Below are 72089 nucleotides of genomic sequence, written 5' to 3' on the forward strand. Positions count from 1 at the left end.
AGGCACTTGTCATCTGCCGTCTGGATTACTGCAACTCACTGTTGGCTGGGCTCCCTGCCTGTGCCATTAAACCCCTACAACTTATCCAGAACACTGCAGCCTGTCTGGTGTTCAACCTTCCCAAGTTGTCTCATGTCACCCCGCTCCTCCGCATACGCTACTGGCTTCCAGTTGAAGCTCGCATCTACTACAAAACCATGGTGCTTGCCTACGGAGCTGTGAGGGGAATGGCACCTCCTTACCTTCAGGCTCTGATCAGACCCTACACCCAAACGAGGGCAATACATTCATCCACCTCTGGCCTGCTAGCCCCCCTACCACTACAGAAGCACAGTTCCCGCTTAGCCCAGTCAAAGCTATTCGCTGCTCTGGCACCCCAATGGTGGAACAAGCTCCCCCACGACGCCAGGACAGCGGAGTCACTGACCACCTTCCGGAGACACTTGAAACCCTACCTCTTTAAGGAATACCTGGAATAGTATAACAGTAATCCTTCTACCCCCCCCTTTACTACCACTGTCTTTTGTCTAAACTAACACCTGACTTATTTCACCTGCTAGCACTGACTTGTTTAAAGAAATGTACTTATTGTGATCGAGATGTAGTTGTCCCTGATTGCACTGACTTTGCTCACAGCTGCTTGTTTGAAAAAGTGTACTTACTGTGATCAAGATGTGGTTGTCCCACTGGCTATCCTAAGTTGAATGCACCAATTTGTAAGTCGCTCTGGATAAGAACGTCTGCTAAATGACTTAAATGTAAATGTAAATATGGCTGACTTGCTTAAACAAATGTGGTTTCTACTGACAATTGAGATGTACAAACTATGGCATAAGGGAACGGCGAGCGGATAAGAGGCAATCTGTAATTTTGATTAAGACATTAATGAGCGAACTAGGACGGACATAGTCAATATAACTATTTGTTCAGCACTTTTGAAATGTACAGCGACAGAATTCAGAACATTGGCCTTTCTTACAGTAGTCTCCCTGTACACCAAGTCAGAACCGTAGGATAAATAAAGGGGGCATATAAATCAAATCAAATCAATTTTTATTTGTCACATGCGTCGAATACAACAGGTGAATACAACCTTACAGTGAAATGCTTACTTACAAGCCCTTAACCAACAATGCAATTTTAAGAAAGAATACCAAAAAAGACCTCAAAAACATTTTATTAAAAATATAAGAAATAAAAGTAACAAATAATTAAAGAGCAGCAGTAAAATAACAATAGCGAGGCTATATACAGGGGGTACCGGTACCGAGTCAATGTGCGGAGGCACCGGTTAGTCGAGGTAATTGAGGTAATATGTACATGTAGGTAGAGTTATTAAAGTGAGTAGTCTGGGTAGCCATTTGATTAGATGTTCAGGAGTCTTATGGTTTGGGGGTAGAAGCTGTTTAGAAGCCTTTTGGACCTAGACTTGGCGCTCCAGTACTGCTTGCCATGCGGTAGCAGAGAGAACAGTCTATGACTAGTGTGGCTGGAGTCTTTGACAATTTTTAGGGCCTTCCTCTGACACCGCCTGGTATAGAGGTCCTGGATGGCAGGAAGCTTGGCCCCAGTGATGTACTGGGCCGTACACACTACCCTCTTTACTGCCTTGCGGTCGGAGGCGGAGCAGTTGCCATACCAGACAGTGATGCAACCAGTCAGGATGCTCTCGATGGTGCAGCTGTAGAACCTGTTGAGGATCTGAGGACCCATGCTAAATATTTTAATTATCCTTAGGGGGAATAGGTTTTGTCGTGCCCTCTTCACGACTGTCTTGGTGTGCTTGGACCATTTTAGTTTGTTGGTGATGTGGACACCAAGGAATTTGAAGCTCTCAACCTGCTCCACTACAGCCCCGTTGATGAGAATGGGGGCGTGCTCGGTCCTCTTCTTTTTCCTGTAGTCCACAATCATCTCATTTGTCGTGATCACGTTGAGGGAGAGGTTGTTGTCCTGGCACCACACGGCCAGGTCTCTGACCTCCTCCCTATAGGTTGTCTCATCGTTATCGGTGATCACGCCTACCACTGTTGTGTCATTGGAAAACTTAATGATGGTGTTGGAGTCGCACCTGGCCATGCAGTCATGAGTGAACAGGGAGTACAGGACGGGACTGAGCACGCACCCCTGAGGGGCCCCTGTGTTGAGGATCAGCGTGGCGAATGTGTTGTTACCTACCCTTACCACCTGGGGGAGGCCTTTCAGGATGTCCAGGATCCAGTTGCAGAGGGAGGTGTTTAGTCCCAGGGTCCTTAGCTTAGTGATGAGGCACTATGGTGTTGAACGCTGAGCTGTAGTCAATAAATAGCATTCTCAGATAGGTGTTCCTTTTGTCCAGGTGTGAAAGGGCAGTGTGGAGCGGGTCTAGGGTTTCTGGGATAATGGTGTTGATGTGAGCCATAACCAGCCTTTCAAAGCACTTCATGGCTACAGACGTGAGTGCTATGGGTCGGTAGTCATTTAGGCAGGTTACCTTAGTGTTCTTGGGCACAGGGACTATGGTGGTCTGCTTGAAACATGTTGGTATTACAGACTCGGACAGAGTGAGGTTGAAAATGTCAGTGAAGACACTTGCCAGTTGGTCAGCGCATGCTCGGAGTACTCGTCCTGGTAATCCATCTGGCCCTGCGGCCTTCTGAATGTTGACCTGTTTAAAGGTCTTACTCACATTGGCTATGGAGAGCGTGATCACACAGTCATCCGGAACAGCTGATGCTATTATGCATGTTTCAGTGTTACTTGCCTCGAAGCGAGCATAGAAGTAATTTAGCTCATCTGGTAGGCTCGTGTCACTGGGCAGCTCGCGTCTGTGCTTCCCTTTGTAGTCTGTAATAGTTTGCAAGCCCTGCCACATCCGCCAAGCGTCGGAGACGGTGTAGTACGATTTGATCTTAGTCCTGTATTGACGCTTTGCCTGTTTGATGGTTCGTCGGAGAGCATAGTGGGATTTCTGATAAGCTTCCGGGTTAGAGTCCCGCTCCTTGAAAGCTGCAGCTCTACCCTTTAGCTCACTACGGATGTTGCCTGTAATCCATGGCTTTTGGTTGGGGTATGTACGTACAGTCACTGTGGGGACGACGTCATCGATGCACTTATTGATGAAGCCAGTGACTGATGCCATCGGAAGAATCCCGGAACATATTTCCAGTCTGTGCTAGCAAAACAGTCCTGTAGCTTAGCATCTGCTTCATCTGACCACTTTTTTATTGACAGAGTCACTGGTGCTTCCTGCTTTAGTTTTTGCTTGTAAGCAGGAATCAGGAGGATAGAATTATGGTCAGATTTGCCAAATGGAGGGCAAGGGAGAGCTTTGTAAAGGTGGTCTAGCCTCCTGTAGCTCAGTTGGTAGAGCATGGTGCTTGCAGGGTTGTGGGTTCGATTCCCACGGGGGGGCCAGTATGAAAAATGTATGCACTCACTAACTGTAAGTCGCTCTGGATAAGAGTGTCTGCTAAAATGACAAAAAAAGATTTGCCAAATGGAGGGCGAGGGAGAGCTTTGTGCACGTCTCTGTGTGTGGAGTAAAGGTGGTCTAGAGTTTTTTTCCCTCTGGTTGCACATTTAACATGCTGGTAGAAATGAGGTAAAACAGATTTAAGTTTCCCTGCATTAAAGTCCCCGGCCACTAGGAGCGCCGCCTCTGGATGAACGTTTTCCTGTTTGCTTATGACCGTATACAGTTCATTGAGTGCGGTCTTAGTGCCAGCATCGGTTTGTGGTGGTAAATAGACAGCTACGAAGAATATAGATGAAAACTCTCTTGGAAGATAGTGTGGTCTAAGCAGACAATGAAAGCCAAATTATTAGTGTGAGGCACATGGGCTACTAACAGCTTACTACACAACATACACTTAGTATTACTTTATTGGCTACAGTATACATATCTCCCTTGCATATTACACCATTTATGTAGCAGCATACCCTCCCCTAACCCGGACGACGCTGGGCCAATTGTGTGCTGTCCCATGGGTCTCCCGGTTCTGGCCGGCTGTGACAGCCTGGGATTGAACCCGAGGCTGCAGTCGTAACACAGCACTCATTGTTGAATTTGCGATTTCCAACTTGTTGTGTAATGTTTATGTCCAATGGCCGATGAGCACCAATACGTTTTATTTATAATTTCTCTTCATATGACAAGGATTGAAAATGATTGAAAATGATTTGCTTGTCTAGCTTTTAGCTAAGATTTTGAAAGTATGATGTTGACATGATCAGTCCAATCAATGCTATGGTAGATACGTGATTTGATGTAATTTTATCTGTAGCCAATGACCTTGAGTCTTCTTGGACGGGCACTTCTAATGTAAGTCTATGGCAGCAACCAACGGGCTTGAATTAGGCTGAAACACCTGCATTTTGGAGCTGCCATACTCAAAAAGCAAAAAGGAGACCATGTTTGTATATTACTTAATTATTTTTGTTACATTGTTTGCAAACTGATATGTGACACGTATTAATGACAAAATAACATTTTTTTTTTTTTTGCTAAACAGGTGGGGCTCTAAACAGGTGGGGCTCTCCAGTCCATGCAATTTATGTGACTTATTAAGAATTGTTTTACTCCTGAACTTATTTAGGCTTGCCATAAAAAAGGGCTTGAATACTTATTGACTCAAGACATTTCAGCTTTTCATTTTTTATTAATTTGTGAAAATAATCTCAAAACATTGTTCCACTTTGACATTATGGGTTATTGTGTGTAGGCCAGTGACACAACATCTCAATTTAATAAATGTTTAATTCAGGCGGTAACACAACAAAATCTGGAAAAAGTCAAGGGTGTGAATACTTTCTGAAGGCACTTACATACCCATAGCCATACACATACACAACAAAAACAATCTTTGTTCTCAAGGAGAGTTATGGCAGGAACTATGGCATATACAGTGGGGAGAACAAGTATTTGATACACTGATGATTTTGCAGGTTTTCCTACTTACAAAGCATGTAGAGGTCTGTAATTTTTATCATAGGTACGTACACTTGAGAGACAGAATCTAAAATCCAGAAAATCAAATTGTATGATTTTTAAGTAATTAATTTGCATTTTATTGCATGACATAAGTATTTGATCACCTACCAACCAGTAAGAATTCCGGCTCTCACAGACCTGTTAGTTTTTCTTTAAGAAGCCCTCCTGTTCTCCACTCATTACCTGTATTAACTGCACCTGTTTGAACTCGTTACCTGTATAAAAGACACCTCTCCACACACTCAATCAAACAGACTCCAACCTCTCCACAATGGCCAAGACCAGAGAGCTGTGTAAGGACATCAGGGATAAAATTGTAGACCTGCACAAGGCTGGGATGGGCTACAGGACAATAGGCAAGCAGCTTGGTGAGAAGGCAACAACTGTTGGCGCAATTATTAGAAAATGGAAGAAGTTCAAGATTACGGTCAATCACCCTCGGTCTGGGGCTTCATGCAAGATCTCACCTCGTGGGGCATCAATGATCATGAGGAAGGTGAGGGATCAGTCCAGAACTACACGGCAGGACCTGGTCAATGACCTGAAGAGAGCTGGGACCACAGTCTCAAAGAAAACCATTAGTAACACACTACGCCGTCATTGATTAAAATCCTGCAGCGCACGCAAGGTCCCCCTGCTCAAGCCAGCGCAGGTCCAGGCCCGTCTGAAGTTTGCCAATGACCATCTGGATGATCCAGAGGAGGAATGGGAGAAGGTCATGTGGTCTGATGAGACAAAAATAGCTTTTTGGTCTAAACTCCACTCGCCGTGTTTGGAGGAAGAAGAAGGATGAGTACAACCCCAAGAACACCATCCCAACCGTGAAGCATGGAGGTGGAAACATCATTCTTTGGGGATGCTTTTCTGCAAAGGGGACAGGACGACTGCACCGTATTGAGGGGAGGATGGATGGGGCCATGTATCGCGAGATCTTGGCCAACAACCTCCTTCCCTCAGTAAGAGCATTGAAGATGGGTTGTGGCTGGGTCTTCCAGCATGACAACGACCCGAAACACACAGCCAGGGCAACTAAGGAGTGGCTCCGTAAGAAGCATCTCAAGGTCCTGGAGTGGCCTAGCCAGTCTCCAGACCTGAACCCAATAGAACATCTTTGGAGGGAGCTGAAAGTCCGTATTGCCCAGCGACAGCCCCGAAACCTGAAGGGTCTGTATGGAGGAATGGGCTAAAATCCCTGCTTCAGTGTGTGCAAACTTGGTCAAGACCTACAGGAAACGTATGATCTCTGCAATTGCAAACAAAGGTTTCTGTACCAAATATTAAGTTCTGCTTTTCTGATGTATCAAATACTTATGTCATGCAATAAAATGCAAATTAATTACTTAAAAATCATACAATGTGATTTTCTGGAATCAAATAGAAACAAAAACAGAGAGAAAACATGAGAGTCACAGATCTACCAATTATGATAAGAATAGTTAGTTTTCCCCTCTCTTTCGTGGAATGCATGCATGGATAGATGAATGCAAGTCATGAGAGAGCTGACCCCAAACATACGGGTCAACAGAACTGTTGTTATGACTTTTGACCTCTGTGTGGAATTCCGCTTTTGTTTTTGTGTTAGCCAGTGGTGGTGGCATCTTCTCTGTGATTTCCTGCCCCAGCAGTTATCATCCTGTGATATTTGGGTTCCTCTCTGCTCTCCCTTTCTCCCACACTGGTCCTTAAGGTACTCAGCTTGAGGCGGTCCTATTTATATGCACTGAACAAAACAAAAAAACGAGAGGGAGGGAGAGAGAAAGTGAGATGGGGAGGAAGAGAGAGAGAAAGAGAGTGTATAAGTTTCCATAAATGGTGATGATAAAGGGAAAGTGGCAGTTGTAGAGTGCAACTTGCCGTCACTTCCTTCCTGTTTCCTTTGTTTAAATTCACTGGTGAGCCTTGACCCCAAGCCATTACAATACACACATCTGATCTGTTCAAGCAAACACACACACACACACACACACACACACACACACACACGTATACTGGGTACTAAAATGCAAATTCCACATCGCATAGAATAAACACTAAGATACTATAATTTACATTTGTATTGACAGTTTTGCCTGACTGTACTTGTAACCAATATGTTCTGTCTGCTGTGTTCGTGTGGCTCTATAGCGAACATGCCCATCCTGTAGTTGTTCCATGACCTGCATCTGTCATCTGAGCATGCATCCCTATCCATCAGGTGGAGAGACACACTGACACACGCTGTTCCTCAACAATAGAGATGCTGGTTCTTGGAGGCCTCCCAAGCAACCGGTTTCTCCCTCGTACACATTTTGTGTGTGTGCGTGCATGCATGTGTGTGTGTGCGCGTGTGCCCTCCTACAGAGTTTAGTGAGGCGTGCCCATTCAAATCAGTAAATGATTTTATTGGCATGCTGAATTACAGGTAGAACATGTTATCAAGACAGGAGTCAACATGTCTCAACAGAATCATCTCACTAACCCACAGATACTATCACACACAGAGTGGCGCCTGATAGACGTGAGAAACCAGCTCAATTATACAGTATTACACTTCACTACTGAGAAATGTAGAGACGGCAGCAAATTGTGAAATTGGATCAGACCCATTTGAATAGTGTCAAACAATGTACTCATTCTAGATTTTTCTCAAACTTCTGAATAAATGGGTCGAGAGAGAGAAAGAGAGCGAGAAAAAAGGGAAATTATATACTATTGCTGACCACACCCTGTCTTGCCCTCTGGTCAGGTAAACATCTCTCGCTCTGGAAGGCTCAGCTCTCCCACGCTCTGCTATCACCATGGCTCATCACTATGACAATGTCTCAGAGTACCTTCATGCAGATTCCTCGAATGCTAGGCTACAGTGAGAACACTCACCTGGATACTGTAGGTCCACTTGATAGTCAAAAAGAAGTCTGTACACTGTTGTTCATTCAGATAGGTGCATAGGATGAGTGAAAGTGAGATATATCCACATGAAAAAATACTGCAGTTTACTATAGAATTCTGTAGTAAACTGTAGTATACTGTAGAATACTATACTACACACTGTAGTATCCCTCGATCATGTGTAGTACTTACTATATAATTTTGTAGTATACTGTAGAGTACTATAGTAAATACTACAGACCACAAAAACACCACATTAAATAATACAGTAATGTCTGCAAAAACATTACAGTCCGCAAAAACACTACAGTAATTACTATAGTATATTATACTACAGTATCTACCACCTACAGGTTATGGGAAATTAGCTCTTTGAGTATTTTGTCCAGTAGATTTCCTCAAGGAGAAAGTCCCCACTGCTATATCAAAGATAATACAACAGAAACACTATAGTAAATAGTACAGTAATGTCCACAAAGGTACACCATACACTACCGGTCAAAAGTTTTAGAACACCTACTCATTCAAGGGTTTTTCTTTATTTTTATTATTTTCTACATTGTAGAATAATAGTAAAGACATCAAAACTGTGAAATAACACATATGGAATCATGTAGTAACCACAAAAGTGTTAAACAAATCAAAATATAGTTTATATTTGAGATTCTTAAAATAGCCACCCTTTGCCTTAATGACAGCTTTGCACACTCTTGGCATTCTCTCAACCAGCTTCACCTGGAATGCTTTTCCAACAGTCTTGAAGGAGTTCCCACATATGCTGAGCGCTTGTTGGCTGCTTTTCCTTCACTCTTCACTCACTCTCATCCCAAACCATCTCAATTTGGTTGAGGTCGGTGGATTGTGGAGGCCAGGTCATCTGATGCAGCACTCCATCACTCTCCTTCTTGGTAAAATAGCCCTTATACAGCCTGGATGTGGGTTGGTTCATTGTTCTGTTGAGACAAAAAACTAATAATCGTCCCACTAAGCCCAGACCAGATGGGATGGCGTATCGCTGCAGAACGCTGTGGTAGCCATGCTGGTTAAGTGTGCCTTGAATTCTAAATAAATCACAGACAGTGTAACCAGCAAAGCACCCCCACACCATAACACCTCCTCCTCCATGCTTTACGGTGGGAAATACAAATGCGGAGATCATCTGTTCACCCACACCGCGTCTCACAAAGACACGGCGGTTGGAACCAAAAATCTCAAATTTGGACAAATTTCCACCGATCTAATGTCCATTGCTCGTGTTTCTTGGCCCAAGCAAGTCTCTTCTTCTTATTGGTGTCCTTTAGTAGTGGTTTCTTTGCTGCAATTCGACCACAAAGGCCTGATTCACACAGTCTCCTCTGAACAGTTGATGTTGAGATGTGTCTGTTACTTGAACTCTGTGAAGCATTTATTTGGGCTGCAATTTCTGAGGCTGGTAACTCTCTAATGAATTTATCCTCTGCAGCTGAGGTAACTCTGGGTCTTCCATTCCTGTGGCGGTCCTCATGAGAGCCAGTTTCATCATAGCGCTTGATGGTTTTTGTGAATGCAGCACTCCATCACTCTCCTTCTTGGTCAAATAGCCCTTACACAGCCTGGAGGGGTGTTGGGTCATTGTCCTGTTGAAAAACAAATGATAGTCCCAGTAAGCGCAAACCAGATGGGATGGTGTATCGCTGCAGAATGCTGTAATAGCCTTGCTGGTTAAGTGTGCCTTGAATTCTAAATAAATCACTGACAGTGTCACCTGCAAAGCACCCCCACACCTCCTCCTCCATGCTTCACGGTGGGAACCACACATGCGGAGATCATCCATACACCTACTTTGCGTCTCACAAAGACATGGCGGTTGAAACCAGAAATCTGGACTCATCAGACCAAAGGACATATTTCCATCGGTCTGATGTCCATTGCTCATGTTTCTTGGCCCAAGCAAGTCTCTTATTATTGGTGTCCTTTAGTAGTGGTTTCTTTGCAGCAATTCGACCATGAAGGCCTGATTCACACAGTCTCCTCTGAACAGTTGATGTTGAGATGTGTCTGTTACTTGAGCTCTGAAGCATTTATTTGGGCTGCAATTTCTGAGGCTGGTAACTCTAATGAACTTATCCTCTGCAGCAGAGGTAACTCTGGGTCTTCCTTTCCTGTGGCGATCCTCATGAGAGCCAGTTTCACCATAGCGCTTGATGGTTTCTGCGACTTCACTTGAAGAAACTTTCAAATTTCTTGAAATGTTCCGTATTGACTGACCTTCATGTCTTAAAGTAATGATGGACTGTCATTTCTCTTTGCATATTTGAGCTGTTCTTGCCATAATATGGACTTGGTCTTTTACCAAATAGGGCTATCTTCTGTATACCCCCTCTACCTTGTCACAACAACTGATTGGCTCAAACGCATTAAGAAGGAAAGAAATTCCACAAATTAACTTTTAAGAAGGCACACCTGTTAATTGAAATGCATTCCAGGTGACTAACTCATAAAGCTGGTTGAGAGAATGCCAAGAGTGTGCAAAGCTGTCATCAAGGCAAAGGGTGGCTATTTGAAGAATCTCAAATACAAAATATATTTTGATTTGTTTAACACTTTTTTGGTTACTACATGATTCCATATGTGTTTTTTCATAGTTTTGATGTCTTTACTATTATTCTACAATGTAGAAAATAGTAAAAATAAAGAAAAACCCTTGAATAAGTAGGTGTTCTAAAACGTTTGACCGGTAGTGTATATACAAAAGTATGTGGACACCCTTCAAATTAGTGGATTCGGCTATTTCAGCCACACCTGTTGCTGACCGGTGTATAAAATCGAGCACACAGCCACGCAATCTCCATAGATAGACATGGCAGTAGAATGGCCTTACTGAAGAGCTCAGTGACTTTCAACGTGGCACCGTCATTGGATGCCACCTTTCCAACAAGTCAGTTTGTCAAATTTCTGCCCTACTATAGCTGCCCCGGTCAACTGTAAGTGCTTTTATTGTGAAGTGGAGACGTCTAGGAGCAACCACGGCTCAGCCGCGAAGTGGTAGACCACACAAGCTCACAGAACGAGACCGCCGAGTGCCGAAGCGGATAGAGCGTAAAAATCATCTGTCCTCGGTTGCAACACTCACTACCGAGTTCCAAGCTGCCTCTGGAAGCAACAAGAATTGTTAGTCGGGAGCTTCATGAAATGGGTTTCGTTGGCCGAGCGACCGCACACAAGCCTAAGATCACCATGCGGAATGCCAAGCGTCGGCTGGAGTGGTCTAAAGCTCGCCGCCATTGGACTCTGGAGCAGTGGAAACGCGTTCTCTGGAGTGATGAATCACGCTTCACCATCTGGCAGTCCGACAGACAAATCTGGGTTTGGTGGATGCCAGGAGAACCCCACCTGCCTGAATGCATAGTGCCAACTGTTAAGTTTGGTGGAGGAGGAATAATGGTCTGGGACTGTTTTTCATGGTTCGGGCTAGGCCACTTAGTTCCAGTGAAGGGAAATCTTAACGTTACAGCATACAATGACATTCTAGATGATTCTATGCTTCCAACTTTGTGGCAACAGTTTGGGTATGGCCCTTTCCTGTTTCAGCAGGACAATGTCCATGTGCACAAAGCGAGGTCCATACAGAAATGGTTTGTCAAGATCGGTATGGAAGAACTTGACTGGCCTGCACATAGCTCTGACCTCAACCTCATCGAACACCTTTTGGATGAATTGCAAAGCCGACTGTGAGCCAGGCCTAATCGCCCAACATCAGTGCCCGACCTCACTAATGCTCTTGTGGCTGAATGGAAGCAAGTCCCCTCAGCAATGTAGTGCATACTACAGCCTGCAAAAACAGTCCGCAAAAACACATACACTATAGTAAACTGTAAATACTACAGTGTACTACAGTCATGTCCACAACACTCCAGCCTTATTCGAAAATGTATGAAATTAAATTGTTCCTCATCAATCTACACACTATCCCCCATAATGACAAAGCAAAAACAGGTTTTTATATATTTTTGCAAATGTATTACAAATATAAAACAGAAATATCTTATTTACATAAGTATTCAGACCCTTTGCTATGAGACTCAAAATTGAGCTCAGGTGCATCCTGTTTCCATTGATCATCCTTGAGATGTTTCTACAACTTGATTGGAGTCCACCTGTGGTCAATTCAATTGATTGGACATGTCTATATAAGGTCCCACAGTTGACAGTGCATGTCGGAGAAAAAAACCAAGCCATGAGCTCGAAGGAATTGTCCGTAGAGCTCCGAGACAGGATTGTGTCGAGGCACAGATCTGGGGAAGGGTACCAAAACAATTCTGCAGCATTGAAGGTCCCCAAGAACACAGTGGCCTCCATTATTCTTAAATGGAAGAAGTTTGGAACAACCAAGACTCTTCCTAGAGCTGGCTGCCCGGCCAAACTGAGTAATCAAGGGAAAAGGGCCTTGGTGAGGGAGTTGACCAACAACCCGATGGTCACTCTGACAGAGCTCCAGAGTTCCTCTGTGGAGATAGGAAAAACCATCTCTGCAGCACTCCACCAATCAGGCCTTTATGGTGGCCAGACGGAAGACACTCCTTAGTAAAATGCACATGAAGGCCCGCTTGGAGTTTGCCAAAAGGCACCTAAAGACTCTCAGACCATGAGAAACAAGATTCTCTGGTCTGATGAAACCAAGATTTAACTCTTTGGCCTGAATGCCAAGCGTCACGTCTGGAGAATACCTGGCACCATCCCTACGGTGAAACATGATGGTGGCAGCATCATGCTGTGGGGATGTTTTTCAGCGGCAGGGACTGGGAGACTAGTCAGGATCAAGGGAAAGATGAACGGAGCAAAGTATAGAAAGATCCTTGATGAAAACCTGCTCCAGAGAGCTCAGGACCTCAGACTGGGGCGAAGGTTCTCCTTCCAACAGGACAACGACCCTAAGCACACAGCCAAGACAACGCAGGAGTGGCTTCGGGACAAGTCTCTGAATGTCCTTGAGTGGCCCAGCCAGATCCCGGACTTGAACCTGATTGAACATCTCTGGAGAGACCTGAAAATTGCTGTGCAGCAACATTCCCCGTCGAACCGTCGAAAGGTTGAGAGGATCTGCAGAGAAGAATGGGAGAAACTCCCAAAATACAGGTGTGCCAAGCTTGTAGCGTCATACCCAAGAAGACTCAAGGCTGTAATCGCTGCCAAAGGTGCTTCAACAAAGTACTGAGTAAAGGGTCTGAATACTTATGTAAATGTGATATTTCCGTTTTTTATTTTTACTAAATTTGCAACAATTTCTAAAAACCTGTTTTTGCTTTGTAATTATGGGGTATTGTGTGTTGTTTAAACAATTCTATCCATTTTAGAATAAGGCTGTAACGTAACAAAATGTGAAAACAGTCAAGGGGTCTGAATACTTTCCCAATGCACTGTATGCCATCGTATACTATTGTATTTTTTAATGTGGGTAGATACAGGAGAGAGAGAGGAGAATAGAGAATAGATGAGAGGCATTGGCTCATAACTATTGACAGCAAGTGGTCTGAATGGTATGCTCTTAGTTTGAAAACTAGTATGTACTGTATGTGACACTATAGAGTTAATCTCATTCTGGCTCAAATCAGGACAATCTCCTCTTTAAAACTGCTAATGAGGTATTCAGAATAAGTGAAGCTATGTAATAAAATGGGCATTTTATTCTATCTGAGTAGTTCTGGTGCTATAAACAAAACACAACATATCTTTATGACTGCTATCAAAAGGACTTTGGCAGTACAGATGTGCACAGTACTACAATGTATCTGTGAACTTGGCGCGCTTACTACTAACACCAGCTATTTGGGTGGGCCCTACTTCATCATTCCAGATATAGAACATGTAGACAAACTCACGCTGGCTCTGGCTTCCAGGCACTGACCTTAATCCACACAATTTCTAAGCATTTCAAAACCAGTATTTCGAAATACCTCAGAAGTACACTCCCAAGGCCTGTATACTTTACTCCTCCTTTTCCCCTCTCTCCCTTTCCTGTAGTCATCTCTTCCTTGTGGCGCCTTCATGTGGAGTGCCTGCTGGAGAGAAGGAAAGTGAGAGAGAAAGAGAGGGGGGGGGGGGGGGGGGGGGAGTTTGAAAAATGGGTCAGAGAAACTGAGCTAGGATAAGTACTTCATATGCATTAATCTGATGAAAAACAACAACAATCTGGAATTAGATTCTGATCAGCAAGGAGCCCACTAAGGTCCACCGAGATTGTTGTTGTCTCACCAAGTGTTAACAAGGCTATCACACGGTTAGGGTGGAGGTGCCTCTGTCTGAGAGGCAAGAATGCCAAATAAAGATGTCCTGTCATTGAAAAGGTTACCAGAGACTGTCTTCAGCACTCACTGTGTCCCTCAATCAGTGGTGTAGTGATGCCTGGAGAAGTGGGTATACTGTAAATGTGCAAAAAAAAATCCTAACAGCCTGCCCGGCGAAGGAAAGGTGCCCTGTGTGAAAAATTCTATGAGAAACAGTGACATACACTCTGAATGACCTAAAATTATAAATCCCATATTGGTCTTTCACAGTCAGTCCAACCCAAGCTGTACTGTGCAGTATGCTAATAGTAGGCCTACTATTAAAACAGATAAATGGAGTCAGAAATTCACAGGTTTCAAATTTCCCCAAATATTTTCAGGTTTTCATTCTCAAAGTCACCTTTTTTTTATTTTCTTTTTTTTACAGAAAAACAACACAAATGTATACTCTATGCCATAACAATGCTTAAACCACATCAGGAGACCACTTTTGATGTCTGGGAAAAATCTAAGAAATGTTGATTTTTTAAAAATTGAAGTGTGCAGGCACCTAGCACTATTGTTTGATTGGTGGTGTTTCTGTAGCACATGAGATAGAGTTTGCAAACTAAATGGCCACTGGATTGATGCAAATAATCATCATGATATCATTTTGATAAGTAGTCATGGGCTGTTTTGTAGCTAGTTAACATTTAATAGAGAAGGGTTTTGGGAAAGCCTTTCCATCTACCAGAAGACCGTTAGGCCTATCATTAGCATCGCTATATTTGTCCTGTTCCTCAATTGTTTGAAACCTGGACATTTTACTTCATATTATGAGGCATGTCTTACCTTGCTTCCAAGTAGCCTATAGTCAAAATCCCACCATAAAAACTTGGAGACAATTATTATTATAAAGACTTACTCATATGCGTATCTGGTTCGATTGGTTTTCTTTCCACTTTCTTTCATTGTCTTGCAACCAAAGGGCATTATCGTAGTCATATTAGCAACCCATGATAGTTGTTGCATCTTTAGATCTCCCCTCTTTCTAACGGATATTGCCATCTTTGTCCATGAAACCGCTTGCATGTGTGGTGTGCATTTTAGAACGGTGTTTTCCCTCAGATTGCATTTTGGAAAATTCACGTGTAGGCCTACTGCCATGTGTACATTACTGCACCTAAAATATGAAGAAATAAGCGTACACCTCCACTACACTACTTTGATACGTATCAGTGGGGATTAAGTGAGTATACATAATGCCCACTGAAAAATAAGTGAGTATACGACATATACCTGCGTATACCCTCAACTGCACCACTGCCCTCAATGCACTCTACTGTACTTTGCTGAATTTAGAATCAGGGAGTATATCCTCTGGGTCACACATGCCTGAGCACGCTACCAAAACATTAAGCATATTCAGGAAAAACGGGAGAGGGTTGCTAAATATAGGCCAGCTGTGTTGTGTTTGAATTGTCCCAGAGCCGCTGGCTTGTGGTGGGAGGGAGGCATAACGGGGCTGCTGTGATGGAGAGAGCAGCCATCCTTTGTGCGTGTGTATGTGCGTGCGTTCGCGTGTGTGCTGCCATAGACCCACAGGCAACCCGGCTGGTCTTGTTGTTCCTAGAGTTTGCCAATGCTAATGGTATAGCCTCCTGGGTCTCTTCTGACAGGTCCACAATGCTATGATTTATCATCTGGAATGTTTATGTGTGTACGGGTGTGTGTGCGTGTGTGTGTGTGTGTGTGTGAGAGTGTGCACGTGTCTGTTTCTGAGACGGGTCCAGCAGTGTCCAGACGTAGGAAGTGTATAAGATAAACAGGCGTCATGGTGGATGGAAGCAGGGCCAGGACAGACAGGACAGACCCCTGTGAGTGCGTTACTGATTTATGGGCCATGCTTTCCATTCCTCCTTCTCCTCCCCTGAACAAGGGCCGTAAAGAGGGAAGCAATGTTTATTTTTTGTCAGCCATAGCACTCCATGAAACATGACTACATCGATATGTACTTTTGATAATAGTTCGCCAACATGTGCTTGTTACCAGTTTCTTCCATTGCTCGAAACTCAAAGTAGTCGTAGATCGATTCAATCTCTAGCTCCTCATCATTGAAACAGTGAGCCTGGTTTAAACAGAGCCTCTGGTGATATACTGTAGTTGTAAGGACTTCTGTACATAAAACAAAAGGCCCACATTTATTTTTAGCCAAGTTTCTCTCTCTCTCTCTTCTTCTTGATCACAGATTCTTCCTATTGTTAAATCCATGAGGTCTACTTTTGTACTCGAGTGGACCAAAAATAACCAGCAGTGTATGCGACTATGCGCACGCGTGTGTGCACTAGAACTTCCTGCAGGCCAAGAAGACACTGGGAGGAAGTGACATAAGAATCCAAAATAATATTCACTATGTTTCATTTGTGGCACCATGTAGAACAATATTTGCATTGAGATTTAACAATGGACCTGGGAAATAATTAACCAACTTACAAGGAGCGTTTCAGCTATTATTTGAACAGAGCACAAAGATAAAGTACAGAGTGTTGGAGAAAAGCCAACGGAAATGTGAGGAACAACATAATTCAGGAGCGGTAAAGGTTATCCTCTTATTTTAGCCATAAAAAAAAAAGCTATTATCAACGTCGTTTCACAGTGAGGCAAAATAACAAAGCTTGACAACTTTCTGGGTGACATACTTAACATACTCTTGGTACTTTTCCAGCACGATACCTCTTATTGATACGCCAAACTGGAACTGGTTCAATCCAGTATGCCATCTAATGTTTGAGTTCTTTATGAGTTATACTACAGCAATGTATTCAGTTGATATTTTCCAATACCTGAAAATGTGACATGACAATGTGGCAGCACCTGAGAATATTGTGTATATATTATTGTACTTGAGTGTTCACATAGCCTCCTTACAGCAATGACACAGGTTTGAACTTTGCTTTGTGGTATTGTGAAACTGTCTGCAAAAAAAAATCTGCTATCACTTTCACAGTGGTTTGATGATGATTCAGTATGAGTGTGTCAGCTACTCACAAGCCGCTGACACAATAATGCAGTTCTTCCAGTCAACTTCTCTATCGCTCTCTCGGTTTCTCCCCATCTCTCTCAGACACAATTAATGAGAAGGAGGAGTACTGCGCACATTGACAACAATGTCAGCTAAGAGAAACTAGGAGATTTCACAACTCATAACTGGTTCACTTCAAAAGCCCTGAAAATGTGTCCCACACTGTAAACCAGATGCTGGTGCACATTCTCAGGCCCCTCCTCCTTTCTAATCCACCTCAGTTCTACTTACCACAGCATGTGAGAGAACAGCACTCCCCTGGAGAAACAGTTTTAGGTGTGCCTCTTTATTTGTAGCTATGGTGTAGAGTGGAAAGGGCTGTATGTAAGCTATGGCCTAAAGGTGTCCAAAAACATTTTCAAGAAGACATAACTAAAATCATACTATTCCAGGAATATTCTCTGAGCATTGCGCAAAACATTTTTCAAATAATCGACACTATACCAAATATAAGGAAACGTTGCCCTAACATTCCCATTCTGTCAACCTATTCCCACTTGCCGCTACACGTGTGACGGCACACCATTTGAACAATCAGATCAGCTCTAAAAAAAGATCTGATGTGAAAAGATCTGACGTGATTGGTTAAAAGACAAATTAGTGGAAAAAATGTCAGAATTGGACATGCTGGCTGCTCCGGACACAGATATGACTTGTTCTGGCCATGGAGAGTTACTGTACAGTGCTACTATGCCTGCCGGGCAAACACTGAGGAAGAGACAATTAAGCCAAGCTAAGACACACTAACAATATCATATTTGGTAATAGTATGAGACAGTAGTGCTATGTTTTAAGTATATTGGATAGCTGTAACTCTTACACAATTAAACAAATGGTGTCTAAACAATTATGACATCTAAGACATATGTTTTTCTGTCTCTAATGACGTACGTAAATAATCTCAGTCATTTTATGGGAAGCATGGACTTAACATTGTTACTTTAAGAGAACCCCAGGCGATTTCAAATGTACATAGAAAGAGTCTGGACAGGCCAGTGGAGAGGTGCCAAGCCTGTGTTGTCAGACAGCCAAATCCCCTCACCCCTCCCCACCCACCCTGTCATGTCCTGACCTGGCTCTTGACTCCTGGCTCCTGTCCTGCGACTTCCTCCTCCTCCTCTATCTCTTGGCTGATTACTGCGATGAGCTGAGGCGAAGAAGTGTTACGGGAGACAAATCTAGTAGTGCACTAAGCCAGGAGGCGGCGGAGGCTATTTCAGGAAGCAGACTGGGCCAAGGATAGAGACAGGAGCCAGAGATAGGACCTGGGGGTGGTGGGGGTGATGGAAGGTGGTCTTCCACTGGTCTTCTTAAGTGTTTATGTCAAAAGGCAGTAGACACATTAGTTTAGTTTAAGACCCATTAGAAAATCAGGACTTATCTTCTTGGGTTCATACGCAAATACACAATAGACAACACAATACTATATAAAGCATGAAATACAAGAGGATAGATTCCGATAAATAGGCCTAGATAAATAAATAACAAAAACAAACAAAATAAAGCAAGTTTAATTTATAAGCTGGAAGTAGAAACCTATGTGTTGTTGTTCATTAGTTTACTCTAATTAGGGGAGGGGTGGTAGGGTTAATGGAAAATAATAAAGGAAAATATATTTAAAAAAAAAATATATATATATATATACAGTTGAAGTCGGAAGTTCACATACACCTTAGCTAAATACATTTAAACTCAGTTTTTCACAATTCCTGACATTTAATCATAGTAAAAATTCCCTGTCTTAGGTCAGTTAGGATCACCACTTTATTTTAAGAATGTGAAATGTCAGAATAATAGTAGAGAGAAAGATTTAGTTCAGCTTTTATTTCCTTCATCACATTCCCAGTGGGTCAGAAGTGTACATACACTCAATTAGTATTTGGTAACATTGCCTTTAAATTGTTTAACTTGGGTCAAATGTTTCGGGTAGCCTTCCACAAGCTTCCGACAATAAGTTGGGTGAATTTTGGCCCATTCCTCCTGACAGAGCTGGTGTAACTGAATCAGGTTTGTAGGCCTCCTTGCTCGCACACGCTTTTTCAGTTCTGCCCACAAAATTTCTAAAGGATTGAGGTCGGGGCTTTGTGATGGCCACTCCAATACCTTGACTTTGTTGTCCTTAAGCCATTTTGCCACAACTTTGGAAGTATGCTTGGGTTCATTGTCCATTTGGAAGACCCATTTGTGACCAAGCTTCAACTTCCTGACTGATGTCTTGAGATGTTGCTTCAATATATCCACATAATTTTCCTTCCTCATGATGCCATCTATTTTGTGAAGTGCACCAGTCCCTCCTGCAGCAAAGCACCCCCACAGCATGATGCTGCCACCCCCGTGTTTCACAGTTGGGATGGTGTTCTTCAGCTTGCAAGCAACCCCCTTTTTCCTCCAAACATAACAATGGTCATTATGGCCAAACAGTTCTATTTTTGTTTCATCAGACCAGATACAAAAAGTATGGTGTTTGTCCCCATGTGCAGTTGCAAACCGTAGTGTGGCTTTTTTATGGCAGTTTTGGAGCAGTGGCTTCTTACTTTTGTACCTGTTTCCTCCAGCATCTTCACAAGGTCCCTTGCTGTTGTTCTGGGATTGATTAGAACTTTTCGCACCAAAGTACGTTAATCTACAGGAGACAGAACACGTCTCCTTCCTGAGCGGTATGATGGCTGCGTGGTCCCATGGTGTTTATACTTGCGTACTATTGTTTGTACAGATGAACGTGGTACCTTCAGGCGTTTGGAAATTGCTAAGGATGAACCAGACTTGTGGAGGTCTACAATTCTTTTTCTGGGGTCTTGGCTGATTTATTTTGATTTTCCCATGATGTCAAGCAAAGAGGCACTGAGTTTGAAGGTAGGCCTTGAAATACATCTTACAGGTACACCTCCAATTGACTACAATGATGTCAATTATCCTATCAGAAGCTTCTAAAGCCATGACATCATTTTCTGGAATTTACTTATTGGTAAAATAGCCCTTAAACACCCTGGAGGTGTGTTGGGTCATTGTCCTGTTGAAAAACAAATGATAGTCCCACTAATCCCAAACCATAAATTATTTATTTATTATTATTATTTTAAGCCCAAACCAGATGGGAGGGTGTATCGCTGCAGAATGCTGTGGTAGCCATGCTGGTTAAGTGTGCCTTGAATTCTAAATGAATCACAGATAGTTGTACTAGCAATGCACCCCCACACAATAACAGCTTCTCCTCCGTGCTTTACGGTGGGAACCACACATGCAGAGATCATCCGTGCACCTACTCTGCGTCTCAATAAGACACGGTGGTTGGAACCAAAAATCTCAAATTTTACTCATCAGACCAAAGGACAAATATCCAACGGTCTAATGTCCATTGTTCGTGTTTCTTGGCCCAAGCAAGTCTCTTCTTATTATTGTTGTCCTTTAGTAGTGGTTTCTTTGCAGCAATTCGACCATGATGGCCTGATTCCCGTAGTCCCCTCTGAACAGTTGATGTTGAGGGTGTCTGTTACTTGAACTCTGTGAAGCATTTCTTTCGGCTGCAATTTCTGAGGCTGGAACTCTAATGAACTTTTCCTCTGCAGCAGAGGTAACTCTGTGTCTTCCTTTCCTGTGGCGGTCCTCATGAGAGCCAGTTTCATCATAGCGCATGATGGTTTTTGCAACTGCACTTGAAGAAACGTTCAAAGTTCTTGAAATGTTCCGTATTGGCTGACCTTCACGTTTTAAAGTAATGATGGACTGTCGTTTCTCTTTGCTTATTTGAGCTGTTCTTGCCATAATATGGACTTGGTCTTTTACCAAATAGGGCTATCTTCTGTATACCAATCCCACCTTGTCACAACACAACTGATTGGCTCAAACGCATTATGAAGGAAAGAAATTCCACAAATGAACTTTTAACAAGGCACACCTTTTTAATTGAAATATATTCCAGGTGACTACCTCATGAAGCTGGTTGAGAGAATGCCAAGAGTGTGCAAAGCTGTCATCAAGGCAAAGGGTGGCTACTTTGAAGAATCACAAATATAAAATATATTTAGATTTGTTTAACACTTTTTTGGTTACTACATGATTCCATATGTGTTATTTCATATTTTTTTATTTGTAACATGCGCCGAATACAACAGGTGTAGATCTTACAGTGAAATGCTTACTTACAAGCCCTTAACCAACAATGTAATGCAGTTTAAAAGAGATAAGTAAAAAAGAATATAATTATATATATAACGACAGTAGCAAGGCTATATACAGGGGGTACCGGTACAGAGTCAATGTGAGGGGGCACAGGTTAGTTGAGGTAATTGAGGTAATATGTACATGTAGGTAGAGTTAAATTGACTATGCATAGATAAGTAACAGCAGCGTAAAAGATGGGGTGGGGCCTTCCTCTGACACCGCCTGGTATAGAGGTCCTGGATGGCAGGAAGCTTTGCCCCACTGATGTACTGGGCCGTACGCACTACCTTCTGTAGTGCATTGCGGTCGAAGGCTGAGCAGTTGCTATACCAGGCAGTGATGCAACCAGTCAGGATGCTCTCGAGGATGCAGCTGTATAACTTTTTGAGGATCTGAGGACCCCATGCCAAATCTTTTCAGTCTCCTGATGGGGAATAGGCTTTGTTGTGCCCTCTTCACGACTTTCTTGGTGTGTTTGGACCATGAAAGTTTGTTGGTGATGTGGACACCAAGGAACTTGAAGCTCTCAACCTGCTCCACTACAGCCCTGTCGATGAGAATGGGGGCATGCTCAGTCCTCTTATTTTTCCTGTAGTCCACAATCATCTCCTTTGTCTTGATCATGTTGAGGTAGACGTTGTTATCCTGGCACCACACGGCCAGGTCTCTGACCTTCTCCCTATAGGCTGTCTCATCATTGTCGGTGATCAGGCCTACCACTGTTGTGTCGTCGGAAAACTTAATGATGGTGTTGGAGTCGTGCCTGGCCATGCAGTCATGGGTGAACAGGGAGTACAGGAGGGGACTGAGCCCCCGTGTTGAGGATCAGCGTGGCAGATGTGTTGTTACTTACCCTTACCACCTGGGGGCGGCCCGTCAAGAAGTCCAGGATCCAGTTGCAGAGGCAGGTGTTTAGTCCCAGGGTCCTTAGCTTAGTGATGAGCTTTGAGGGCACTATGGTGTTGAACACTGAGCTGTAGTCAATAAATAGCATTCTCACGTAGGTGTTCCTTTTGTCCAGGTGGGAAAGGGCAGTGTGGAATGCAATAGAGATTGCATCATCTGTGGATCTGTTGGGGCGGTATGCAAATTGGAGTGGAGGTGAGCCATGACCAGCCTTTCAAAGCACTTCATGGCTGCAGTAGTGAGTGCTATGGGTAGGTAGTCATTTAGGCAGGTTACCTTAGTGTTATTGGGCACAGGGACTATGGTGGTCTGCCTGAAACATGTTGGTATTACAGACTCAGTCACGGACAGGTTGAAAATGCCAGTGAAGAAACTTGCCAGTTGGTCCGCGCATGCTCTGAGTACACGTCCTGGTAATTCATCTGGCCCTGCGGCCTTGTGAATGTTGACCTGTTGAAAGGTCTTGCTCACATTGGCTACGGAGAGAGTGATCACACAGTCATCCAGAACAGCTGGTGCTCTCATGCATGCTTCAGTGTTGCAGCTTGCGGCTGGGTTTTCCTTTGTAGTCCGTAATAGTTTGCAAGCCCTGCCACATCCGACGAGTTTCAGAGCCGGTGTAGTAGGATTCAATCTTAGTCCTGTATTGACGCTTTGCCTGTTTGATGGTTCATCTGAGGGCATAGCGGGATTTATCATAACCGTCCGGATTAGTGTCCCGCTCCTTGAAAGCGGCAGCTCTAGCCTTTAGCTCGGTGCGGATGTTGCCTGTAATCCATGGCTTCTGGTTGGGATATGTACGCACGGTAACTGTGGGGATGTCGTCGTCGATGCACTTATTGATGAAGCCGGTGACTGAGGTGGTATACTCCTCAATGCCATTGGATGAATCCCGGAACATATTCCAGTCTGTGCTAGCAAAACAGTCCTGTAGCGTAGCAAACGTGTCATCTGACCACTTCCGTATTGAGCGAGTCACCGGTACTTCCTGCTTTAGTTTTGCTTGTAAGCAGGAATCAGGAGGATAGAATTATGGTCAGATTTGCCAAAGGGAGGGCGAGGGAGAGCTTTGTATGCGTCTCTGTGTGTAGAGTAAAAGTGGTCTAGAATTTATTTTCCTCTGGTTGCACGTGACATGCTGGTAGAAATTAGGTAAACAGATTTAAGTTTTCCTGCATTAAAGTCGCCGGCCACTAGGAGCGCCACATCTGGATGAGCATTTTCTTGTTTGCTTATGGCCTTATACAGCTCGTTGAGTGCGGTCTTAGTGCTAGCATCGGTTTGTGGTGGTAAATAGACGGCTATGAATAATATAGATGAAAACTCTCTTGGTCGATAGTGTGGTCTACAGCTTATCATGAGGTACTCTACCTCAGGCGAGCAATACATCGAGACTTCTTTAATATTAGACATTGCGCACCAGCTGTTTTTGAGAAATAGACACACACCCCCAACCCTCGTCTTACCAGACGTAGCTGTTCTGTCCTGCCGATGCACGGAAAACCCAGCCAGCTCTATTTTAACCGTGTCGTCGTTCAGCCACGACTCGTGAAACACAAGATATTACAGTTTTTAATGTCCCGTTGGTAGGATAATCTTGAACCGACATCATCAAGTTTATTTTCCAGTGATTGCACGTTGGCTAATAGAACGGATGGTAGAGGTGGGTTACCCACTCGCCAACGAATTCTCACTCCGCCCCCTGTATTTCCGTCTTTTATTCACGCGAATGACAGGGATTTGGGCCTGGTCTCGGGGAAGCAGTATATCCTTCGCGTTGGACTCATTAAAGAAAACATCTTTGTCCAGTTCGAGGTGAGTAATCGCTGTTCTGATATCCAGAAGCTCTTTTCGGTCATGAGAGAGAGTAGCAGCAACATTATGTACAAAATAAGTTACAAACAATACAAAAAAACAAACAAAATAGCACAGTTGGTTAGGAGCCCGTAAAACGGCAGCCATCCCCTCCGACGCCATTATATATTATATCATGTTATATCTACCGTAGCTTTGATTGGACTGATCATGTCAACATCATACTTTCAAAATCTTAGCAAAATCTTAGCTAGCAAGCTAGCAAGAATCATGAATCAAGTCGACAATCTACTAGCAAATCCTTTTCAATCCTTGTCATATGAAGAGAAATTATGAATAGAAATTATAGATCAAACGTATCAGAGCTCATCGGCCATTGGACATAAACATTACACAACAAGTTGGAAATCGCAAATTCAACAATGAATGGTTTGGAAGGAATCAGTGGTTAACTGCAAGCGTTGCAAAGCAATCACTAGCATGCTATTCAGTGGAGTGGGTGTGTGGTCCAAGTCTGGGTTTAAGGGTCTCTTTTCCAAGCTTAAAAGGATAAACATTCAACATTGGCCATGCTGTCAATCCAGCATGAATTCTGCCGCGTTCAAAACAACTGGAAATTCGGAACTGGGAAATCTCAGACGTCAGTGAGTTCAAGACAACTGGGAACTCCACACCCCAAAAAAGACCTCAGACTGGGAAAATACATTTTGAACGGTCATCCAACTCAGAATTCCAAGTCGGGAACTCTGGCCTCTTTCTAGAGCTCCGACCTGAAGATCACTGACGTCATGATTCAACCTTGTTTTTTTCAGAGTTCCCAGTTGTCTTGAACAGGAAGATGGCACGGCGGTCCTTCGTGGGCAAATTTTCTCATCAAAGTCTGGATTTAAATCCAAATCCAGACTTTGATGAGAAAATTTGCCCACGAAGGACCGCCGTGCCACTTTCCTGTTCAAGTGAGCACTACAAGGTGAGTCCAAAAATGTATTGTATGCTGCTGCATAAATGATGTAATATGCCAGGGAGATATGTACAGTAGTTAAGAAAGTAATACTAAGTGTATGTTGTGTAGTAAGCTGTTAGTAGCCCATATGCCTCAGGTTTTTAGTACATTTATTAAAAATAAAGAACATAAATACCTTATTTACATAAGTATTCAGACCCTTTGCTATGAGACTCGAAATTTAGATCAGGTGCATCCGGTTTCATTGATCATCCTTGAGATGTTTCTACAACTTGATTAGAGTCCAACTATGGTAAATTCAATTTATTGGACATGATTTGGAAAAGCACACACTTGTCTATATAAGGTCACACAGTTGACAGTACATGTCAGAGCAAAAACCAAGCCATGAAGTCAAAGGAATTGTCCGTAGAGCTCCAAGACAGGTTTGTGTCGAGGCACAGATCTGGGGAAGAGTACCAAAACAATTCTGCAGCATTTAAGGTCCCCTAGAACACAGTGTCCTCCATCATTCTGAAATGAAAGAAGTTTGGAACCACCAAGACTCTTCCTAGAGCTGGCTGCCCGGCCAACCTGAGCAATCGGGTGAGAAGGGCCTTGGTCAGGGAGGTGATGGTCACTCTGACAGAGCTCCAGAGTTCCTCTGTGGAGATGGGATAACCTTCCAGAAGGACAACCATCTCTGCAGCACTCCACCAATCAGGCCTTTATGGTAGAGTGGCCAGACGGAAGCCACTCCTCAGTAACAGGCACATTACAGTCCGCTTGGAGTTTGCGAAAAGGCACCTAAAGGACTCTCAGACCATGAGAAACAAGATTCTCTGGTCTGATGAAACCAAGATTGAACTCTTTGGCCTGAATGCCAAGCGTCACGTCTGGAGTAAAACTGGCACCATCCCTACGGTGAAGCATGGTGGTGGCAGCATCATGCTGTGGGGATATTTTTCAGCGGGGAGACTAGTCAGGATCGAGGGAAAGATGAACGGAACAAAGTACAGAGAGATCCTTGATGAAAACCTCCTCCAAAGCACTCAGGACCTCAGATTGGGGCGAAGGTTCACCTTCCAACAGGACAACGACCCTAAGCACACATTCAAGACAACGCAGGAGTGTCTTCGGGACAAGTCTCTGAATGTCCTTCAGTGGCCCAGCCAGAGCCCGGACTTGACCCTGATCGTGCATCTTTGGAGAGACGTGAAAATAGCTGTGCAGCGAGGCTCCCCATCCAACCTGACAGAGCTTGAGAGGATCTGCAGAGAAGAATGGGAGAAACTCTCCAAATACAGGTGTGCCAAGCTTGTAGCGTCCTACCAAGTAAGACTCGAGGCTGTAATCGCTGCCAAAAGTGATTCAACAAAGTACTGAGAAAAGGGTCTGAATACTTATGTAAATGTATTATTTATGTTTATTTTTTATTATTAAATTTGCAAACATTTCTAAAAACCTGTTTTTGCTTTGTCGTAATGGGGTATTGTATGTAGATTGATTTACATTTACATTTACATTTACGTCATTTAGCAGACGCTCTTATCCAGAGCGACTTACAATGAGGGAAAAAACAATTTAATACATTTTAGAATAAGGCTGTAACGTAACAAAATATTGAAAAAGTCAAGGGGTCTGAATACTTTCCGAATGCACTATATGTGAAGTTGGACAGGTGAACTGCACTGCACTTAAACAGAGTCTGCTCTTACCAGTATACAATATGTAGGAGTTGATTGTCTGTACCACTGCCTGTCACAAAGCTCTATAAACAGTGTTTTTGGCATTAATGATTCTATAATTCATTATAGGATCTGTATGGTTTAGTAGCCTATTGCTAACTGCGTTAGAGTGCCAGTTGCCTCACAGGGCGCTGGATGTTTACTTTCCAAGCTGTACAATACACCAGCAACACAGTCGCAGCAGCTGCTTAGCTTATGCTACATTCCCAAGAACTCACACAGACGTCCTCTACACACACACACACACACACACACACACACACACACACACACACACACACACACACACACACACACACACACACACACACACACACACACAACAAACCCCTGTAGGCAGCTGCTACGTGCTCTGACTATCGCCAGTAATTCCAAGTTTGGAATTCTCTCGAGTTTACAAGCTCACTGTCCCATTCCTCCAGAACAGCACCAGAACAGCACTAACCCCATTTCAGTCAAGTACTCAGTCTGAGATGGGAAATTCTACATTACTTTCCAAGGAGAAAATGTTATTTTAAGTGTTGATGACACAACCGTGCTTCAGAACATTGCTTGGCGCTCCTGAGATTCATAGTGTGCTTGTTTGTGCTACCAGTGGGGGAGGAGGAGTGGGTGGCAGGTAAGCAGCAGCCCTGGAGGCTGGAGGCTGGACTACTTCACAGGGATTACAGACTAGCATGGTCCCTTCTCAGCAGAGCCCATCACCCCCTAGCACAGCATGGCTAAAGGTTCCCCCCATCCTCTCTCTGGGACTAAGAGCTATATCTTCTCTCTGAGACTAAGAGCTAGATTATATCATAAGAGCCAGATGAGGCCTGTCACTGTTCTCATAAACCATTTACACACAGATGAGACTAAATGGTCACATCAAGGAATTTATAATGTTCTATTTCCCGTTAGAATCATACCATATACTGTAATATGCAGAGTCAAATCTCTCTATTTATCCAGAGGCTATCATTTTTCTTGAAAGAATAATGTTCTGTGCGGTACATGCTACTCTTATAGCTGACATCAAGCCAAAGAAAATATCTGACCTGTTCTCATGGTTGGTGAAAATACACTCACCTTAGAACATCTGATTGCTTTCAGGCTGGAAAAAACGTTTTGCCGGTGCTGCAGAAGGCTATATTGGTCCGCTGATACAAGACTATTAAAGGCCCAGTGCACTACTTTTGTGAAAAAAAATTTACAAAATAAAAAAATTAAATAGGTGTATTCAGATTTTTCAGGGGGTGCTGCAGCACCCTCAGCACCCCTACTTCACGCGGCTATGAACAGGGGCTGAGGGAATATAGTATCTATTTCATAGGAGTGTCAAAACCGACACCTTTTCATTAAACACACAGAGAGAGATTTAAGGGTGTTACACTAATAGATGTCCCCCCCAGGCTCATAATATAATATGCCATTTAGCAGACGCTTTTATCCAAAGCGACTTACAGTCATGTGTGCATACATTTTTACGTATGGGTGGTCCTGGGGATCGAATCCACTACCCTGGCGTTACAAGCGCCATGCTCTACCAATTGAGCTACAAGCTGGGATCAGTTACAGGACAAAATGCACATGACCACAACAACAGTGATATAACGTGTCTGGTACAGAGGGATACATTTCCCCAAAGAAACTATAAATAGGAACATTTTCAAATAATGTTTTGCATGGCTCTTTTTATGGTGCCTACCGATTTTATTTTTTATTTTATTATATTAGGATCTCGTTTAGTCCTCATTTGGACTAATCTTCCAAGAATCCTTAAACGTTAAAATACAATTTATAATACGATCACATTTTCGCATATAACACACTGTTACAAACAGACATAATACACTGACATATTGACCAAATAAATACTCTAACAGTCTGAAAAGATAGATTGATTCCTTCATCTACCATAGTCCTGCACAACCTTCCAATTTATTATATTTAAATGGTTCTAAAGTATTGTTTTATATATTGAAAGGTTTCTGGTTTGCTCAGATAAATTATTCAATTTCTTTATTGCTCTAAATCAAAATGTTATTTTGCCTATTTCTCTTTTCTGTCTGGATAATCTATTCCTAGTATTTACTGAATGTCTGTCTCTTACCAACTGAACACTGTTGTGAATGGAGTTTGGCCGTTTTAAATGGTGTACGTTGGTCCCACCTATGATCTGAGAGGAAGCGGGCGTGGGTGGATGCCAGATCCCGAACATAGTATTGAGAGAGGTGAGCTTGGACAATCTATCAATGATCAGTGATGAAAAGATACAACAACAAAAAATATTACAAAAATAAGAAAACCCCTGTTGTATGCCCAGAGCGAGGTCCTCCTTAAGGGGGCCACAGCTGGGTTAACTAGCAGGACTGAGTTGAGTTGATAGGAGTGTTCTTAACTGAGGTATCCTTGGACATAATTGTTAAATTAGCTAGTTGCGGGCAACTTAAAGTCCAGCTCCGTGGTACTGGGTTGATCACAGTAGGACTGGTGAGGTTAATGTATTGAACGAAGAACTAGAGTGCAGGTGAGGCCTTGCGAGGGCATCTGGCTTGGTGAAGTTCAATTATAACATGTAATGTTTTGATGAAATGTTTTGATAAATGAGGAAAACAGGTATGCCCTGTGTTTGGAATTTTGGGACTGTGTTACATAGTTAGATAAGAGACTGTAGGTAGTTTTGCGTATTCGGATATATATATCGTTATCTTGGGGTTCCATCCATCACTGCCTATCAATGAATATCACGAGGTGGTATTGAGTGCGGGATGTTATTTTAGACAGTAGTGGAAAGTCTATAATTTCTGGAAGTCTAGAGAACTGTTGAGGATACGTGTGGAGCATTATTCCCATGACCCGCAGGGCAGCGTCCGGGAAACATTAGTTTTTTTCCACTGGGAGTATGTTTGCTGAGCTGCTTTGTAGTGATGGAGAGTACATGGAGTGATGGATGTGAGTACCTAAGATTTCTACTTTATATATGGATTCTGTGAATATATGAAAATATGACTAATTGTATTTGTGTGAAATCTCTGCGAAGGAACACTTTGACGAACTGGTAATTGTGTCGTTATTTTGGGCAAGATGTAAGACTACAAACCATTGTAACTGGTCTATTTGTGGGATTTATTGTCATTTCAATAGGCATAGGTTCTATGTTACTGACTAAAATCTGGGTTTCTGATTGTAATTCAACTATTGGTATGTTTTGCTTAGATACATACAACAGTCAGTGTTCAAATTGAAAGGCGAATGTATTCAACATGCGGGATGATTTCGAGGTAATACTTTTTTGTGTTGCCAAATGGTTTGCTGGTGGAAACTACTGAGAATGGGGTTGTAATTTAAATCACTGAATTGAATATTAATGATATGGATATGAATTTAATTGAATGTATGCTTGTCAACAACAGCAAGTGTTTGTTTTGTTACCTGTAGTCTAATCAGAAGGGACTGTTACCTATATCTAATGCATTCTAATAACAGCTGATCGGCAATTGTGATGGAGCTATGACCATGATCATAATTGATAACTAAACATGGGTATTAATTATTGCATGATAAAACAAGTCTACAACAGCAATGGATTGAAGTTGTGGGCTGAAAGAGGCTCTAGTATTGTGAACTATTTTAGCTCCCATCGAAATGTATCTTTTCCCTTAGGAATTGGCTGATGTATTTTATACATTTGGAGTATTACATGTTCATCTTAAAATAATAGACATTTAATAAGTGTGAAGCAGAAAGGGACTATCCAACAGAGGTTGGTATTACAAATATAGAGTAATATTGTTTGGATAGACTGAAATGAAAACAATGCCTTCTAATAATGTGAATGGAAATATGTTATTAGTGGTTTTTGAATAGACTCTAATAATGCCATGTTTTAGTCCACGGGTGAAAACGAGTCGCGCTCGCATAGCTATATCAGGCTGTAAGGGATGAAGTGGGTTAAATTTGGTGTAGAGGTATGACTAAGTTGAATGCAGAGATGTTCTTCGACAATTTCTAATTATTATTACTCAATTCTATAGTTTGGGTAACACCAGTGATTTAAGCAAACAAGTTAATGTATTCTAAAACGATAATCTGTTTCCATTACGTGGAACAGTGTAAAGTAATTGATGTGGATTACAGTTAGTTTGGACTATTATGCTGATGAGACAGCACCAACTTTTTGAAGGTTCTAGATTTGTTAATCAACAGGTTTATACAGTTGAAGTCGGATTAAAACAAACAATTAATGATTGGAGGGAGTACGGTGGACTTATCATTATCATGTTTTGTTTGTAATTCAAGCTTTTGGGTAGCTGATTAAGATGTAGCATAGTGAATATTAACGAAATGTACACTTTCTCTTTCAGGAGAGGAGGGTGTCATTATCTCTCTCTTTGGAATGTTCCCGAGACTGTGGTCTTGGGAGCGCAGTTAGTGAAATTCGGCAGTTTTATAAGTATAAAGGTATCCGGATTCGGCCGTAAAGGGAGCTCCCAAATTAAATAAGGCCTGGACATTTTTGTTTGTTTTTGCTCTATGGTTTGCAAATACCCACACACAACACACTTGTTATGAATATTTGTTAGTGTTTTTAATACCGTGTCTGATTTATTGTGAGTGGTCAATTTCATTTGGTTTTAGTGGGTTTTTAACACGGGTTAGACAGACTGCATCTTAAAGTGGCATGGAAGTTTCTGAAGTTTTTATTTTCTGAGTTTTAATTAAACACGTGAATTATTTTGATAAGAAATGTACTGAAAACACTTACTGTAAACCTGGGATACGAAATGCCGAGAGACCTGAGTCCGAGCCAGCAACCTGTACACAGCATCCAATCAACTGCCTTTTCTCTCATGCCTTTTCTCTCAGGAGTGCGACAGGAGTCCACGTGGAGTGAGCATGGAGAGAGATCTGTTCCAAACTTCTCTCATGTTGCTGATATACTGGTTGGCAAATGGACAAGACGTAATGGGTGGTAAAGGTAGTGGGCGGCCCAGGTGAGAAATTGGGACATTATCATGGGCCATCCATTTTGAACTATAAATCTATCTGAAGAAGAAAATGAAGAGACGCCAGAATAATGAGTGCCGGGGAAGGAGGGGGTTGGTCAACTGTGCCCATAATTGATTTAGGCTTGTCTAAAATTGTTTATTTTGGGGTATCAGGTTGATTGTGGAGGTCTATACACTGCTAAATGTATAGTACTTTAGATTAAGAATGCATTAAGATACTGATCTGTAATTATAAATCGTGATGAGAAAGTTAATACTAGAATTAGGGATAATTATATTGTATGTTGATATAAATGTACATTCTGCCAGTGTCGATGTGTGCTAAGTTGAGGGTTTTAACTTTGAGTGATAGGACGAATGTGAATCACTAAGCATTGTCATTCTACATTTGGGCTGGATAATTAATTGGGTTTTGATTATGATTTGGAAACTGAATGATTTTCTGAAAACTGACTAGTTGATTTGAGTAAGTTTACTAGTATGTTAACTATATGAGTGAAGCAATTAATGTATTAGGGTTTGATTGTTTTGATTGTTGTTATGCTGATTGTGACATGGGTAAAGAAGTTGTGTACTAAAGATATTGACACTATTCTCATTATGCCCTGGTGAATGGAGAGGATGAACTCTGATCCTGAGAGTGAAACTGATCCTAATCTATTTGACCTTTATCCATTACCAAATTACATTTTTGATGATAATGATAATACTCAGGAACTATAGCAGGTTTATGCTAAAGGAACATAGAGTCTATAGGTATTGCCTTATAAATAGTGGAATCATGATGCTTGTCCTGGGTCATGTTCATTAGGCACTAAACTGAATATATTTTACTTAAACCGGGAGTCATTACCTGGATTTGTCCAACAAGGTATGCTAATTTTAGTTTCTACAGATGATGTTATGGGGAGAGAAATAGTTATTTACACTATGCTGACCAATGGGAGTATGTTCAGTATCAACATGATGATTTTGTTTTGTACTGATGAAAAATGTATTCCGACTTAGATTGCTGATAATTTCTTAAACAATATTTTAATGTTTATCATTCCCAATGAAGCATCATTTTATGTTTAGGTTAAAAGCTCAATGAACCAACGGAGGAAGCTTACATGTAAATAAGTTACTCAACATTAAAGGGTTTTGATTCTCAGTTTTTCTTATTTTTAATAATTAATATATTCTGCAACAAATTAGTTAGTTAGTTAGTAAGATTTACCATGTCCCTTGAGAGGGGAATGTGAGAGAAAAATTAACATGTAACATGTTTACCTGCTTTGTTTAATATTAATAGTTAACAATTATATACTTAACAAATAGTAAGACATTTCTGTTCTACTAATGCTGTGTTTTTGTAAAGGGATGGTTTCTACTCCAGCTCCCTGCAGCTAGTCTAGGCGTGTGGTCAAGGACATGGGTTTTACTTGAGATAGGGGTATCTGGAGCTGACGATTGATTTATGAATGGTTTGGTGATAAAACCTACAGCATGCATTCCATAGTTGGTGTTTGTGTAATGTAAGGTACCAGGGAGAGATGGCTCGGGTATGGATAATGATGAGAGGAACCTTGTCTTGGTGGCCAAACTCTGGTTTCCATACAATAAGAACAGTCTTCACAGCAAATGTTATCTGGCTGGGGGATATTCCTTTCTCATATATCAAGTCCCACATTTTGACCCATTCCACACATGCTGTTTGTCATGTAGACTGAGAGGGTGTATCTTTGCTATAAAATATATTTATATTCTTTGTATGTCAGAGCTCTCGGCCCAACACTCAAGAGTGTTGGGTCGATCAGCCTCATTATCGCAGAGAACTCACTATATTTACATTTACATTTTACATTTACGTCATTTAGCAGACACTCTTATCAAGAGCGACTTACAAATTGGTGCATTCACCTTATGATAGCCAGTGGGACAACACCTTTAAAATATATATTTAAAAAAAAAAAAATTGTGGGGGGGGGGTTGGGGTAGGGGGAGGGTAGAAGGATTACTTTTATCCTATCCCAGGTATTCCTTAAAGAGGTGGGGTTTCAAGTGTCTCCGGAAGGTGGTGAGTGACTCCGCTGTCCTGGCGTCGTGAGGGAGCTTGTTCCACCATTGGGGTACCAGAGCAGCGAACAGTTTTGACTGGGCTGAGCGGGAACTGTGCTTCCGCAGAGGTAGGGGGGCCAGCAGGCCAGAGGTGGATGAACGCAATGCCCTCGTTTGGGTGTAGGGACTGATCAGAGCCTGAAGGTACGGGGGTGCCATTCCAGATGCAGGCTTCAACTGGAAGCGAGTGGAGTGTGCGGAGGAGCGGGGTGACGTTAGAGAACTTGGGAAGGTTGAACACCAGACGGGCTGCAGCGTTCTGGATGAGTTGTAGGGGTTTAATGGCACAGGCAGGGAGCCCAGCCAACAGCGAGTTGCAGTAATGGGAGATGACAAGTGCCTGGATTAGGACCTGTGCCGCTTCCTGTGTAAGGTAGGGTCGTACTCTGCGAATGTTGTAGAGCATGAACCTACAGGATCGGGTCACCGCTTTGATGTTAGCGGAGAACGACAGGGTGTTGTCCAGGGTCACGCCAAGGTTCTTTGCACTCTGGGAGGAGGACACAATGGAGGTGTGTGTGTGCTGTGACCTGCTCCCTTTTGAATAAAGTAATATCCTGATTGGTGATTGACCTTGTCTCTCCTCATTATTGATTCGAATTTCCACGACATGAACAACCAAGAGCATTGTGCATGACTACAACAGAAGAACCATATCTCCACCTTAAAACAATCCTTGCTGCTTCGTTCTGTGCAATCTGCAGCCTCCTAATTTCACTTGATGATGCATTTCCCCAGACCACAGAACAGTAGTTCACCTGACTCCCAATTAATGCTTGGGTTGTTAGCTTAAGAATTTCTCTCAGTAAATATTTAGCTATAATTCTGATCATGTATGCAGTTGTATATATATATTTTTTACATAATTGAGTTATTTGAGACAACCATAATAAGCAGTTGTCTAGCTGCACCCCTAGTAGTTTGGTTTCTGACACTTCCTAAATTTTTACTCCCCCCATACTTAATTGTATCCCATGATGTGTTGGCCTTTTCCTGGTGGAACAGGCCAACATAACCTTGGTTTTCTTGGTGTTAAAAACAAGTTTGTTCCGGCAAACCCACTCCCATTTCCCAGAACTACCTGTAGAGCTTGCTGTACCTGTTGAACCGATTGTCTTGCTGTATAAATTGTAGTATAATCTGCAAATATAGTAGCTTGAGTTTCAGATAAGGCATAAGGAAGGCCGTTGGTATATATTAAATAAAGAAGTGGCCCAAGGCAGCTGCCCTGTGGTATTTCATAGTTTAAAGCATGAGGGGAAGAAAACGACCCATTGATATAGGTGGACTGTTTCCTGTCAGTTAGATATGACTGTACCCAATTCAATGCTGCCTCCTTAAACCCATAATGCAATAATTTTGTCAAAATTATTTCATGATCCACTAAATCAAATGCTGCACCAAAATATAAAAATTGAATGGGTTCTTTGCTGTCTTTCGGGATTGAACACAGTTTAGCATGCTTCCATACATTTGGAAATGTCCCCTTTTCCAGTGACCAATTAAATATGTATTTCAGTGGAGCTGCAATCTGGGGAGCAGCATAGAGAAGTAAAAAATTGTCCATAAGATCATAACCTGTAGATTTACCATTGGGTAATGACTTCAATAGGTTTAACACCTCCTCTACTGACACCATTTGTAACTAAAATATCATAATATGATCATCAATCCATTGGACAATAGCTTGTTTGGAAGAATAGGTGTTTATATTAACGCTTAGTAACTTAATTTTCGGTGTAAGAAAATCTGCAAAATGATTGGCAATATGAGCTGGTTTTGATATTGTTCTCCCGTCAACCTCCACACTAGATGGGCATGATGAGATAGATGTACCAAGTAAGCCCTTAACTGTATTCCATAATTTTAGAATAATTTTTACAATCAATAACAGCATTTTTATAAAATAACATTTTTTTCTTATGATTTAATTTAACTGCATAATTGCATAGTGTTCTATAATTCTGTTAATCCATTTCTAGTTTAGATTTGACTGCTAAGACTTTTGCCATGGAGATGGACGAGCCCCAACTGTATTCTTTCTTACTGGGGTAATTCATTACGAGGTATAATGGATTGTGAAGTTACCTTATTCAGAGAATTTTATGGATGCATGATTATCTGTGGGTCTCTATATAGTTTCAGGAAACATAACAAGCTGCTTGATGTTTCTGGGACACCTGCATGGACAAAGACCATAATAAAAACATCCCTTCTTAAAGGGAAACTTCACTGCTAGACACTATTTGGGGTGTTTTTCAAGTCTCCCAACCTAATTATGAGTGATGAGAGGTGTTTCTGACATAATTATGCACCAAAGCGGTATTTTGACATTTTCGCGCGGGGACAGTTCAACCAAGCCTGCTGTCCAATTGTGTTCCCACCCTCGCAGGTGGGGTTTTCAAAACGGGGGCAGTACTACACTGAACAAATATATAAACACAACATGTAAAGTGTTGGTCCCATGTTTCATGAGCTGAAATTAAAGATCCCTGAAATGTTCCATACGTACAAAAAGCTTATTTCTCTCAAATTTTGTGCACAAATTTGTTTGCATCTCTGTTAGTAAGCATTTCTCCTTTGCCAAGATAATCCATCCACCTGACAGGTGTGGCATATCAAGAAGCTGATTAAACAGCATGATTATTACACAGGTGCACCTTGTGCTTCGGACAATAAAAGGCCACTCTAGATGTGCAGTTTTGTCTCACAACCCAATGCCACAGATGTCTAAAGTTTTGAAGGAGCATGCAATTGGCATGCTGACTGCAGGAATATGCACCAGAGCTGTTGCCAGAGAATTGAATGTTCATTTCTCTACCGTAAGCCGCCTCCAACTTTGCTTTAGAACATTTGCAGTACGTCCAACCAGCCTCACAACCGCAGACCAAGTGTAACCATGCCAGCCCAAGACCTCCACATCCGGCTTCTTCACTTGCGGGATCGTCTGAGACCAGCCACCCGGACAGCTGATGAAACTGAGGAGTATTTCTGTCCGTAATAAAGCCCTTTTGTGGGGAAAAACTCATTCTGATTGGCTGGGCCTGGCTCCCCAGTGGGTGGGCCTAGCTCCCAAGTGGGTGAGCCTATGCCATCCCAGGCCCACCCATGGCTGCACCCCTGCCTAGTCATGTGAAATCCATAGATTTGGGCCTAATGAATGTATTTCAATTGACTGATTTCCTTATATGAACTGTGACTCAGTAAAATCATTGAAATTGTTGCATGTTGCATTTATATTTTTGTTCAGTAATAGTTTAGTTTGCTCTGTTTCCAGGTCATGGAGTCACCCCTCTGTCACATTGGCCTCTGTCTCCAAACTTACCACTTTAGTTGAGTAGGTATCCACTTTAGAAATTAGCAGATTAAGAGATTAATTTACGGGATTTAATTACTAGTTGAGGGCAGAGGTAATTTCATCACAAACAATCTCTCAGTTAGTAACTCTTTCTTTTGTTTGGTGTTGAGAGCCGCCATGTTCCCACAGGTGAGTTGCGAACGGACAGATTATGCTAGCTGCTGAAGCGAAATAGACCTGCTAGTTGTTCCTTGTAATACAGGTGGCGCAGTGGTCTAAGGCACTGCATCGCAGTGCTAGCTGTGCCACTAGAGATCCTGTTTCGAATCCAGGCTCTGTCGTAGCCGGCCATGACCGGGAGACCCATGGGGCGGCGCACAATTGGTCCAGGGTAAGGGAGGGAATGGCCGGCAGGTATGTTGGTAGAGCATGGCGTTTGCAACGCCAGGGTTGTGGGTTTGTTTCCCACGGGGGGCCAGTATGAAAAATATAAAAATAATGTATGCACTCACTAACTGTAAGTCGCTCTGGATAAGAGCGTCTGCTAAATGACTAAAATGTAAAAATGTAAAGGGAACTTTCCACACCTTAATATGATGTTATATGTTGACAATTATTTGAAAATAAGTCTGGTAATTCATAGTTATTTTGCAAAAGAAAGCCACGAGAAAGCCACACCTTTCAATGCATGCCACCGGAACCGGACATATCCTACATTTCCTCAACCTGATTTGCCTAGTGGGAAGATTGTAGGTAGTTAGTTCCAAATACATTTCATGAATATCATAATGAATTGATCCAGAAAGTTAACACTATTGGTTTCTGATGCAGCTGGAATCATTTAGTCACTTGTCAGTACACTTGTAAAAAATATTATATAAAACATTCTATCAAACTCCATTATATACATACACTGAGTGTACAAAACACCTTCCCCCTTTGCCCTTTGAGCAGCCTCAATTCGTCGGGGCATGGACTCTACAAGGTATCGAAAGCGTTCCACATGTTGACTCCAATGCTTCCCACAGTTGTGTAAAGTTAGCTGGATGTCCTTTGGGTGGTGGACTATTCTTGATACACACAGGAAACGGTAGAACGTGAAAAACCCAGCAATCCGTTGCACCTGGCACATACTACCATACCCTGTTTAAAGGCATTTCAATATTTTGTCTTGCCCACTCACCCTCTGAATGGCACGCATACACAATCCATGTCTCAATTGTCTCAAGGCTTAAAATCCTTCTTTAGCCTGTCTCCTCCCCTTCATCTACACTGATTGAAATGAATTTAAGAAGGGACATCAATAAGGGATCATATTGTAGCTTTCACCTGGATTCACCTGGTCAGTCTATGTCATGGAAAGAGTAGATGTTCTTAATGTTTTGTACACTCAGTGTATGTACAAGAGCTAGCAATATCTTTACCACAATGCAGTTGCAAGGCATTCTACAGTATATTATACTATAACAGCAGTCTAACTGAATATGGATGTTATGTTGGCTGAATGTTCCAGGCAGGCTCCTGAATATTCTTCAGCTGATGAACCTCATCTTGTGTTGGGCAATGGCAGCTGGTTTAGCAGGCTTTGGTGTTGTGGTGATGTTGGCAGGGATGTTGGGTTTGGGGAGCTGTGACTGGCTGCTTGTAGACACCGTCTTGTCCTTTCTGCGCTTCACAGCTAGGTGGACAAGCCACTCACTGAAGTGGTGGGTTTTGGGCTCATACACTTTCTTCGCCACCCACTGCTTCGACCTCTTGCAGAAGATTTGTTTGTACGTCAATTCTCCTGATAAGACATGAAGACAGATCATGATGATGTGTAACCATATAAGAAACTATGTTCATCTTTAAACAAAAAAGGGTACAATAGACTGGTATGTGTTTTGTTACACTCAGAGTCAAGATTTTATTTTTATTTTTATTTTATCTTTATTTAACTAGGCAAGTCAGTTAAGAACAAATTCTTCTTTACAATGGCGGCCTACACCAGCCAAACCCGGACGACGCTGGGCCAATTGTGCACCGCCCTATGGGACTCCCAATCACGGCCGATTGTGATACAGCCTGGAATCGAAACAGGGGGTCTGTAGTGATACCTCCACTGAGATGCAGTGCCTTAGACCGCTGCACCACTCGGGAGCCCCTGGTTTGATTCCAGGCTGTATGACAACCTGGAATCGAATGAGACATTGAGATGGGCTGTTATCAAAGAACTGACTGCAAGGGTGTGAAAAGTTTGAGGGGGCTTGACTTGTAGACAGTCTAGACATGTATTGTTGTGTATTAGTACCTACAGTTGTGCTGTTAAGTAGACAAGCACTGCCAACAATAGGCTAGAAGGGTATACTAACAGCCCTTCTTCCCCATACCAACGAACTGAATGCAGGGGTGTGAAATGTTTGAGGGGGCTCGACTTGTAGACAGTCTAGTGTATTGTTGTGTATGAGCACCTACAGTCGTACTGTTGAGTAGACAAGCACTGCCATCAATAGAATAAATAGGCTAGAAGAGTATACTAACAGAACTGACTGCAAGGGTGTGAAACATTTGAGGAGCATTTGGCTTGTGTATTGGTGATTTTGTTTTCTCAAGAGGGGATTATGCTTTGGCTGTCCTGGCTTGTTTGCGTCCCACATTCTCATTATTATCCAGGATAACAAGATGTGTCTGCTCCTTCATGCCCAGGAGCCCAAAATGCTGCTGCTTTGAGGTGTACTTCAGGAGAGCACTGTGGAATGCCTCCAGATGGCATGTGTGTTTATAAAGACAAAACAGAGAAGATTAAGTATTTTGGATTTTCTGATTGAAAATATATAAACATTAGGCCTATGCTGTTGGTCAGGACGTTGTGTCATGGTCACTTGCAGGTTTTGTCTAGTTCCTGGTTTGTCCCGGGGACGTCCCTGAGGAAGTAAAAAAAAAAAAAAGTATTTTAATTTTTTTATGGTGGGGGGGTAGATCAGCTTAATATTGTAGATAGTTTGTAACTTCCATCAATGTAATTGTCTGGATCACTTCCAATCCCCCAAGTTTATATATATATATATATATATATATATATATATATACATACATACACATACACACATACACACACACATACACACCCACATACATACATATATACATACATACATACATACAGTGAGGGAAAAAAGCATCTGATCCCCCGCCGATCCCGCACGTCCGCCCACCGACAAAGAAACGATCAGCCTACAACTTCAATGGTAGGTCCACCCAAACAGCGAGAGACAGAACAACAACAACAAAAAACAGAAAAACCGCTGTCAATAATGTTATAAATAATATAGCCGCACTTCAACGAGGGAAACAAGCATCCGACCCCCTCTCAATCAGAAAGATTTTTGGCTCCCAGGTGTCTTCTATACAGGCAACGAGCTGAGACCAGGAGCACACCCTTAAAGGGAGTGCTCCCAATCTCAGCTCGTCACCCGCACAAAAGACACCCATCCACAGAAGCAATCAATCAATCAGATTCCAAACTCTCCACCATGGCCAAGACCAAAGAGCTCTCCAAGGATGTCAGGGACAAGATTGTAGACCTACACAAGGCTGGAATGGGCTACAAGACCATCGCCAAGCAGCTTGGTGAGAAGGTGACAACAGTTGGTGCGATTATTATTAGTCAATGATCTCAAGGTAGCTAGGACCATAGTCACCAAGAAAACAATTGGTAACACACTACGCCGTGAAGGACTGAAATCCTGCAGCGCCCGCAAGGTCCCCCTGCTCAAGAAAGCACATATACAGGCATGTCTGAAGTTTGCCAATGAACATCTGAATGATTCAGAGGAGAACTGGGTGAAAGTGTTGTGGTCAGATAAGACCAAAATCGAGCTCTTTGGCATGGAAGGACGTTTTTAGGATGTTCTTGGGATGTTGTGTCATGGTCTGCTGGAGGTTTTTGTCACGAGATGGTCCCAGGTGTCCCAAACCATTATAAGTAAAGTAATGAAATTATAAGTAAAGTAATGAATTTCAGAAGTGCCCTACACATAATACATCTCCGCACTTAGCAAAAGAGTGCCATCTGCACTGCTATTTTAGTTTTAAAAATATATATATATTTTATTGTCACATACACTGGATAAGTGCAGTGAAATGTGTTAATCTGACTATACTCTCATCATTGATTTCATTGACTTATTTCCGAAAATTGAGTTGGGGTTTTCAGTAGTTGTCTAATGTTGGTAGGGCATATTATTCTGTTTTAATGTTACTCCTGAATCACTATGATAAATATAATTGTACCCGCAAAACACCAGTCTCAACGTCAACAGTGAAGAGGTGACTCCGGGATGCTGACCTTCTAGGTAGAGTTGCAAAGAAAAAGCTATATACCTCAGACTGGCCAATAAAAATAAAAGATTAAGATGGGCAGTCTGAGATATGTATTTTCTTTGCAACTCTGCCTAGAAGGTCAGCATCCCGGAGTCGCCTCTTCACTGTTGACGTTGAGACTGGTGTTTTGCGGGTACTATTTAATCAAGCTGCCAGTTGAGGACCTGTGAGGCGTCTGTTTCTCAAACTAGACACTCTAATGTATTTGTCCTCTTGCTCAGTTGTGCACCGGGGCCTCCCACTCCTCTTTCTATTCTGGTTAGAGCCAGTTTGCGCTGTTCTGTGAAGGGAGTAGTACACAGCGTTGTACGAGATCTTCAATTTCTTGGCAATTTCTCACATGGAATAACCTTCATTTCTCAGAACAAGAATAGACTGACGAGTTTCAGAAGAAAGTTATTTGTTTCTGGCCATTTTGAGCCTGTAATCGAACCCACAATTGCTGATGTTCAGATACTCAACTAGTCTCAAGAAGGCCAGTTTTATTGCTTCTTTAATCAGCACAACAGTTTTCAGCTGTGCTAACATAATTACAAAAGGGTTTTCTAATGATCAATTAGACTTTTAAAATGATAAAGTTGGATTAGCAAACACAACGTGCCATTGGAACACAGGACTGATGGTTGCTGATAATGGGCCTCTGTACGGCTATGTAGATATTCCATAGAAAATCTTCAGTTTCCAGCTACAATAGCCATTTACAACATTAACAATGTCTACACTGTATTTCTGATCAATTTGATGTTATTTTGATGGACCAAAAAATTGCTTTTCTTTCGAAAACAAGGACATTTCTAAGTGACCCCAAACTTTTGAACGGTAGTGTATGTTGAAAACGTTGTATGGTAAAAGCACTGTGTGTGGGTGTCCCTAACATTGCCAAAAGACAAAGAGCTGTGAACAGATCAGTGGTTCACCAATCAGGGCCTAGATGGGCTTGGCAACAGTCACAAGGGGTGTTGTGTAATGAAACTAGGGAATGCGTGCCCTGGGTAGAAAACATAATTTTTTTTAGGGATAACTTTTCTTTGCGACCATCAGGTGACGTGTCGTGGAAATTCTACACAGGGACACTCGAAATCAATCTTAAATGAATCATTCTTTATTATCAGCATGCTGGAGAGGTTCTAACCAACACAATGCTTCAAGTACACATGTCGATCAGGAGCTCCAACGGGGCAGTCCCATTAGATCTCTTATACAGACAAGTTATATTTGCATGATTTAGCTTATTCATCATTCATAATTAATTCATCTTTAACATTTGCTTCATTCATGTGACCGACCAATACCTCACGAGGCTTCTTCTCTCTAAGCTGAGACCATGAAACAGAGATATCTTTCATTCTCAAAACAAGGGTCTGGGCGTACTGCCAAATTGCAGATACTGATAGCTCTGGCCGATAAACAGATAGTATGTGGGCAGATGGTGTTTTACATTTGTAGCCGCCAGGGACCAGCCCACTATATCCACCCTGCCTGCTTTACATTTTAGTAGACGCTCTTATCCAGAGCGACTTACAGTTAGTGAGTGCATATATTATTTTTTAATACTGGCCCCCTGTGGGAATCAAACCCACAACCCTGGCATTGCAAACACCATGCTCTACCAACTGAGCTACATCCCTGCCCGCCATTCCCTCCCCTACCCTGGACAAATTGTGCACCGCCCTATGGGTCTCCCGGTCACGGCCAGCTACGACAGAGCCTGGATTCGAACCAGGCTCTCTAGTGGCACAGCTAGCACTGCAATGCAGTGCTTTAGGCCACTGCGCCACTCAGGAGGTCTGAAGTATGCCTTAGACCAGCATACTAATGGCCTGCTCAGCTAGCATCTTCCCCACAGAGAGGACACTGATGACATAAGGAGTTCATACACACACACACACCACCCACAGTGCAGACATAAGAAGAAACCATGGTGTCTCAGAGTGTTGGCAGACTGAGAGTCAATGGTCAATATGTTTATATGGAAAGCCTCTCTCTTTCACGTTCTCATTCTCTCTCGTTGCAGTGTATCATCCACTTCAACAGGTTGCCCTGCAGTAGCCCTGAGAAACACCAAAGGGGCCGTCTCTGCCATGATCACAACATACACTGCATGCAAATACAACATCATGCACTGATACTCACACCATGTCTCAGTCTTATGCAATCCAATGAAACAACCTCACACTATATTCCATCTGAGGAACAGACAGACAGCATGGCAACATGAAAGCAGAAGCCAGCACACACAGAGGAAACAGGCTGCTACTTTGGTTATGAATATTAAACTCAGTGATAGGAGAGGGACACTAAGTGAAGGAAAGGAAAGATATGAATGCCTCTGCTCCACATGGAGGCTACTAACCTTTTTTAATCAATCGAAGTCTGTATCCAGACGTTTCCGGGCTATGGCTGTCACGACTTCCGTCGAGGCTGCCTCCCCTCCTTGTTCGGGCAGGCTTCTGCGTTCGTCACTGCCGCTCCATATATCATCATTCCATTTGTCTTGTCTTGTCAATTACACACACCTGGTTCATCTCCCCTCATTCGTCTGTGTATACATGTAAGTGTTCCCTCTGCCCCCTTGTCCTTGTGGGTGATTGTTTCATGTGAGTTGAGTGTAGCTCGGTGGAGCTACTCGTACCTTGTATTGCCGGGGTAGATTATTCCCCTGTGTCTGTATTTTGTTGGAGCTACCCGTACCTTGTATTGCCGGGGTAAATTATTCCTCTGTGTCTGTATTTTGTTATCGCTATCCAGCGCAACTGTGTACGACGGAATAAACTCTGTATTCAGTGATTTACCCTCCTGCGCCTGACTCCTTCTAATCACACTCATCACAATGGCAAACATAATAGCTGGGTTTCCATCCATTTGGCGACAGATTTTCATGTGACTAGAACACTGAGAAATATTGATATTTTATCAATTACAAATTACTTGACCCTCCCCTGGACTAGATTTAAAAAATACTAAACCCTCCCTTGACTGAAATTGAAAAAGCATGACCCACCCCCATTTTCCTCCAGGTAACCATTCTGTAAATGTCTATCCAACCATAAGGCAATATCTAGGATAATTAATTCACTTTCCTTACCACCCTCGAAGTGTGGTAATTTTAATTAGAATTTACTAACAACAAAATGGCTTTGTGTTGGAGTGTTGTTTCTTCCTATTTAAGAAATAATAGGTAGGCCTACGTGTTTGACAGACAAAATTAGGCTATAGGCTGATATATCCATAGATTTGTCGGTCAATTCCTCCATCCACCATGCACTCTTTAAATAGCCTACATTCGTGTCAGTGAAGGGTTGTTAAGTTAAAACCAAGACTGGAATTGAGGGAGTATGAGAGGGTATGCCATTGGCCTACCTTTCATTAAAGAAAATGGCAAAAAGCACAGGTCTACCCTTGTTAGCTTAAGATTTTGAAGAAAATAAAACTGATCTGATTATATAGTGATATATACTGAACAAAAATATAAACACAACATGCAACAATTTCAAAGATTTTGCTGAGTTACAGTTCATATAAGGAAATCAGTCAATTTAAATAAATTAATTAGGCCCTAATCTATGGATTTCACATGACTGGGCAGGAGTCCAGCCAATCAGAATTCGTTTTTCCCCACAAAAGGACTTTATTACAGACAGAAATACTCCTCAGTGCCCCCGCCCTCCCCCCTTGACGATCCCGCAGGTGAAGAAGCTGGATGTGGAGGTCCTGGGATGGTGTGGTTACACGTGGTCTGCGGCTGTGAGGCCGGTTGGACCTACTGCCAAATTCTCTAAAACGTTCTGTTGGACATTCCTGCAGTCAGCATACCAATTGCACGCTCCCTCAAAACTTGAGACATCTGTGGCATTGTGTTCTGTAACAAAACTGCACATTTTAGAGTGGCCTTTTATTGTCCCCAGCACAAGGTGCCCCTGTGTAATCATGCTGTTTAATCAGCTTCTTGATATGCCACACCTGTCAGGTGGATGGATTATCTTGGCAAAGGAGGAATGCTCACAAACAGGGATGTAAACAAATTTGTGCACAACATTTGAGAGAAATAAGCTTTTTGTGAATATGGAAAAATTTATGGGATCTTTTATTTTAGCTCATGAAACATGGGACCAGCACTTTACATTATGTGTTTCTATTTTTGTTCAGTGTATAACAGCGATTCGGTCGATACCTTATGCTGGAAACAAGCTGTAAAATACCCGAGAAAGACGTGACTCCCATGCATATGTGGATATCATTATTTTGTTTCTTTGACATTCAGAGGCTGAGCTACAACCGTCTATAGCCGAGGAGACAAACAATTGACTTTGCTTGGGAAGTAATCTAATTCTGTCACTATCAATTGATTAAGCTATTCACTCTCTATACAATAGAAGATGTTTAACCCAGACAGCTTTTAGGGAAACACTTGTGACTTTCTCTTGTTGGGTTAAGCCACAGAAGAAGAGTAGCCAGCAGTTAAAGCTTACATTTTTCTGCGTCGGTAGGCCTACTCTGTCTGGGGTGGAAAGATAGGCCTAACTTTTGAAAGTACCATGCTCAGATTCCTAATGATGTCTCAGATTAAATTATTTGCAAACAGGTACTGTTTCATTGCAAACAAGACACACTGATTTGGCATTGGAGAAATATGATAAGATGAACACATAGGCATATCTCTCAGTCCATTCTTAGCCTATAATTTCTATAATTTGTGTGGTTTAAAAAAATATTCTGCTAATATGTAAAATGACGTAGAATTGCATGAACTGTTTATAAAAGGCAATTGTTTCTCGAACCTGCAAATACGATGATAGATTAATTAAATGCTTTTACTATAAAGGAGATCTTTCCACCCCTTCTTTTGTCCATGGTGGTCTGCGAACCCACAACCTTCTGGCCCACAGCCCTGTGCGCTATCAAAATTCCTGCACTGACATATAATGCTTAAATAACAAAGAACAGTTTCTAAAACTGCATTTTTAAGGCTCTGGTCTGTCCAAGAAGTGAGGGTAAACGGTAGACATGTTCTCTGCTATCCATATTTTAAAATTATTATTTTGGGTATAGGGGAGGGTCACTTTTTTTTTGTAAGCGTTCAGGGAGGGTTTAGGTCAAATATATTTTGCTGAAGGGAGGGCCATCCATTTTCATTTCAGAGAGGTCGGATTTTCCCCATGTAACCTTTATTATAAATAACGTTCACTCCCTTAGACAGCCTGGTGGGCATCCACAGTCACCTATCAGAGCGCTACAAGTTACAGGTCCTAATGGATCAGCTGAGACTACCCAGTGCCTACAAGCTGGCCAAATGCTACATGCATGCCACCAACCCATATTCTGCTGCTCTCATAGTTTTAAGAGCAAAGTATGGCCAGCCTCATGGTCCTCTGTAGCTCAGCTGGTAGAGCGCGGCGCTTGTAACGCCAAGGTAGTGGGTTCGATCCCCGGGACCACCCATACACAAAAAAAAAAATGTATGCACGCATGACTGTAAGTCGCTTTGGATAAAAGCGTCTGCTAAATGGCATATTATTATTATTATTATTATTAGTACAAAGTGAGATCAACAGCATCCTGAAAGCACCACCTATCAGACCAGGGGATAACGATGCCTTCTAGGAGTTCTCCCTCTCTGTTCCCACTGATATGAAGGCTGCAGTCAGTGGAAGGTGAAAATGACAGTGAACTGAAATGTGGCTCTCATGTAGACAGACTCCTTGGCAAGCTGCCAGCTGCGTATCGTGATGCTTTGTGGAGTACTGCATCACACTAAGAATCATCAAAGATGATACAGGGCAGACATATACCCTTCAAGACTTGTCGTCATGGTTACAGCCAGGTGAAGGCACGAGCTAAGAGCATCGCACATCAGGCCTGTTGCTCGACTGATTCCTCTACCAGAGATGAAGGATGAAGGGGACAGTGAATGATCTGAGCCTTTATGGGTTTGTACCCAATTCCAAGATGGCTGTACCAAAGGCTCTTTTTTAACTGCTCAACACAGAATAGCGGCATGTGCGCACTCCCTCAAATTGTTTGGGAAAAATATCCTTTCTAATTTTTTCAGCTGTGTTCAATTGTAGGCTATTGTTCATACTATAAAATAATATAAAATAATGTCACAGGAATTATAAGCAAATCTTGCCCGCTAAATGAACTAGTGTAGCCCACAGCCAAATGGCATAGCCACATCAGGACCTAACACAAGGACAACTCAGAATGTGCTATTCTGTTTTTCTGAAATAGGCTACATTTTCTTCATATCATAATGTTTCTTTAGACATGCCTAACATAAATAATGGATTTATTGTGATAGTGTATGGATTTATTAGACTTTTTTAAATGTAGATGTTCCAAAGGTCTGCATCAGTGGCTTGTAGGCTATGTGTGGAAGCAGGAGATGCTAAAAGTGTTTATGTTAATTAACGGTAAATTACCGTGAGACCAGCAGTTATTTGAATGACAATCACCGGCCAACAAATGTAATGACAGCCACAGCCCTAGCCGTCCCCAGTTTATAATCACCCCAATAATTGCCTCAAACCTAAACCTAAACTACAGCCTACCAAAACTAATTTCACACATGACTTCATTTATTTCATCTGTTGTTAAGGATGATGGGGGAGAATGGGTGAGTTGATGAGGGGAGGGATGCGAATGATGCATAATTATGTAATCACCAATTGTGAAATGAAGAACAGGGCAGGCCGTTCTATTATATTGATCTATTATAATATCAAAAGGGTATGTACCCTATATCAATTGCCTGAATCCAAGCAGTCTTACCAGTCTACTCTGGCCTACTTGGAGTACACATTGAGAGCGTGTGTTATTTACAATGGCAATAAGACGAATGGATGCACATGCTGTGCTAGCATTGCTACAAAATCTTGAAGAAAATTACTCAGATGGTGGGAAGAATTGAATAATTAAATCTCTGATGATTATTCTTCTGATTCTGAGCCTCAGCCTGAACCTACACCTCCGAGGCCTAAGCGCAAAAAAGCCAGGGCCCGGTTTCCCAAAAGCATTTTAAGGCTAAGTTCGTTGTTAGAATCTTTGTAAGAGTATCGTTAATTCTCCGAGCTGTTTCCCAAAACCATCTTTATTAACGATGCACTTGAAAACGCTCGTAATAATGCCTGCTTCGGACCACTTGTAGAACAGCTAAGTGCATCATTAGATGCTTTTTTGCCCTCCCATGTCACTTTATACACAGAAGATCTCAGCTAAACATACAGTCGTGGTCAAAAGTTTTGAGAATGACACAAGTATTGGTCTTCACAAAGTTCGCTTCTTCAGTGTTATGAGATATTTTTGTCAGATGTTACTATGGTATACTGAAGTATAATTACAAGCATTCCATAAGTGTCAAAGGCTTTTATTGACAATTACATTAAGTTTATGCAAAGAGTCAATATTTGCAGTGTTGACCCTTCTTTTTCAAGACCTCTGCAATCCGCCCTGGCATGCTGTCAATTAACTTCTGGGTCACATCCTGACTGACTTGCATAATCAATGCTTGGAGTTTGTCAGAATTTGTGGGTTTTTGTTTGTCCACCCGCCTCTTGAGGATTGACCACAAGTTCTCAATGGGATTAAGGTCTGGGGAGTTTCCTGGCCATGAACCCAAAACTTCGATGTTTTGTTCCCCGAGCCACTTAGTTATCACTTTTGCCTTATGGCAAGGTGCTCCATCATGCTGGAAAAGGCATTGGTCGTCACCAAACTGTTCTTGGATGGTTGGGAAAAGTTGCTCTCGGAGGATGTGTTGGTACCATTCTTTGTTCATGGCTGTGTTCTTAGGCAAAATTGTGAGTGAGCCCACTCCCTTGGTTGAGAAGCAACCCCACACATGAATGGTCTCAGGATGCTTTACTGTTGGCATGACAGAGGACTGATGGTAGCGCTCACCTTGTCTTCTCCGGACAAGGTGTTTTCCGGATGCCCCAAACAATCGGAAAGGGGATTCATCAGAGAAAATGACTTTACCCCAGTCCTCAGCAGTCCAAACCCTGTACCTTTTGCAGAATATCATTCGGTCCCTGGTGTGGCTTCTTTGCTGCCCTTCTTGACACCAGGCCATCCTCCAAAAGTCTTCGCCTCACTGTGCGTGCAGATGCACTCACACCTGCCTGCTGCCATTCCTGAGCAAGCTCTGCACTGGTGGTGCCCCGATCCCACAGCTGAATCAACTTTAGGAGACGGTCCTGGCGCTTGCTAGACTTTCTTGGGCGCCCTGACGCCTTCTTCACAACAATTGAATCTCTCTCCTTGAAGTTCTTGATGATCCGATAAATGGTTGATTTAGGTACAATCTTACTAGCAGCAATATCCTTGCTTGTGAAGCCCTTTTTGTTTAAAGCAATGATGACGGCACGTGTTTTCTTGCAGGTAACCATGGTTAACAGAGAAAGAACAATGATTTCAAGCACCACCCTCCTTTTAAAGCTTCCAGTCTGTTATTTTAACTCAATCAGCATGACAGAGTGATCTCTAGCCTTGTCCTCGTCAACACTCTCACCTGTGTTAACGAGATAATCACTGACACGATGGCAGCTGGTCCTTTTGTGGCAGGGCTGAAATGCAGTGGAAATGTTTTTTGGGGATTAAGTTCATTTTCATGGCAAAGAGGGACTTTGCAATTAATTGCAATTCATCTGATCACTCTTCATGACATTCTGGAATATATGCAAATTGACATCATCAAAACTGAGGCAGCAGACTTTGTGAAAATTAGTATTTGTGTCATTCTCAAAACTTCTACGACTGTAGAATCACATGGTTTATCCTCCTCTCTGTGACAGAGTTGACTACAAATACAAAGTTACCAATGTCTTTGCAATTGATACAAACAAGCGACGTATAGGCCTAAAAATATGCATCAAATGAAAACCGAGATGACTTCATTAAAATATAGCCTAAACAGTAGACTATAGGCCTATTTCAATCATAATGAAATACATTTAATCAGGGGCGCAACTTTCACTGGGGACGGGGGACATGTCCCCCCCACATTCTGAAATTGCATTTTTGTCCCCCCCAGTTTTATCATTGGAATGTGATACAAAACTAGGCAAAGGTGTGCTTTAGGACCATGCAGACGCCTCCGAGCGGTCGGGTAGGCTGTTTGGAGTGTTTATCCGACTGGATAAAAAAAGTATTATAATAATTATGTCCCCCCCTCTTCTAAAACCAAAGTTGCGGCCCTGCATTTAATGTTCAATCAACTGAGTTATATTTTGCTACTTGTAGGCTACTCTGTAATTTGTCTCAATATATTTCACAATGTGTAGCCTAACGTGTGCAATGATGTGCCAAATCTGTGATTTTGTGCATTTTTATTCGGTAAGCATTAGAATAAGCCACCTCAACATTTGCAGCCGTAGGTGGTAATCTCTCTCTAGGTGCTGATCCGTCGTCAGTATAATTAGAATGTTAACAAAATATTTGAATGGAGAAAGCTGATCCGAGAGCAGCGCTCCCTTTCTTTCGATGCTATCAATATAAACACATGTTCCAAAGACGCACTTAGCAACCATTCATTCTTTCTGCATGGTGTTTTGGGAAACGCATGTTACAACTTTGGCTGTTGACGGAAAGATGCATCTTTAAAACACTCGTAAACCTAAGCTCCATCGCTATCTGGAAACCGGGCCCTGAACAGTGCACACTGAGAAGGTGCCCACACCACCATCAAAAGAAACGGTGAGACAGGAGAGAGGAAGGGACTGCACCATTTGGATAAAACAGGCCGGTGACAATGCTACGGGCCGATTATCAGCACAAAATGTCATCACTGAGAGAGCAGACCCTACATCTCAAGCAAAAAACATCAGCAACTCACTCACCAGCTTTCTTTGTTTATGTGACATGGACATGCACCAACTGATGCCATTGCTTATGTGACATGGACATGCTCCAACTGATGCCATTGCGTGAAGAACTGCTGTGCTCTGTCTGTGCTCCCTGGAATCTCACAAGAATACAGAAATCTTTTTGTTATAAAGAATCTTTCTGTCCTCAAGAAACCTTGTCACATACACATAAAAAGCTTGTTACATAACATGCAATTGAACACGTATAAATCTAACTGCATGAACTTGACATTTCCATACCAACCCAAAGGAGATGCAAATGTTTATGAAGTAAATTCCGCCCCTACAGTCGTTTAGAAATGCAGATATCTATTCACACACAATTAAGTGAGTTTAACAGCTTTTAGTGACCCTACTTCTATTCTGGACCAGAATGAGACCACCTCATTACTCAAAAGTTGGTGTGCCCTATCTTTAGGCATCCCCCCTGCCTCCTCTCAAAGTGCTGTAGGGGAGAAAATAATTCATGGCTGCTATACATTTTTACCCCACCTGGAGACAAGTGTGTGTGTGTGTGTGTGTGTGAAGCTGTAAATATAGCAGTGCTTCCCACCTCTCCTATACATCCATCCTCATTGCCATAGCAGCGATGGGCACGAGACTCAGCCTGGCAAGTGCTCTGAGGATGAGGCAGAGGGAGATCACATCGCCCATCCCCTTAAACACATGCACTCAATCACATACACACACCTCAATCACATACACACACCCAGGGCTCTAAATTAACATTTTCATTGGTAGCACTGGTGCGCCCAACTTTTTAAAAAAGTTACGAGCACCACGTGAAATTTAGGAGCACCAGAAAATACTTTTTTTTTTTTATTGATTGAAATACATCCTATATTGGGCCTTTGAGTTCTAGCTACCTTTGAAGCAAATGTTGTGCCCTATATTTCATTTATTGTTTTTATTTCACTTTGACCTGCATTGTTGGAGCGCGGAGCTTAAGATTTTCACTGTATTCTGTAATTACACCTGCAACCATGTACGTAACCATTAAACGTATAAACAAATATGTACAGTGCATTCAGAAAGTATTCAGACCCCTTGACTTTTTCCACATTTTGTTACTTTACAGCCTTATTCTAAAATGGATTAAATTATTTATTTTCCTCATCAATCTATGCACAATACCCCATAATGACAAAGCAAAAACTGTTTTTTTTTAATTTTTGCAAATGTATTAAATATAAAAAACGGAAACAACTTATTTACATAAGTATTCAGATCCTTTGCTATGAGACTCAATTGGAGTCCACCTGTGGTACATTCAATTGATTGGACAGGATTTGGAAAGGCACACACCTGTACCACAGTTGACAGTGCATGTCAGAGCAACGAAGGAATTGTCCGTAGAGCTCCGAGACAGGATTGTGTCGAGGCACAGATCTGGGGAAGGGTACCAACATTTTTTTGCACCATTGAAGTTCCCCAAGAACACAGTGACCATCCTTCTTAAATGGAAGACGTTTGGAACCACCAAGACTCTTCTTAGAGCTGGCCACCCTGCAAAACTGAGCAATCGGGGGAGAAGGGCCTTGGTCAGAGAGGTGACCAAGAACCCGATGGTCACTCTGACAGAGCTCCAGAGTCCCTCTGTGGAGATGGGAGAACTTTCCAGAAGGATAACCATCTCTGCAGCACTCCACCAATCAGGCCTTTATGGTAGACTGGCCAGACGGAAGCCACTCCTCAGTAAAAGGCACATGACAGCACGCTTGGAGTTTGCCAAAAGTCACCTAAAGGACTCTCAGACCATGAGAAACAAGATTCTCTGGTCTGATAAAACCAAGATTGAACTCTTTGGCCTGAATGCCAAGCATCACGTCTGGAGGAAACCTGGCACCATCCCTACGGTGAAGCATGGTGGTGGCAGCATCATGCTGTGGGGATGTTTTTCAGCGGCAGGGACTGGGCGACTAGTCAGGATCAAGGGGAAGATGAACAGAGCAAAGTACAGAGAGTTCCTTGATGAAAACCTGCTCAGGATCTCAGACTGGGACGAAGGTTCACCTTCCAACAGGACAACGACCCTGAGCACACAGCCAAGACAATGCAGGAGTGGCTTCGGGTCAAGACTCTGAATGTCCTTGAGTGGCCCAACAAGAGCCCAGACTTGAACTCGATCGAACATCTCTGGAGAGACCTGAAAATAGCTGTGCAGCGACGCTCCCCATCCAACCTGACAGAACTTGAGAGGATCTGCAGAGAAGAATGGGAGAAACTCCCCAAATACAGGCGTGCCAAGATTGTAGTGTCATACCCAAGAAGACTTGAGGCTGTAATCGCTGCCAAAGGTGCTTAAACAAAGTACTGAGTAAAGGGTCTGAATACTTATGTAAATGGGATATTTCAGTATTTTATTTTTAATAAATTTGCAAACTTTCTGCTTTTGCTTTGTCAATATGGGGTATTGTGTGTAGATTGATGAGGGAAAAAAAACAATTTAATCAATTTTAGAATAAGGCTGTAATGTAACAAAATGTGGAAAAGTCTAGGGGTCTGAATACTTTCCGAATGCACTGTAACACTGCAAAGACATTAGTTTATTATAAAACCTAAAATGATTATATTATATCCTGTCATTACAAAGTAATTTGTGGAATATTAGGTTTCTACATTGTGTAAAATCACTTTTTTCCTCTTGAGATGCATTACTGTACATTGAAAATTGTACACTCTCTTTAAAAACATCAGGTTTGTGATGAAGACCTGTCATTCATTCATTGCTATGATCATTGATCTCCTGGAGAATATTTATCCCTTTTCCTTTCTTTCTGTGTCCCCAAATGTTTGAATATGCTGGTAAAGTTACCAGGTTGTTAGCTAGCTAGCCAATGAGGTAACATGACTGCACAAAGTGTAAACAAATGGTTAAAGACGCTCAAGTAGTTTTAGAACGGCCCATGACATGGTTTATGAATGCAAAATGTGGTCCTGGCGATCCACTATAGGAAGATACAAATGTATCTAGGGCACTCGGAAACAACAGTACAGCGAAGTTTATCATTACAACAATCATTATCTGGGAGATCTCTTTCCTAGTCACACAGTGCTCCCAAAATAAAACTCCTGCTCGCACAACTAAATATTAAGTCACGTATGCGACCAAATTGGTCACACTTTAGAGCCCTGCACACACCACAGGTACCTGTCCCACTTTGGCTTAATATACTGTAGCTGCAGCAAGGGAAGGGAGAGGGGGAGGAGGAGGAGGAGAGGGGGAAAAGGGGTGATGTAGCGGATAGGGAAAAGAGGTGAGAACACATTACTCCCAGTTCATATTTAGACCAAACAGACGAGGTGAAGGATACCATGTAGGGGCAGTGGCGGGAAGCAACAGATCAATCATTTAAAATGAGGGCACCTGATTTTAATGAATTTGACTGAATTCCAAATCACACAATCAATACATACATTCACCACGGTTATTTGGTACTACAACAATTCAAAAGCTTTGTTAAATGAACAAAAAGAGTGTGACAGTCTTCTGTCCATTGTGCTGAGGATAATATAGCCGACATAACATCAGCCATGAGAGTGGGGGAGCCCCAGGGTGTTGAGAGAGAACAACAACAACAACAGCCAGAGGAAACATCTGTGGACAGAGGGTCAGCCGCACATACTGTAGTTTCCGCACACAGATTGTTAGAAAGACTGACTCATGTCTTTTTGATATGGAATGAGACTCATGGAAACAGACTCAATGCCTGATGTTTTTTCACATGGTTCAACAACCAAGTTACATAACATCCATCATTTTGGGTCATGCAAGGATAAATTGTCTTGGTCTATCTGTTCAGAGAGTCTTGCTGAAAGTAAACACTTTTGACCTGCCAAAGTGAGTAAATCCTGCTAATATCCCAGCTGTGGACAAATCAAATACACATTTATTTGTCACATGCGCCAAATACCATGGATGTAGAATTGACCGTGAAATGCTTGCTTACCAGCCTTCCCAACGATGCAGAGTTAAAAAATAATAATACGATTAAAAATAGTAAAACAAGAAGAATAAAATACACAAGAATGAAGCTATATACAGGGAGTACCAGTACCAGATCAATGTGCAGGGGTACGAGGTATTTCAGGTTCATATGTACAGTGCAAAAAGTATTTGCCCCCTTTCAGATTTTCTCAATTTTTGCATATTTATTTACACTGATTTTTTTGTTTTGTTGACATTTTAGTCATTTAGCAGACGCTCTTACCCAGAGCGACATACAATTAGTGAGTGCATACATTTTTCAAACTGGCCTCCGTGGGAATGTTATCAGATCTTCAACCAAAACCTAATATTAGATAAAGGGAACCTGAGTGAACATATAACACAAATATTTAATACTTATTTAGTTTATTTAATAAGCAAAGTTATGGAACACCCAATGCCCCTGTGTGAAAAAGTAATTGCCCTCTTACACTCGGTAACTGGTTGTCCAGAACTGCTTTAACTCAGCGACCATTTGTGGGTTTTCGAGCATAAACTGCTCGTTTCAGGTCCTGCCACAACCTCTCAATCGGGTTTAGGTCTGGACTTTGACTACACCATTCCAAAACTTGAAATGTGTTGCTTTTCAGCCATTCTGATGTAGACTTGCTTGTGTGTTTTGGATCATTGTCTTGCTGCGTGACCCAGCTGCGATTCAGCTTCAGCTCACGACGGTTGGCCTGACATTCTCCTGTATAATTCACTGATACAGAGCAGAATGCATGGTTCCTTCAAGTCGTCTAGGTCCTGAGGCAACATCACTAAAAGCATCACTAAACCATCACACTACCACCACCATGCTTGAGCGTTGGTTGGTATGAAGTTCTTACTGTGGAATGCAGTGTTTGGTTTTCAGCAGACATAATGGGACCAATGTCATCCTAAAAGTCCCACTTTTGAGTAATCTCTACATAGAACATTCTTCCAGAAGTTTTCCACATTTTGTAATGGCCTAGTCAAAGTCCAGACCTAAACCCGATTTGAGATGTTGTGGCAGGACCTGAAACGAGCAGTTTATGCTCGAAAACCAACATATTTTGCTGAGTTAAAGCAGTTCCGCATGGAAAAGTGGCCCAAACTTAATCCACAGCGATTTGGTTGCAGTCATTGCAGCTAAAGGTGGCACAACCAGTTATCGAAGTAAGTGGGCAATTACTTTTTCACACAGGGGCAATGGGTGTGTCACGCCCTGACGTTTATTTGTTGAGTCAGGGTGTGGATATTCCGTGTTGTGTTGTTTCTATGGTGTAGTATCTGGTATGTCTATTTACATTTACATTTACATTTACGTCATTTAGCAGACGCTCTTATCCAGAGCGACTTATTTCTATGTTGGCCGGGGTGGTTCCCAATCAGAGGCAGCTGTCGCTCGTTGTCTCTGATTGGGGACAATACTTAGGCAGCCTTTTGGCCATGGGCGGTGTGTTCAATAGGGCGATATGGGCGACGCACTGCCAAACGGGAAAAGGAAGGGATTTTTTTTCTAATCAATTATATCACGGCAACAGTAGTTATCAGTGTTCACGTCTGATCTGCCAGCCACTAAATATCAAATCAGGCTAAAGTCGTGCTTCAAATGGCCCCGCCCGTTTTTGGGGCGATTTCAGTCAAGTTGAAAATCGCCCAGAAGTCTCTCATAGCCTGTCATGTAAAATCTATTTTTTTCAAATTTCAAAGCTTTCAATACATTCTCTATGGGTGTCTGTGGGCATGCACTTACGCGCTTTCGTCATACGTGACGTAACCATGAACGTAACTAAGACAATGGCGGCTAGCAGCGTCTCTGTTGTGACCTGCAGTGTGGCGTTATTTTATGTTTTTAATTTGTAGACTTAGTTTACAAACATTCTGCAAACATTCTGCTTTGAACTGATCTTTCGGTTTTGGACTGATCTTGTTGATCGTGTACATACCCGCTACGAACGGACTAAATAATGAAAACGCTGCAGGCAGCTGTAATCCCAATACAGCTGGGAGACTTGGCTGGATGACAGAGTCCCGGACAGAGAAGTGGAGCCGGCCACCTTCACCCTGGTCAGAGCGGACCGCGATCCTGGTAAGAGAGCGACTCTGTACCCCGACATTGAACTGCTTTCTGTGTCATTGCGACCTTACTATCAATTCAATTCAATTTAAGGGCTTTATTGGCATGGGAAACGTGTGTTAACATTGCCAAAGCAAGGGAAGTAGATAGTAAACAAAAGTGAAATAAACAATAAATATTAACAGTAAACATTACACTCAGAAGTTTCAAAAGAATAAAGACATTTCAAATGTCATATTATGTATATATACAGTGTTGTTACAATGTGCAAATAGTTAAAGTACAAATGGGAAAATAAATAAACATAAATATGGGTTGTATTTACAATGGTGTTTGTTCTTCACTGGTTGCCCTTTTCTTGTGGCAACAGGTCACAAATCTTGCAGCTGTGATGGCACACTGTGGTTTTTCACCCAGTAGATAAGGGAGTTTATCAAAATTGGGTTTGTTTTCGAATTCTTTGTGGATCGCTGTAATCTGAGGGAAATATGTGTCTCTAATATGGTCATACATTTGGCAGGAGGTTAGGAAGTGCAGCTCAGTTTCCACCTCATTTTGTGGGCAGTGTGCACATAGCCTGTCTTCTCTTGAGAGCCAGGTCTGCCTACGGCGGCCTTTCTCAATAGCAAGGCTATGGTCACTGAGTCTGTACATAGTCAAAGCTTTCCTTAAGTTTGGGTCAGTCACAGTGGTCAGGTATTCTGCCACTGTGTACTCTCTGTTTAGGGCCAAATAGCATTCTAGTTTGCTCTGTTTTTTTGTTTGTTCTTTCCAATGTGTCAAGTAATTCTCTTTTTGTTTTCTCATGATTTGGTTGGGTCTAATTGTGTTGTTGTTGTTGTTGTTGTTGTTGTTGTTGTTGTTGTCCTGGGGCTGTGTGGGGTCTGTTTGTGTTTGTGAACAGAGGCCCAGGACAAGCTTACTTAGGGGACTCTTCTCCAAGTTCATCTCTCTGTAGGTGATGGCTTTGTTATGGAAGGTTTGGGAATCGCTTCCTTTTAAGTGGTTACTATCTGCCCCGTGAGTTCCCCCAATTGTTTGTTACCGTTGTGTACTGTTGATAATCACAAGTTTACTGGAGAACTGAGACCAAGTAGAGACTTTGGACAGGGTGGATATGGTATAATAAAGGCAGTTTATTCAGAGGTAAAGATATCTGGAATCGCGTGCACGGACTCGTTCGTGCACGCGAGTAAAGTAAAAGTGTCCTGTCTTAGGTCAGCTAGGATCACCACTCCTTGGCCACCTGCTGACAAGATAGGACTCTTTTGTCCATTGTTATAGGATAGGAACAGAAACAAACGCCCAACACAAAATGGGTCATGCACAAGATTTTAGTCAGACCAAGCTATAACATTATATATTTACTACGACAGTACATTCAACCAAAAGCTAATATAACAAAGGCATCAGAGATTATTTATAATCTGTCACAGAAACTGGAATCCATCTCCCCAGATCAGTCAATAAATGCTTCTGGTATTGACTTATATGCTGCCCCTGTCTTCATGTTGTTGCTGGACATATCTTTTTTTAAATGTGTGTAGGTCACCTAAATCATCAGAAAAATTGCCCCTCCTGAGAATTTTTTCAGGAGCCGCCACTGCTTTTGGCCCCTGTTAGTTGTGGGATCTTGTTCCATATAGGTTTGTTGTGTGTACCTTAAGACTTCACGTATCGTTTGTTTGTTGTTTTGTTGTGTGTTTATTCGTTTAATAAACATGTACGCTTATCACGCTGCGCCTTGGTTCGACCAGTCTTTAAACGATTGTGACAGAAGATAACACCAAATGAGGACCAAGCAGCGTGTCCAGGAGCAGACAGCCTGGACCTGGGAGGAAATCCTGGACGGGAAGGGATCCTGGACTTGGGAGGAGATTCAGGCCGGAATGGATCGCCGTCCTTGGGAGGAGACAGTGGAGGCGCGCTATAGAGAGGAGCAGCGGCAACGCAGAAGGTGCCGGCCGAGGAGGAAGCCCGAGAGACAGCCCCAATACATTTTTTTGGGGGGGCTAAAAGGGTGGTTGGCGGAGCCTAGTGTTAGAGCAGAGCCAACTTCCCGTACTCATGCAAGGAAGCGTGTGACTGGGCAGGCTCCGTGTTATGCGGAGCTACGAACTGTGCCGCGAGTGTTCCGGCACAGTCCTGTACGTCCTGTGCTGGCACCACGCACGTGTCGTGCGAAGATGGGCATTCAGCCAGGACGGGGTGTGCCGGCTCAACGCTCGTGGTCTCCAGTACGCCTCCTCGGTCCCGTATATCCTGCGCCAGTGCTACGTACTGTATCGCCAGTAGGCGTGCACAGCCCCGTACGTCCTGTGCTAATGCCTCACACATATTGTGTGGAAGTAGGCATCCAGCCAGGACGGGTTGTGTCAGCTCTCCGCTCCAGACCTCCAGTCCGCCTCCACAGTCCGGTACGGCCCGTTCCTGCTCCCCGCACCAAGCCAGTGGTGCGTGTTCCCAGTCCGGCCCGGCCCGTTCCTGCTCCCCGCACCAAGCCAGTGGTGTGTGTTCCCAGTCCTGCCCGGCCTGTTCCTTTCCCTCGCATCAAGCCAGTGGTGCGCGTCTCCAGCCCGGTCCGGCCTGTTCCTGTCCCTCGCACCAAGCCAGTGGTGCGCGTCGCCAGCCCGGTCCGGCCTGTTCCTGCCCCTCGCACCAAGCCAGTGGTGCGCGTCGCCAGCCCGGCCCGGCCTGTTCCTGCCCCTCGCACCAAGCCAGTGGTGCGCGTCGCCAGCCCGGTCCTGCCTGTTCCTGTCCCTCGCACCAAGCCAGTGGTGCGCGTCACCAGCCCGGCCCGGCCTGTTCCTGCCCCTCGCACCAAGCCAGTGGTGCGCGTCGCCAGCCCGGTCCGGCCTGTTCCTGCTCCTCGCACCAAGCCAGTGGTGCGTGTGTCCAGTCCGGCACGGCCCGTGCCTGTGCCTGGTCCGGCACCGGTCAGCTGCTCCACTCCGGAGCCAGAGCAGTCCGCTCCACCGGTGCCCAGTCCAGCTCCGGTCAGCGGCTCCAGTCCGGAGCCTGTGCAGTTCGATCCACCGTCGTCGGGTCCAGCTCCAGTCAGCGGTTCCAGTCCAGACCCAGACGTCAGCCCCTCTCCAGGTTCGGGGTCTCCCACACCAGGGTCCAGACAGGGCTTGGTACTTCGTGGGAGGAAGGAGAGGGGAAGCAGCGCGCCGAGGTCCAGACCAAACCAGGGGCGCAACAGGGAGGTGGAGAGAAAGTGGTAGTCACGCCCGGAGCCGGATCCACCTCCGAGGCGGAATGCCCACCCGGCCCCCTACCATGTTATGTTTATGTGGCGCGGTCGGAGTCCGCACCTTTGGGGGGGGGGGGGGGGTACTGTCACGCCCTGACTCAGGGGACGTTTATTTGTTGAGTCAGGGTGTGTATATTCCGTGTTGTGTTGTTTCTATGGTGTAGTATCTGGTATGTCTATTTCTATGTTGGCCGGGGTGGTTCCCAATCAGAGGCAGCTGTCGCTCGTTGTCTCTGATTGGGGACCATACTTAGGCAGCCTTTTGGCCCCTGTTAGTTGTGGGATCTTGTTCCGTATAGGTTTGTTGTGTGTACCTTAAGACTTCACGTATTGTTTGTTTGTTGTTTTGTCGTGTGTTTATTTGTTTAATAAACATGTACGCTTATCACGCTGCGCCTTGGTTCGACCAGTCTTTAAACGATCGTGACAGGGTGTTGCATAACTTTGTTCATTAAGTAAATGAAATAAGTATCACATTGTTGTGTTATTTGTTCACTTAGGTTCCCTCTATCTAATATAACGTTTTAGTTGAAGATCTGATAACGTTCAGTGTAAAATGTTTTGCAACAATAGAGAATCAGAAAGGGGGCAAATACTTTTTCACGGCACTACAAAAAGGCAGGGTAAAGGGACTAGGCATCAGGATAGATGATGATGATGATGATGATGATGATGATGAGAATGAGAATAATAATAATAGTAATAATAGTAATAATAGTAAGAGTAAAGAACAGAGTAACAGCTGCATATGATGTGTGTGTGTGTGTGTGTTGTCGGTATGCGTGTATGTTATGTGTGTGGGTTTTTTTCAATTCGTTGGGGCATGGACTCTACAAGGTGTCAAGTGTTCCACAGAGATCAGTGCAAGTTAGGGTCAATGCAGATAGTCCGGGTAACCATTTAACTATTTAACAGTCTTTTGGCTTAGGAGTAGAAGCCGTCTCGGAGCCTGTTGGTAGCAGAGTCTATGGTTTGGGTGGCTGAAATCTTTGGCAATTTTTCAGGCCTTCCTCGGACACTGCCTGATTTAGAGGTCCTGGATGGCAGGGAGCTCGGCCCCAGTGATGTCATGGGCCGTCCACACCAGCCTCTGTAGCGCTTTGCAGTCAAGGGCGGTGCATTTACCATACCAAGCGGTGATGCAGCCAGTCAATATGCTCTCGATGGAGCAGCTGTAGAGGCTTTTGAGGATCCGAAGGACCATACCAAATATTTTCAGCCTCCTGAGGGGGAAGAGGCGCTGTCGTGCCCTCTTCATGACTGTGTGGGTGTGTGTGGACCATATTAAGTCCCCTGGATCCTCTCCAAAGATTACAATTGCACCATCGAGAGCGTCCTCACCGGTTGCACCACGGCCTGGTACGGGAATTGCTCTGTCCACAACCGCAAGGCCATCCAGTGGGTGGGGAAGATGGCCCACTACATCACTGGGACCGTGCTCCCACCCATCCAGGACATCCAGTGCCTGAGGAAGGACCCAACACACACCCCAGCCAAGAGCTGTTCACTCGCTTACCATCGGGCAGACAGTACTGGAGCATGAGGTCTGATAAAAATAGACTGCTGAACACTTGAACTGGACTGACCACCTGCACTGACTCTTCGCACCTTAGCACACATGCACTCACACACACATTCATGCTACACACACACACATCACAACTGCTGCTACCAGAATGTTATTATGATTGCTAAATACTGCACAATTGAAACACTAGCCCCCCAATCCCCACTTCCACAAAACCTTTACATTTTACACTTTAGTCATTTAGCAGACGCTCTTATCCAGAGCAACTTGAAGTAGTGAGTGTATACATCTTCATATATGTTTTCGTACTATATATTGGACAATAAACTATATATATAATACACAAAACACTATATATTGGATAATACATTGTGCCTTTCTGTATTATACTTATGCAGAAATGTTTATTGTATTCAACTGAGCCGTTTACTTTGTTTGTATTATCTTATCTTTATTATTTCTTATTGTTGTTGCATTGTCGAGAAGGATTTCGTTGGACGGTTTATACCATGTACAGTGGGGAAAAAAAGTATTTAGTCAGCCACCAATTGTGCAAGTTCTCCCACTTAAAAAGATGAGAGAGGCCTGTAATTTTCATCATAGGTACACGTCAACTATGACAGACAAAATGAGAAGAAAAAAAATCCAGAAAATCACATTGTAGGATTTTTAATGAATTTATTTGCAAATTATGGTGGAAAATAAGTATTTGGTCAATAACAAAAGTTTCTCAATACTTTGTTATATACCCTTTGTTGGCAATGACACAGGTCAAACATTTTCTGTAAGTCTTCACAAGGTTTTCACACACTGCAGGATTTGAGTCCCTGGCGGCGTAGTGTGTTACTGATGGTAGGCTTTGTTACTTTGGTCCCAGCTCTCTGCAGGTCATTCACTAGGTCCCCCCGTGTGGTTCTGGGATTTTTGCTCACCATTCTTGTGATCATTTTGACCCCACGGGGTGACATCTTGCGTGGAGCCCCAGATCGAGGGAGATTATCAGTGGTCTTGTATGTCTTCCATTTCCTAATAATTGCTCCCACAGTTGATTTCTTCAAACCAAGCTGCTTACCTATTGCAGATTGTCTTCCCAGCCTGGTGCAGGTCTACAATGTTGTTTCTGGTGTCCTTTGACAGCTCTTTGGTCTTGGCCATAGTGGAGTTTGGAGTGTGACTGTTTGAGGTTGTGGACAGGTGTCTTTTATACTGATAACAAGTTCAAACAGGTGCCATTAATACAGGTAACGAGTGGAGGACAGAGGAGCCTCTTAAAGAAGAAGTTACAGGTCTGTGAGAGCCAGAAATCTTGCTTGTTTGTAGGTGACCAAATACTTATTTTCCACCATAATTTGCAAATAAATTCATAAAAAATCCTACAATGTGATTTTCTGGAAAAAAAAATCTCAATTTGTCTGTCATAGTTGACGTGTACCTATGATGAAAATTACAGGCCTCTCTCATCTTTTTAAGTGGGAGAACATGCACAATTGGTGGCTGACTAAATACTTTTTTTCCCCCACTGTATATGCCATACATATGACTAATAAAACTTGAAACTAGAACTTGATGCTCTCAACCCGCTCCACTACAGCCCCATCGATGTGGATGGGTGCGTGATCTCCCCTCTTTCTCCTATAGTCCACGACCAGCTCCTTGGTCTTACTGACGTTGAGGGAGAGGTTGTTGTCTAAGTCTCTGACCTCATCCCTACAGCTATACAAAGGAAAAAGCTCTTCAATTTCTCTGGTGGGCTCTCAGGCAAGTTTCAAAGCAAGAGTGTCATGAGACATCTGAAGATGTATTAAATGTCATCCAAATTCCTTGGAAAATATCTCAGAAAATCAGCTATGCCACTAACAGTGATATTTAGTTTGCCACTTAGCTTGTGCTGAATATGACTGCAGATAGACCAAACATGTATGGCTAGTGTTCATCTAATGATCAAAGCTGAATGTACAGTTGTGTGTAATAAATACACTTGTGCCCCATTTTTGGTATGTCTAAGTGTTTGTATGTTTGTACGCATCTCAATTCCTGTAGGGAAGCAAGACATCAATAATCACAGGTCAACCCTCGGTCACGCTCTGCACCTGTTATAATAATAATATGCCATTTAGCAGACGCTTTTATCCAAAGTGACTTACAGTCATGTGTGCATACATTTTTACGTATTGGTGGTCCCGGGGATCGAACCCACTACCCTGGCGTTACAAGCGCCATGCTCTGCCAATTGAGCTACAGAGGACTGTTGAGTCACGGTGGTGTTGCTTCTATCCTATACTGTCCATTTTCTCTCTACACCTTAGCCTTGGTGTGTGTGTGCCTATAGAAAAAGGCTTAAATGTTCCCCAGAGGCCTATTGTTATCCAAACTACAGCACATCAAGGGCCATTGAGATCACCGGGAGTGTTGCCTCTGACAAACTTTTCTCTGTCCTGTTTCAATTGCCTCACCAGGTCTGTTATAAATCGCAATTACATTGAACATTGAATGCCCTGCTAAACTCAACATCATTCTACTCGACTGCATGACTCCAGGTAGTGTCACTGGTAACTTTCCCCTGCAAAAGTATAGCGTTTTAATGTCATATGTTGAACAATGTTGAACATTATGTTGAATTGACTTTAGCCAACTCTAAGTTTTCTCTCCAAAGACTTTCTCTACCTCCAAGACATTGGGTCGTAAAAATGTCTCTTCTTTTGTGATACAAAAGTGCTCTTCTCCCTCTCTCTCACTCCCTTATTTCCTGGACCTCTCTTATCCTGGTCCTCTCTGCCCTGCTCTGGGCGACAGCTAGTACTACTGGGGTCCGACACATTACGAAAAAGACATTACAGACAAAATACTTTACGATTTACTGTACATACATTAACATGTAGTGTGTGTATGTGTGTGTGTGTGTGTGCGCGCATCTATCAGTTAAATATACATGTCAGTACATACACACAAAAAGTAGGTCACATGGGGGAGAGGCGTTGTGTGCCGTGAGCTGTTGCTTTATTTGTTTTTTTGAAACCAGGTTTGCTGTTCAGTTGAGCCATATGAGTATGCAATCCTGGGTCTATATAATACTGTAGTGACTTCGTATCCAAATCGCAAGTTCTATAGCCACTTCAGACCGGGGACAGGGGTAACCACGCGCATTCCAAAGAAAAGTTCCATATTCTATAATCAATGCATTTCTATTCACCTTAGGCTACTCACTGTTTAGTGATGATTGTGTCGTGTCTAACAGGTGGTTGATAGCGGAGGTATAGTTTGTACAAACCAAAATCATATAAAGTTCTAATTCATGACAATTCCAATTAAAATAAAGCAGGCCTTTACAAATGCTTTAAATGAAACGAATCAAAAGAGCCTGATATGAAAAGCATGATTAGAAATCAAACAAAACGACTATGCCGTGCATTCGCTAATAGTGGTCAATTGCGGTGGAAAACTGTGTTGCTACCCCGGTGTCGCTTCCCCAGTGTCGCTCCCCCACCGTCGACAGAGGAGACAGTCATTGACTATTTTTCTGGCTCGAATGATCCAGTACTTCTGTCTGAGTTTGGAGAGCATTTGGTTTCTTCCACAATGACCCATTACCTTGTGGATGTGGCTCAGAAGTAGCTTGGATAGGTGGCAGTCTTTAGGCAGGGTTGCTGAATGCTTTGACTCCACTGACATTGTGATATTACTCAGCCTTCCTCCAACTCTCAAGCCTCCATTGGTAAGAACAGGATCTAGTTTGTAGAAGGGGCAACTTTTCTTCACCGTGCCATTCCCTGCTCTTGTGGTTCTTTCCTCTTCCTACTTAGCTGCCAGAGTATTTATTTGAATTTCATTAACCATGCTGTCGCTTTCTTCAGGCTATCCCAGGATGAGAAGTACTCTATCAGCTTGGTGATAGGATTCTGTTCATGAGTCACAGTTGTACTGAAAGTGGTGACCTCCTTTCGAACCTTGTGGTCATTATCAGAGATGGAGTGTGGCTCCTCTGGGGGTTTCAGCCAGCTCGACTTAGTCTTTGCCAAGAATTCCGGACCCTTTAGCCATCACTCGGATTTGAGGAAAGAATCAGCCGTCATGTCACGTGAAGTACCATCTTCGGAATTGAGTGCAGTGTTCACGTATTGCCACCGTGATTTCTGTGACAGATCTAGCATGTTAGAAACTCTGTTTGCCACATACATCTGGAATCTCCTTAAGTCATTGGCAATGTACTTCAAGACAGCAGTGCTGTCTGTCCAGAAGATGGATTCTTGGAGTGTCAGTTCAAGTTCTTCCTTCAGCATTCTGTTGACGCGCACAGTGACAACAGCTGCTGCGAATTCTAATCTGGGTATTGTCATTTGTTTTAACAGGCCTACTCTTGCTTGGCCCATTACAAAAGCAATTTGGACATCACCTTTGATGCTCGTTAGCCTCAAGTAGCTAGCTGTACCGTACCCTACTTCGCTTGCATCGCAGAAGTGGTGTAACAGCTCTCCGTAGTCACATGGTTTGAAACATCTGCTGATGTGGAAGCTTGATTGCTTGTCTAGGTCACTTAACCATTCCTGCCAAGACTGACCTCTGGGATATTGTTGTCCCATCCGCAGTTGAATGCAAAGATCCTGAGAAATGTTATTTGCCGGCAGAACTAATGGGGCTAGAAATCCCACAGGATCGTAGACAGAGTTTGCTACAGACAGTTGCTGCTGCTTTGTAACAGTCTTGAAGGAAAAGGCGTCCGTTTCAACATTCCACTGAACTCCGAGAGCTTGTTCCACTGGGGGGTCATCTCGGTCAAGATCAAACTCCTTCACTTCGTTGGCCTTCTCTTTGTCAGGATTTGAAGCCAGAACGGAATGATTGTTGCTGATCCACTTGGTGAGTTTGAATCACCCAGTAGCACACACAGCTCTAAGTTCCCTAGTCAGGGAAATTGCTTGCATCTCATCGAGTACAGACTTAAGACAGTCATCCACATAAGGTATTACGGATAGTGTTCATGACATCCTTACTGAAATTGCCCTCATTGTCGTCAGCAGTTTTCATGAGGGCATAGTTCGCACAGCTGTGTGAGGAGACTGCACCAAAGAGATGGGCTCCCATCCTGAACTCTGCCAGTGGTTGGTTGAGGTGACTTGGTTGAATATACCTTCGATATTCGCCATCAATGCCACTGGTTCTTGGCGGAATCGAAGTATGACGCCCAGCAATGTATTCATAAGATCGGGACCTTGCAGTAGCTCACCAGTGAGTGAAGTGCCTTCGAATTATGCAGCACAGTGAAATACTACCCAGATCTTCCCTTTCTCTTTGTGGTAAACCCTGTGGTGGGGTATGTACGACACTCTTCCATCATTTTTGTGCAGCTGATCATGCGGCACCCTCTCGGCATGCCCTTTCTCCAGGATATCACTCATAAATCTCTTGATGAGGGTCGTGGCTCGCTGGTCCTCCATCTTTCGGTTGCTTGGCAGATTCACATCCTCTTTGCGACATGGCAGTCAAAGTTGAAAGTGATAATCTTTCCGTGTTACTGTGTCAGCTACAATCTTCAGAAATTGTTTATCTTCTGCAGAAAGTTCAGGTTTCTCGTCATAGCCTTGCTCTGAGAAGTCTTGGTTACACTGTTTGACGAGAAGCTCTCCCGATTTGCAATTGAGATTCTGTTAGCGGTAACGCATGGTCGACCCTGTTCATCGATGGGTGAGCTGCTGCTCAATGGACCGTTTAACCACCCATCCATGATGGGTTTTGACCGCATAGGGTCAATTTCCGTCACTGTTAAAGATCTTCCATGGCTCCATTGCTTTGGGGACGTTGACCCCGAACAACACTCCGACATCCACTTCAACAGTGGTCAGATATGGCCACTTCCTTAAGTCCTCTTGGCTGGGTATATTCTCCTTGTCAACTGGTATTGAGCTCTGGGTAAACACTTCTGGTAAAGCTAGGAACTTGTTACTGTCAAGGCTGCTCACCACCAGTCCATACAGCTTGTAAATGTTTTGCTGTTTCTCTTGACCCATTGTTTTGAATATAATCTTGGTCCTTCTGCCTCTAGTATCCAGCTGCTTCATTAACTTCTTGGTACAAAAGGTTTCAGCACTTCCGGAGTCTAGGAAATGCATATGTTTGGATTATCCTGCTGCTCTTGGCTACCTATCTGAACGGGTAAGATTGACAATTTTCAATCCATGGTGCCGGCCCCAGTATATACACAAGTCTTGGAAGGAACTGTGGTACTGGTAACATAAGTATCCTCACTCTTAGCTGCTGCTGCACTGCCTTCCTTCTTGTGATGCTTTCTCTGACAAGATTTACGGGTAATAAGCTTTTTACACATTTTAGTCAAGTTAGACATGCATAAAAAAAATATTTTCCCCTGAGGAATTCAATCTTCTTCTGATGGAGTTTCAGCACCATCTTACGGCAGGATTCCATAGCATGGTCTCCAGCACAAAACAAGCACGGTTTGTGAAAAGGGGCACTTGTGTTGATGCTACTCTTCTGCACGCTTTCCTAATTTCCTCTTTCATCTGTTGTGTTCATAGCTACTGATGTAACTGTGGTAGCGAAACTTCTTTAATGAAGGTCCATCAATGCGAGAAAGTCGCATCCAAATGTTTGGTCCGTGCACACATCCACTTGTTCCATATTATCACAACTTCCTCCGAAGCTGCCTCCTCTCCTTGTTCGGGCAGGCTTCGGCGTTCGTCGTCACCGGCCTTCTAGCCACTGCCTTATCACATCTCATCATTCCATTTGTTTTGTCTTGTCTATTACACACACCTGGTTCATATCCCCTCATTAGTATGTGTATAAGTGTTCCCTCTGCCCCCTTGTCCTTGTGGGTGATTGTTTATTGTGAGTTGAGAGTAGCTCGGTTGAGCTACGTGTATTTTGTATTTCCGGGGTACATTTTCCCTGTGTGCCTGTTTTGTTCCAGTGTGCCTGTTTTGACGCTATCCTGCGTAACTCTGTATTCTGGAATAAACTCTGTATTCTGTGATTTACCCTCCTGCGCCTGACTCCTTCAAATCACCCATCACAGAATCACCCACCCGCTATGGAGTGTGCGGGAGAGGAGCGCATGCCTGGAGTCATGGCACGGGTCCAGGAGCATTCGACGATGCTAGCCAGCTTGGGAGAAGCAATGGATCGGGTTCTCCAGGTCGGCCAACGCCTGGAGAGGAGAGGACCCGATCTGTCGAGACCAGCTGGGCGACTGGATCCAGCCACCCATACCCCAGCACCCAGAGGGATCCATATGTCCCGACCAAGGGATTTCGACGGGACAGCTGCTCTCTGCCAAGGATTCCTCCTCCAACTGGAGCTCTATTATTCCAGCATCAGCCTGGCCCCATCGGAGCAGGAGAAGGTGTCCGCCCTCGTCTCCTGCCTCTCTGGGAAAGCCCTGGAGTGGGTCAACGCGGTCTGGAATGAAGGAGGAGCCGCGTTGGACAACTACAGGAGTTCGCTCGCCTCTTTCGGGCTGTCTTCGATCACCCGCCCGAGGGTCGAGTGGCGGGCGAGCGGCTGGTCCACCTGTGGCAGGGGACGAGGACCACGCAGGACTTCACCCTGGAGTTCCGGACTCTAGCAGCTGGGTCCGGGTGGAACGAGCGGGCCCTCATCGACCACATCTGGTGGCATCTGCGGGAGGACGTCCAAAGGGAGCTAGCCTGCTGGGACACCATGTTGTCCTTCACTCAACTAGTAGACATGGCCATCTGCTTGGACAACCTGCTGGCGGCCAGAGGATGTCCTGGAGGGGGTCTGCCCGTTCCGGACTCTAGCAGCTGGGTCCGGGTGGAACGAGCGGGCCCTCATCGACCACATCTGGTGGCATCTGCGGGAGGACGTCCAAAGGGAGCTAGCCTGCTGGGACACCATGTTGTCCTTCACTCAACTAGTAGACATGGCCATCTGCTTGGACAACCTGCTGGCGGCCAGAGGATGTCCTGGAGGGGGTCTGCCCGTTCCAACCCCGCCCGACTCTGATCACAAGCTGATGGAGATAGGTGGAGCGGCGATCCGAGAGAGCGGAGGACAACAGCGCCAGTGTCACTCTTGTGGCACGAGAGGACATTTCACCGCACGATGTCGTCAGCGTTCTTTTGGGTCTGGAGGCGGCAGGCAGGCCACTCTCGCGTCACCCCAGGTATCGAACACCCACACTTGTTCAGAGCCCTCTGCTGCGCACTGTACCCTACCCATCCACTTTCCTGATCACATTGTAGTTTCCCAGTATAAGGCGCTAGTCGATTCAGGCGCAGCTGGGAACTTTATGGACAGAGCATTCTCACACAGTCTGGGCATTTCATTGGTTCCCCTATCCATTCCACTCCCCATCAGAGCACTTGACAGTCGACCATTAAGGTCCGGGTTTTTAGTGAAGTTACAGCACCAGTCACTATGGTTACCTACGAGACTCATAGCGAGCAAGTCAATTTTTTTATTATTGAGTCTCCTGCTTTTCCTGTTGTATTATTTTTATTTCTTGGTTAGCACTCCACAACCCCACCTTCTCATGGCCACAGAGGGTTCTCGGGAGTGTCAGGGTAGGTGTCTCAGTGTTTCCGTTGGTGCAACCACGGTGGAAAGTCCAGACAGTACGTCCACCGTGCGCATTCCCCCCGAATACCTCGATTTGGCGCACACGTTTTCCAAAATGCAGGCGACCAAGTTACCACCTCATCGGGCAGGCGATTGCGTGAAAAACCTCTGGGTAGACGGTGTGCCTCCCAGGAGTCATGTGTATCCGCTGTCACAGGCTGAAACGGAGGCTATGGAGACCTACGTCACCGAGTCCCTGCGCCAGGGATTTTTACGTCCCTCCACTTCGCCCGCCTCCTCAAGTTAATTTTTTGTATAGAAGGAAGACGGCGGTCTGCGCCCTTGCATTGATTATCAATCACTGAACAAGGAGACGATACGATTTAGTTATCCTCTCCCCCTCATTCCTTCGGTGATCGAATCAATGCATGGGGCACGCTTTACCAAATTAGATCTCAGGAGTGCGTACAACCTGGTGCGTGTCTGAGAGGGGGACGAGTGGAAGACAGCATTCAGCACAACCATGGGGCATATTGAATACCTGGTGATGCCTTACGGTTTGATGAATGCTCCATCCGTCTTCCAGTCCTTTGTGAACGAGGTGTTTTGGGACATGCTTGGTCGCGTTGTAGTGGTCTACATCGATGACATTCTGGTGTATTCCACTACGTGCGCCGAGCATGTGTCCCTGGTTCGCAAAGTGCTGGCCCGACTGTTGGAAAATTACCTTTATGCCAAGGCAGAAAAGTGTCTGTTTTTCCAGCAGTCTGTCTCCTTCCTCGGATACCGCATTACCACCTCAGGTGTGGAGATGGAGGGAGATCGCATTTCAGCCGTGCGTAATTGGCCGACTCCAACCACGGTAAAGGAAGTGCAGCGCTTTATTGGCTTTGCCAACTACTATCGGAGGTTTATCCGGGGCTTTGGCAAGGTCACAGCTCCCATCACATCTCTGTTGCAGGGTGGGCCGTCCCGGCTCCGCTGGTCTGCTGAGGCTTACAGGACCTTCAGTAACGTGAGGGGTCTGTTCACCTCAGCCCCGGTACTGGCCCACCCAATTCATCACTACCGTTCGTAGTGGAGCTGGATGCGTCCGAGGTAGGGATAGGCGCTGTCATATCTCAACACTCGTGCATGCCACCCAAGCTCCGCCCCTGTGCCTTCTTCTCCAAGAAGCTCAGCCCGGCGGAGCAGAACTACGACATCAGTGATCGGGAGCTGTTGTCCGAGCCCTGACCGCGTGGAGGCACTGAACTAGTGGACATGGCCATCCGCTTGGACAACCTGCTGGCGGCCAGAGGATGTCCTGGAGGGGGTCTGCCCGTTCCAACCCCGCCCGACTCGGATCACAAGCTAATGGAGCTGGGTGGAGCGGCGATCCGAGAGAGCGGAG

At 43.6% G+C, this 72089-nt stretch overlaps 1 long non-coding RNA gene across 1 annotated transcript; it reads right to left on the minus strand.

The window, feature by feature from the left end:
• Positions 1-4623: 4623 nt before the first annotated feature.
• Positions 4624-18354, minus strand: LOC311130308. The gene is made up of 3 exons (XR_014613348.1): positions 18237-18354; positions 13774-13878; positions 4624-6692 (listed from the first exon to the last, which is right to left on the minus strand). It is a non-coding gene; the product is annotated as an uncharacterized lncRNA (long non-coding RNA).
• Positions 18355-72089: the final 53735 nt, after the last annotated feature.

The sequence above is a fragment of the Coregonus lavaretus genome (assembly GCF_964263955.1).
Source record: "Coregonus lavaretus genome assembly, chromosome: 6".
Lineage (NCBI taxonomy): Eukaryota > Metazoa > Chordata > Actinopteri > Salmoniformes > Salmonidae > Coregonus > Coregonus lavaretus.